This window comes from Petromyzon marinus, chromosome 54 (assembly GCF_048934315.1).
Source record: "Petromyzon marinus isolate PM22_M1 ecotype Great Lakes invasive population chromosome 54, UKy_Petmar_22M1.pri1.0, whole genome shotgun sequence".
NCBI classification, from domain to species: Eukaryota; Metazoa; Chordata; class Hyperoartia; order Petromyzontiformes; family Petromyzontidae; genus Petromyzon; species Petromyzon marinus.
This window is the reverse complement of record NC_133720.1, coordinates 6,479,310-6,551,398: the sequence shown is the minus strand read 5'-3', so window position 1 is coordinate 6,551,398 and position 72,089 is coordinate 6,479,310. Positions and strand designations below refer to the sequence as shown.

At 50.5% G+C, this 72,089-nt stretch overlaps 3 protein-coding genes across 3 annotated transcripts in view; 1 reads left to right on the top strand and 2 right to left on the bottom strand.

The window, feature by feature from the left end:
• LOC116954076 (interferon regulatory factor 8-like) overlaps positions 1-20,569 on the bottom strand; it is a 21,147-nt gene extending 578 nt beyond the window's left edge. The window contains exons 1-7 of the mRNA XM_076052137.1: positions 18,930-20,569; positions 13,700-13,889; positions 11,934-11,995; positions 6,873-6,939; positions 4,337-4,732; positions 2,928-3,040; positions 1-812 (exon numbers count right to left, since the gene is read on the bottom strand). The exon at positions 1-812 is cut by the window's left edge and continues 578 nt beyond it. Of these exons, the coding sequence (XP_075908252.1) occupies positions 660-812; positions 2,928-3,040; positions 4,337-4,732; positions 6,873-6,939; positions 11,934-11,995; positions 13,700-13,889; positions 18,930-19,220 (1,272 nt within the window). The 5' untranslated portion in view covers positions 19,221-20,569 and the 3' untranslated portion in view covers positions 1-659. The remainder of the gene's footprint in view (positions 813-2,927; positions 3,041-4,336; positions 4,733-6,872; positions 6,940-11,933; positions 11,996-13,699; positions 13,890-18,929) is intronic.
• Positions 20,570-37,285: 16,716 nt separating this feature from the next.
• On the bottom strand, positions 37,286-54,538 carry C54H18orf63 (chromosome 54 C18orf63 homolog). Its single transcript, XM_032974806.2, has 15 exons — positions 54,412-54,538; positions 52,627-52,804; positions 51,949-52,027; positions 51,328-51,384; positions 49,726-49,837; positions 48,470-48,511; positions 47,689-47,765; positions 46,083-46,192; positions 45,508-45,604; positions 44,876-44,961; positions 43,846-44,029; positions 42,524-43,246; positions 41,713-42,045; positions 39,742-39,831; positions 37,286-39,518 (listed from the first exon to the last, which is right to left on the bottom strand). Exons 2-15 carry the CDS (start codon positions 52,773-52,775, stop codon positions 39,333-39,335), a joined length of 2,325 nt encoding a protein of 774 aa, XP_032830697.2. The 5' UTR covers positions 52,776-52,804; positions 54,412-54,538; the 3' UTR covers positions 37,286-39,332.
• A 3,809-nt stretch (positions 54,539-58,347) lies between these two features.
• NAPG (NSF attachment protein gamma) lies at positions 58,348-71,697 on the top strand. The gene is given in 13 exon segments (XM_076052136.1): positions 58,348-58,537; positions 60,493-60,560; positions 61,810-61,894; positions 62,395-62,412; positions 64,181-64,211; positions 64,554-64,663; positions 64,957-65,023; positions 65,633-65,663; positions 65,666-65,702; positions 66,455-66,533; positions 66,857-66,936; positions 67,639-67,768; positions 68,469-71,697. Coding segments are annotated over 13 exon segments (957 nt in total). The 5' UTR covers positions 58,348-58,481; the 3' UTR covers positions 68,634-71,697.
• The last annotated feature ends 392 nt before the right edge of the window (positions 71,698-72,089 follow it).

Genomic DNA, 72,089 nt, shown 5'->3' with positions numbered 1-72,089 from the left:
GTTAAACCCGCCACCACCCGACACAGCTAACTAGTAAAGGCCGTCACGTAAACAGAACGTGACCAATTCGTCACTAGCACAGCACTAACCGGTCGTACTCAGATTGTAAATGTTGTGGCTTGGCTCTCCAACACAGCGGTTAGTGCTGTACTAGTATAATACACTATACACTAGTGCTGTACTAGTGACGAATTGGCCACGTTCTGTTGACGTGACAACCCTTACTAGTTGGCCGTGTCGGGTGGTGGCGCGTGGCTGGCGACAGCCCTGCGCGTCACTTCGCGGGCAACGTTTAACGATCCCCGCGACGTCCTTCGCAAGAGCTGGGCCGCCATCGCGCGTGTAGCCTTTAACAGACTGTTGGGGCAAGTGCTGTTAGCGGAATAGCACCGATGAGGCAGGCTGGCACGGCACCACGAGAGGGGTGGGTGGCCAGCACCACGCCGGGAGCCGCCTTTGTTACCCGAGTGGCGATGTTTACACATTGCACCAGGTACTCAATTGAGGCCGAGTCGACCTAGGGGAGGCCCAGGACCGGTTCAGGTGCTGGAGGATGATGGAGGGAGGAGGGGAGAAGGAAAGGAGGGGGGAGGGAGGATGATGGAAGGAAGGAGGAGGAGGGAGGGAGGAGCAGGAGGGCGAGAGAGGAGACTCCGGCGCTAGGAGGAGATGGCGATGCTGTCGCACAGACTCTTGATGATGTCCAGGATCTCGTCCTCCTTGTTGGGAGCGGAGATCTCGAACTCGCGCAAGGAGCAGGCGCCCTCTGCCTTCGCCTTCTCGTAGAGAAGCCTCGCGAAGCGCGCCTCCACCTGGGGCCCATGACGCATCACACTCGGTCACCGGTTCCGGCCGAACGTGGCGAAGCGGTAACCAGTTCAAGCGGAACGTGGCAAAGCGGTAACCAGTTCTAGTGGAACGTGGCAAAGCGGTAACCAGTTCTAGTGGAACGTGGCGAAGCGGTAACCAGTTCTAGTGGAACGTGGCAAAGCAGTAACCAGTTCTAGTGGAACGTGGCAAAGCGGTAACCAGTTCTAGTGGAACGTGGCAAAGTGGTAACCAGTTCTAGTGGAACGTGGCAAAGCGGTAACCAGTTCTAGTGGAACGTGGCAAAGCGGTAACCAGTTCTAGTGGAACGTGGCAAAGCGGTAACCAGTTCTAGTGGAACGTGGCAAAGTGGTAACCAGTTCTAGTGGAACGTGGCAAAGCGGTAACCAGTTCTAGTGGAACGTGGCAAAGCGGTAACCAGTTCTAGTGGAACGTGGCAAAGCGGTAACCAGTTCTAGTGGAACGTGGCAAAGCGGTAACCAGTTAAAGTGGAACGTGGCAAAGTGGTAACCAGTTCAAGTGGAACGTGGCAAAGCGGTAACCAGTTCTAGTGGAACGTGGCAAAGCGGTAACCAGTTCTAGTGGAACGTGGCAAAGCGGTAACCAGTTCAAGTGGAACGTGGCAAAGCGGTAACCAGTTCAAGTGGAACGTGGCAAAGCGGTAACCAGTTCAAGTGGAACGTGGCAAAGCGGTAACCAGTTCTAGTGGAACGTGGTAAAGCGGTAACCAGTTCTAGTGGAACGTGGCAAAGCGGTAACCAGTTCTAGTGGAACGTGGCAAAGCAGTAACCAGTTCAAGTGGAACGTGGCAAAGCGGTAACCAGTTCTAGTGGAACGTGGCAAAGCGGTAACCAGTTCTAGTGGAACGTGGCAAAGCGGTAACCAGTTCTAGTGGAACGTGGCAAAGCAGTAACCAGTTCAAGTGGAACGTGGCAAAGCGGTAACCAGTTCTAGTGGAACGTGGCAAAGCGGTAACCAGTTCTAGTGGAACGTGGCAAAGCGGTAACCAGTTCAAGTGGAACGTGGCAAAGCGGTAACCAGTTCTAGTGGAACGTGGCAAAGCGGTAACCAGTTCAAGTGGAACGTGGCAAAGCGGTAAGCAGTTCTAGTGGAACGTGGCAAAGCGCTAACCAGTTCAAGTGGAACGTGGCAAAGCGGTAACCAGTTCAAGTGGAACGTGGCAAAGCGCTAACCAGTTCAAGTGGAACGTGGCAAAGCGGTAACCAGTTCTAGTGGAACGTGGAGGGAGAGGCTGATGGGAGAGGTGGGGCTGAGGGGTGGGGCCGAGGGCATTGGTGTCAGTCGGGGTGATGACACGTGAACAGTACACGTGTTGTGTTTTGTTGTTGTTGTTTGATACCCGACCCAGCAGTGCCGGATTAAGCTAGTGCGGGGCCTGTAGCAAATGTTATAAAGGGGCCCTAAATTAAAAAAAACCTTAAATATTAAAACACATTTTTTACTTGCGTAGTAAAGTAATTTATTTTTTCATTTGCCATACAGCCAGATAATACGACAAATCGCTAATCTTAAGCACCCAGTCGTTCGTAAAAGTTGAAGGCAGTATAGTACTATAGTAATAGAGCAAGTGCAGAAGAATCATTGATACCGGAATTGATAGCTTGAAAGCGTTTAGCGCGGGGCCCTTGAAAGTGCGGGGCCCTTGGAAGTGCGGGGCCCGTAGCATGTGTAGCTACGGTTGCTACTGCGATAATCCGGCACTGTGACCCAGGTGTAACTCACGCAGGGCAATGATCGGCTCCCATCCACCGTGGGAGTTCAGAGTCGGGCAGGAGCCTCGCGAAGACGAGAGCGGGGATTCGACAAGGCTCCCCTGGGTAAACAATCCCAGCCTCACCACGCCTCACCGCGCCTCACCACGCCTCACCACGCCACACCACGCCTCACCACGCCACACCACGCCTCACCACGCCTCACCACGCCACACCACGCCTCACCACGCCACACCACGCCTCACCACGCCTCACCGCGCCTCACCACGCCTCACCACGCCTCACCACGCCTCACCACGCCACACCACGCCTCACCACGCCACACCACGCCACACCACGCCTCACCACGCCACACCACGCGCTCACCTGCACGGTGACGTATTTCTTAGCGCCGTCCATGTCGGGGAATTCCTCGCCGAAGCAGATAGTGGTGACGAACTGCGGTGACGGACCGTGCCAGGTCACGTACTGATTCATTTCTGGCAACAAGAGCAAACAACAACAACAACAACTCTCTCTCTCTCTCTGCTTCGTACGCCTGATGTGCGATACGCAGAGCAAACGGCAACAATTTCACATTCGGCAACAATTTCACATTCGGGTGGTCGAGCACAGACAACGGTGCCCCGGGAGCGAGCAGAGGTGTTGATGGCTGCGACGATGCCCCCAGCGACGATGCCCCCGGCGACGATGCCCCCAACGACGATGCCCCCAACAACGATGGCTCCTACTGCGTATTTTTGCGGATCGGGGGGTCATTGCGTGGCTACGCGTCGCACCGCCTGCTTCTGGGCGCGACGACTACTCCTGGAGAGTCTTTGATTTCCAGTCTTTGATTTCCATTTGTGCGTCAGGTGTCCTGCCATGGTTGTTGGTGCAGCGGAATTCTAAGCACGCCATGAGGGCGGCGGCCCTGATGGGCGATCTCGCGGTCTCCAGGGCAACAACACAAGCAGCAGCGGCAACAACAACGCAACACGGGGGAACACACAACCCGGCCACACGCCGTAACGGCCACGCACGCCAGCTCTGCCGTGATCCACCAACCGAGCCCCCCCCCGTTAGGCCGTTTCATCTGATGCACCTCCACACGTTCAGTTGCAAATTGACAACCTGCTGGCACGCACGCGTCACCCACCCGCTCCGCACACACCAGTGCCACCCATGCACATCACCCACTCACCCACCCACACATTGCCCCCACGCAGACACACACACCACCCACACACATCACCCACTCACCCACCCACCCACACATTGCCCCCACGCAGACACACACATCACCCACCCACACACATCGCCTATACACATCAGCCACCCACCCACACACACACATTACCCACGTCACTTACACATACACACAGCGCCCACGCACTAACACTCACACGCATCACCCACCCATCGCCTACATCGCCCACACAAACAGACATCACACCCAATGACAACCACCATTCGCCACTAAGTGACGGTGACGTGACCACGGCGCCTGTGCCAGGCCAGGTGCGCTTTCAGGCCACGTGAAGCGTCGCAGGCCTCGCCGACAGGAGGTCTGGGCACAGACCCAGCAGGCGCCACGGGTCGGCCGACAGAGATCACCGGCAGACGCACAGAGCTGCAGCCCCCCACTGTGCCAACTCGCCGCAATTGTATCCGCCCGGCGCTCCGCTCGCTGCCGTGAGCGTCGCTCCTCGGGGACCGTCGCAGGGAGGGCGACTGCTTCCAACTCCCCCCCGGTGGCGTCCGTCGCTCGCACGCGCACGCGCTCGCGCTCGCACCTTTCATGAACTGCCGCGTGTTGAACAGCTGCACGGGGGGGCCCCTCTCCATCTTGTTGGGGGCTCCGGGCGGCGTCTCGGCGCAGGGGCCCGACCAGAAGACGTGCGCCCGGCAGAGGCGCTGGGCGAAGAGCCCTTCGCTCGTCACGCTCAGCAGCACGCCGCGCTCCACGTTGGCGAGCAGAGTCTCCGTGTGGGCCCGCTGCCTGGCGTCGCCGGGAGCGGCGAGCGCGGACGCCGGCGGCGGGAAGAGGAGCTGCGTGGCCTCGCTGGGGCCGTACACGCTGGGGTCGTGCACCGTCGGGGCGCGGTGGCCCACGCGGCAAAGCCGCGACGCCCACTGCTCGCTCACCAGCGCGCCCTTGTAGAAGAACCGCACGTCGATGACGGAGTAGTCTGGTGGTGGTGGTGGTGGCGGCGGTGGTGGGGAAGAGGGAGGGCGGGGGGGAGTGGGCCAGAGTAGCAAGAAGGGTCGTTTGAACACGCGGTCAAGCTATCGCGACCAATATGAATGCGTGTCGTTAAACCCGCCACCACCCGACACAGCAAATTAGTAAGGTGTGTGACGTACACGAAATGTGGCAATAATCCGTGAGAGGTTTTATGGGCTGGTTCGCGTGGATATAAAGGTGTCGTTAAACCCGCAACCACCACAGCAAATTAGTAAGGTTTGTCACGTAAACAGAAAATGCCAATTATAAATGTTGTGGATTTGCTCTCCAACAGACCGGTGTGCTGTACTGGTAACGAATCGACGTGTTCTGTTTACGTGACAAACCTTACTAATTGGCTGTGTCGGGTGGTGGTGGGTTTAACGCCATTTATATCTACGCGATCTATCCCAAAAAATATATATTATGGATGACATTGGTCGCGAAAGGCTATGAGTTAATCTGACGTGCAAATTAGTTCCTCGTTCAGCACACCGGTTGTGTGTTGGAGAGTAAACTCACAATTGTGAACGTTGTTACAATTGTAGATGCCGTGGGTTTTACTCGCCAGCACACCGGAAACTAGCCGGGTGAACTGGCTGCACGGGATTTTCTGTGTACCGAAGAAGCGTCGAAGTTGAAATGGCAGAAGAAGACGTAAAATAAAAAATAAAAATAGCGACGCCGAAGAGGTAGGAGCAACCAACGCGAAGGACTGACCACGGTTCATTTAAAATTGCTCGAACTTTTACAACTGCTGCTCCTGTCAATGCAATTGTGTCACCGGAAATGTTCCTTAAACCTCAGAGAATGATTTTAAAAGAACGTCCCGCAATGCGTATTTCATTAAGTACCAAAAAAAAGCGTATTTCAGAGTAGGAGCCCTGTGAGAATGAAACTGAGAGGGGTCTTTGAATTTTTGTGTTGCCAATCCATGGGAAATTATCGCGAGAACAATATTACGGATCGTAATATTATTATTACGGATCCTAATATAATATTATAATAATGAATAAACGCCAAACTTTCTCTGTGATACGAATATGATGGACGCTCCGTCGTTTTCATGCAGGGGGCGCTGCAAGCCTACGCGCACCCTGCATGAACGATGGAGGCGCAGGGACAGACGCTCGATTACGTTGGCATCGATCTGCAGACGAAGGTCTTCTCGCACGGCCAGCAGCTCTCTACGTCGCCTTATCTCGATCCCGCAATCCCAAACAGGTGAAAGTCCGCATCGAACCGAACCCCCGGCAAGGCCATCATCTACTTAACGACGACAGAAAATTCACACGAAATGTCGTTTTCAATGAAGTCTTCCAGATGTAAAATGATATTTATATATAAACAACTTTCTCTATCTGTCTATGACGAATACGATGAACGCTTGAGAGAGAGAACGAGGCGATTGGGTGTTGATTCCCAGAATCCACTTGGCCCCCACCGACACGACTTTGCCATTTGTTTTGCGACGACGACAATTTCCCATTTCTCTCCGCGTACGCTTTCACAATCAACAAGTCGCAGGGACAGACGTTCCGTTACGTTGGTAAGTGCACAACTGTATCTTTCTTTCTGTGATGAATACCAGGTTGGTGGGGGGCGACGCAGGCGACCCCCAACAACCTAATAATAATATATTATTACAATAATAATATATTATTATAATAACATAAAATGCTATTTTATTATAATATATGTAGTATTATATGATATATCATATTATATTACGAATCGTAATATCATATTACGGATCGTGCCCTGTTGCAAAAAACGCAATGGCAGACAGCTACGCACGCAGGAACCCGGCGACCCACTCGCGGCCACCTACGATTAACACGGTTGGCTACGTACGGTGCAAAAGAAGTTCAACCTACATAGACACACAGAGTGGCGATTATCTGAACCGATCCTGGGCCTCGCCTGGGTCGACTTCAGCAATAAATTAGTACCTTGAGCGGTGCGTAAACATCGATGATACAAAGGCGGCCGGGCGTGGTGCTGGCCACCCACCCCTTTCGTGTGCCGTGCCGGGCCTTCATAGGTGCTCCTTCCTACAGGCTACACGGGGTGTGTGTGTGTGTGCGTGCGTGACTGATCATTACCTGGGTAGTCGAGCAGCATTTCAGGGCTGTAGCACCAGGGCGCCGGTTCCATCACTGCCATGGACACCTGTAAATCAGACGGGACGCGCACGTGTGACCCGCACGGCGGCGCCGCGTCGGTCGCCACGCGTCAAACAAGACGACGGCGTGGAGCGGTGCGACTGACGGAACGCGGGCGGTCAAGACGTCGATGTCTCACCGTCGTCCGCCAGATCCCGCGGCTGCTGCACGCAAGAAGCAGCGCAGTCGCCCGGAGTGTGGTCTTAGACTCGCTCAGAGAGCCACAGACTCACTCAGACTCACTCAGAGAGCCATAGACTCACTCAGAGAGCCACAGACTCGCTCAGAGAGACACAGACTCACTCAGAGTGCCATAGACTCGCTCAGAGAGCCACAGACTCACTCAGAGAGCCATAGACTCGCTTAGAGAGCCACAGACTCACTCAGACTCACTCAGAGAGCCATAGACTCACTCAGAGAGCCACAAACTCACTCAGAGAGCCACAGACTCACTCAGACTCACTCAGAGAGCCATAGACTCACTCAAAGAGCCACAGACTCGCTCAGACTCACTCAGTGAGCCATAGACTCACTCAGTGAGCCATAGACTCACTCAGAGAGCCACAGACTCACTCAGACTCACTCAGAGAGCCATAGACTCACTCAGAGAGCCACAGACTCACACAGAGAGCCATAGACTCACACAGAGCCACAGACTCACACAGAGAGCCACAGACTCACTCAGAGAGCCACAGACTCGCTCAGAGAGCCACAGACTCAGAGAGCCACAGACTCACTCAGAGAGCCACAGACTCGCTCAGAGAGCCACAGACTCTCTCAGAGACCCACAGTCTCACACATAGACCCACAGACTCTCACGCAGATACCCATAGACCTGCATAGAGACCCGTAGACTCACACAGAGGCCCACAGACTAACACACAGATCCATAGACTCACGCTGAGACCCACAGACTCGCGCAGAGACCCATTTTCTTGTCTAAACATCGCCACTTGGGAGTTAAAGGCGGTCGAGCGTGGGTGTTGGTCAGCCCACCCCACTTGCATTGTGCCGTGTTGGCCTTGATTCACGGGCGCTCATTAAAACCACTTGCCTGCACAGTTCGTTGGAGGCTATACGGGGGATCTCTATCTTTACGTGCGTGCATTGTGTCTGTGGGTGTGTCAGTGGTTCCGTACTGAAACCATCAATAAATCTCGGAAATGTCGTCCTGACACCCCCACCCACCCACCCCGTCCCCACGTGGTCTCAACGTCCACCTTTGTCTCCCCTCTTCCCACGTGACCCCTCCCCACAGTCACAGGATCGGCGACAGGGGGACACGCGCGCGGGGCCTGGCGATGTCGTCAAAGGGTGGTAAAGGGGCCGGACACAAAGCGTCGACAGTCGGGGTCAGGGCCCACGATGGCACGGGTTGGCTCGGCAGCCGGAAGGTTGCGAGTTCAAATCCTGGTTTGGGTGCTTGACTCATCATCATCGTCGTCGTCATCCATCCGGGGTCGATAAAATAGCTACCACTTTGCGGGGATGGCAACGGTGGTTGTTTGTGCCTTGGATAGACTCGCCCCCACCGTCCCACCTCGCCATAGGAATGTGGAATGTCCCAATCCTGCCTACTGTGTACTGGCCACAGGAGACCACGCGCCCGTCCGCGTCGCTCATCGTGGACGTTAAAGATCCCGTGACGTCAGTCGAGGAAGAGTAGGCCAATGTGTGCCCCGGCGCCCACGGTCAAAATTTTTGCCGAATTAGAAAACGGTGAGCCGGGCAACCACGCCCGGCCGCCTTTGTCTCCCCACAGTAGCGGCACACCGCACAGGAGGTACTTTTTTTTTCAAGGCTGAGTCGACCTAGGGAAGGCACAGCAGCGGTTCAGATATTCGCCGTCAGCGGTTGTCGATGGCAGTGAGCGGGAGCAGTGCCGGATGGAGCGAGTGTGGGGCCTGTAGCAAATGTTATAAAGGGGCCCAAATTTTTTTTTAAAACATGACGTAAATATTAAAACCTACATTTTTTTTTTACTTGCGCGGTAAAGTAATTGTAATTTTTGTTTTATTTGTTATACAGCCAGATAATACGACGAATCGCTAACCTTAAGCACCCAGTCGTTGGTAAAAGTTGAAGGCGGTATAGTACTATAGTAATAGAGCAAGTGCAGAAGAATCACCGAACCGGAATTGATAGCTTGAAAGCATTTAGCGAGGGGCCCTTGAAAGTGCGGGGCCCGTAGCTACTACATATGTAGTCGTAGCTACTAGTAGCTACTACTAGTAGCTACTACTACATATATGTGTACTACTACATATGTAGTAGTAGCTACTAGTAGCTACTACTACATATGTAGTCGTAGTAGCTACTAGTAGCTACTACTACTACTAGTAGCTACTACTACTACTAGTAGCTACTACTACATATGTAGTCGTAGCTACTAGTAGCTACTACTAGTAGCTACGACTACATATATGTGTACTACTACATATGTAGCAGTAGCTACTAGTAGCTACGACTACATATATGTGTACTACTACATATGTAGTAGTAGCTACTAGTAGCTACTACTACTACTACATATGTAGTAGTTACTAGTAGCTACTACTACATATGTAGTAGTACACATATATGTAGTCGTAGCTACTAGTAGCTACTGCTACATATGTAGTAGTAGCTACTAGTAGTAGCTCTACTACATATGTAGTAGTACTACTACGTATGTAGTAGTAGCTGCTACATATGTAGTAGTAACTACATATGTAGTAGCTACTACTACATATGTAGTAGCTGTAGCTACTATATATGTACATATGTAGTAGCTACTACTACATATGTACATATGTAGTAGTAGCTACTACTACTACACGTGTAGTAGTAGCAACTACTACATATGTAGTAGCTGTAGCTACTACTACACGTGTAGTAGTAGCTACTTGTGCTACTGGGATAATCCGGCACTGAGCGGGAATCGAACTCGGCCCGCCGGGGCTCTTGAGCGCAACGCTCCCGCTCCCCACACACACACAACAGACAAAAGATCCCCCATCCCCCCGTATAGCCAGCAACAGACGCTTGGGGCAAGTGCGCTGTTGGCGAGCAGCACCCGCTCGCCCGGCCGCCTCCACCAATGCCACCGCAACCAGGTACTCATTCAGGGCCGAGTGGACGACGCAGCGGAGGCGTCAGCAGCGGTTCAGACAATCGCCAGCGGTGTTTGGCCGCGAGTGGGAATCGTCACCTCCCCCCACCTTCCCCCGTACTGCAGATCACTTGGCAGGGAAGGAGCCTCCTGGAGAAGAGCCGAGGGAATCGGCAGAGCGACGCTCTCGGCCGTCTCGTCGTGCTTGTGAGTTGTTGTTTTTTTTTTAACGAGTTCCCCGAAAATTGTGACGACTCCTAGGCTCCCCCCACGCAAGCGAACTTTGGACCGGAGGGCGTTTCGCAAACTCACCCGGGACTCGGGCCTTTACAGCCCCGCGTCCCACTCACCCGCACGCTAGCCCACATGCTCACCAACTCACCCGCATGCTCACCAACTCACCCGCAGGCGACCCCACATACTCACCAACTCACCCGCATGCTCACCAACTCACCCGCACGCTAGCCTACATTCTCACCAACTCACCCGCACGCGACCCCACATACTCACCAACTCACCCACATGCTCACCAACTCACCCGCACGTGACCCCACATACTCACCAACTCACCCGCATGCTCACCAACTCACCCGCACGCGACCCCACATACTCACCAACTCACCCGCATGCTCACCAACTCACCCGCACGCTAGCCTACATACTCACCAACTCACCCGCATGCTCACCAACTCACCCGCACGTGACCCCACATACTCACCAACTCACCCGCATGCTCACCAACTCACCCGCACGCTAGCCTACATACTCACCAACTCACCCGCATGCTCACCAACTCACCCGCACGTGACCCCACATACTCACCAACTCACCCGCATGCTCACCAACTCACCCGGAAGCTAGCCCACATGCTCACCAACTCACCCACACGCGACCCTACATGCCCACCAACTCACCCACATGCTCACCAACTCACCCGCATGCTCACCAACTCACCCGCACGTGACCCCACATACTCACCAACTCACCCGCATGCTCACCAAGTCACCCGCACGCGACCCCACATGCTCACCAACTCACCCGCACGCGACCCCACATACTCACCAACTCACCCGCATGCTCACCAACTCACCCGCATGCTCACCAACTCACCCGCACGCGACCCCACATGCTCACCAACTCACCCGCACGCTCACCAACTCACCCGCATGCTCACCAACTCACCCGCACGCGACCCTACATGCTCACCAACTCACCCGCATGTTCACCAACTCACCCGCACGCTAGCCCGCATGCTCACCAACTCACCCGCATGCTCACCAACTCACCCGCACGTGACCCCACATACTCACCAACTCACCCGCATGCTCACCAACTCACCCGCACGCGACCCCACATACTCACCAACTCACCCGCATGCTCACCAACTCACCCGCATGCGACCCCACATACTCACCAACTCACCCGCATGCTCACCAACTCACCCGCACGTGACCCCACATACTCACCAACTCACCCGCATGCTCACCAACTCACCCGCACGCGACCCCACATACTCACCAACTCACCCGCATGCTCACCAACTCACCCGCATGCTCACCAACTCACCCGCACGTGACCCCACATACTCACCAACTCACCCGCATGCTCACCAACTCACCCGCACGCGACCCCACATGCTCACCAACTCACCCGCACGCTCACCAACTCACCCGCACGCTCACCCGCATGCCCCCATGTAGCAGGACCCTCATGATTGAGTCCTGTTGACCGCAATGATGATGATAACGATGATCATCTTGATGACGGTAACGATGCCGATGATGATGATGCTGATGACGAGAATGACGATAATGTTGACGATGACGATGTCAATGACGACGACGACGATGATGTCGATGTTGATGACGATGACGATGATGTTGACGACGATGTTGATGTTGCACCTGTACCTCCTGGATCTGTTCAGGTTCTTCCGGTGGCATGATCTCATCGCTGTTGCGGGCACAGTCACCTGTGAAGACAACGGACAATCGAGCGTTGATCAACTATTTCTATTTCGCCAGCTAAAGGCCCACTGAGCTGTATAAATATTAATCAGAAGCGACGTGGCCACAAATGACAGCTCAACAAAGCGGCTCATCACGCGGACATTTCGAGCAGAGGCCAAAGACTCTGAGCTCACGCCCATCCTAAATGTGGAGGTGGAAAACCCCGGAGACAAATCCACGCGACCACGGGGAGAGAGAGGAGACACGCACATTCCAATATACAGCAGCAGTCGTCAGGGTCGGGATCGAACCCACGACCTCCCGTGTACCAGGCGAGAGAGTTGACATCTCCTAGCCACCGCGGTGACCCCCAGTGTCCTTGGTATCGAAACACGAAACTGATACGCAATGTCTCCTCCTCCTCCTTCCCATATTTGTCTCTCAGCATGAAAACATTTAAAGTAAAGAGATACATATTTAAAAAAAAAACGCATCCCATCAGCACGGACACCTTTCTTTTGGGAGCGAATACATTCGACAGCGCTGTATGGCAACGCACCCCAGAGACACACAAAGACACACAACTGACAGTGAGACACACAGAGACACACAGAGACACACTACTGGTAGTGAGACACACAGAGACACTACTGACAGTGAAACACACAGAGACACACAGGGACACACTACTGGTAGTGAGACACACAGAGACACTACTGACAGTGAGACACACAGAGACACACTACTGGTAGTGAGACACACAGAGACACACTACTAGTAGTGAGACACACAGAGACACACAGAGACACACTACTGACAGTGAGACACACAGAGACACACAGAGAGACACTACTGGTAGTGAGAGACACACAGACACACTACTGACAGTGAGACACACGGAGACACACTACTGGTAGTGAGACACACAGAGACACACTACTGACAGTGAGACACACAGAGACACACTACTGACAGTGAGACACACAGAGACACACTACTGGTAGTGAGACACACAGAGACACACAGACACACTACTGACAGTGAGACACACGGAGACATACAGAGAGACACTACTGGTAGTGAGACACACACAGACACACTACTGACAGTGATACACACAGAGACACACTACTGGTCGTGAGACACACAGAGACACACAGAGACACACTACTGGTCGTGAGACACACAGAGACACACAGAGACACACTACTGGTCGTGAGACACACAGAGACACACAGAGACACACTACTGATAGTGAGACACACAGAGACACACACAGACACACTACTGACAGTGAGACACACAGAGACACACAGAGACACACTACTGGTCGTGAGACACACAGAGACACACAGAGACACACTACTGACAGTGAGACACACAGAGACACACTACTGGTAGTGAGACACACAGAGACACACTACTGGTCGTGAGACACACAGAGACACACACAGACACACTACTGACAGTGAGACACACAGAGACACACTACTGGTAGTGAGACACACAGAGACACACACAGACACACAGAGACACACAGAGACACACTACTGGTCGTGAGACACACAGAGACACACTACTGGTCGTGAGACACACAGAGACACACAGAGACACACAGAGACACACTACTGACAGTGAGACACACAGAGACACACTACTGGTCGTGAGACACACAGAGACACACAGAGACACACTACTGGTCGTGAGACACACAGAGACACACTCACATCGCGTGGTGCTCTCCTCTGGCAGAATGCGGTACACCTTGAAGGCCTCGCTGCTCGCCGTCTGGCTGCGGTCGCTCAGCTCCTCAAAGTCCGGACTCTTGTTGAGGGCGCAGCGGAGCCGCGTCTTCCACGTGCTCGCATCAGCACGGTCCTCGCCAGCCCGGTACTTGCCCTTGAAGATGGCCCACGCCTGTGGGGTGGCGGTGGTGGGCGGGATGAGAGGGGGATGAGTGGGGGATGAGTGGGGGATGAGAGGGGGATGAGAGGGGGATGAGAGGGGGATGAGAGGGGGATGAGTGGGGGATGAGAGGGGAGACACGTGGGGGATGAGAGAGGGATGAGTGGGGGATGAGAGGGGGATGAGAGGGGGATGAGTGGGGGATGAGAGGGGGATGAGAGGGGGATGAGTGGGGGATGAGTGGGGGATGAGAGGGGGATGAGAGGGGGATGAGAGGGGGATGAGTGCGGGATGAGAGGGGGATGAGAGGGGGATGAGAGGGGGATGAGTGGGGGATGAGTGGGGAATGAGAGGGGGATGAGAGGGGGATGAGTGGGGGATGAGTGGGGAATGAGAGGGGGATGAGTGCGGGATGAGTGGGGGATGAGAGGGGGATGAGAGGGGGATGAGAGAGGGATGAGTGGGGGATGAGTGGGGAATGAGAGGGGGATGAGAGGGGAGACACGAGGGGGATGAGTGGGGGATGAGAGGGGGATGAGAGGGGGATGAGTGGGGGATGAGTGGGGGATGAGAGGTGGATGAGAGGGGGATGAGTGGGGGATGAGTGGGGGATGAGAGGGGGATGAGAGGGGAGACACGTGGGGGATGAGAGGGGGATGAGTGGGGGATGAGAGGGGGATGAGAGAGGGATGAGTGGGGGATGAGTGGGGGATGAGAGGGGGATGAGAGGGGTATGAGAGGGGAGACACGTGGGGGATGAGAGGGGGATGAGTGGGGGATGAGAGGGGGATGAGAGAGGGATGAGTGGGGGATGAGTGGGGGATGAGAGGGGGATGAGAGGGGTATGAGAGGGGAGACACGTGGGGGATGAGAGGGGGATGAGTGGGGGATGAGAGGGGGATGAGAGGGGGATGAGTGGGGGATGAGTGGGGGATGAGTGGGAGATGAGAGGGGGATGAGAGGGGAGACACGTGAGGGATGAGAGGGGGATGAGTGGGGGATGAGAGGGGGATGAGAGGGGGATGAGAGGGGGATGAGAGGGGAGACACGTGGGGGATGAGAGGGGGATGAGTGGGGGATGAGAGGGGGATGAGAGGGGGATGAGTGGGGGATGAGAGGGGGATGAGTGGGGGATGAGAAGGGAGACACGTGGGGGATGAGAGAGGGATGAGTGGGGGATGAGTGGGGGATGAGTGGGGGATGAGAGGGGGATGAGAGGGGGATGAGAGGGGGATGAGAGGGGGATGAGTGGGGGATGAGTGGGGGATGAGAGGGGGATGAGAGGGGGATGAGAGGGGGATGAGAGGGGGATGAGTGGGGGATGAGTGGGGGATGAGAGGGGGATGAGAGGGGGATGAGAGGGGAGACACGTGCGGGATGAGTGGGGGATGAGAGGGGGATGAGAGAGGGATGAGTGGGGGATGAGTGGGGGATGAGAGAGGGATGAGTGGGGGATGAGTGGGGGATGAGAGGGGGATGAGAGGGGGATGAGAGGGGGATGAGTGGGGGATGAGTGGGGGATGAGAGGGGGATGAGAGGGGGATGAGAGGGGGATGAGAGGGGGATGAGAGGGGGATGAGAGGGGGATGAGAGGGGGATGAGAGGGGGATGAGTGGGGGATGAGAGGGGGATGAGAGGGGGATGAGAGGGGGATGAGTGCGGGATGAGAGGGGGATGAGAGGGGGATGAGAGGGGGATGAGTGGGGGATGAGTGGGGAATGAGAGGGGGATGAGAGGGGGATGAGTGGGGGATGAGTGGGGAATGAGAGGGGGATGAGTGCGGGATGAGTGGGGGATGAGAGGGGGATGAGAGGGGGATGAGAGGGGGATGAGAGAGGGATGAGTGGGGGATGAGTGGGGAATGAGAGGGGGATGAGAGGGGAGACACGAGGGGGATGAGTGGGGGATGAGAGGGGGATGAGAGGGGGATGAGTGGGGGATGAGTGGGGGATGAGAGGGGGATGAGTGGGGGATGAGTGGGGGATGAGAGGGGGATGAGAGGGGAGACACGTGGGGGATGAGAGGGGGATGAGTGGGGGATGAGAGGGGGATGAGAGAGGGATGAGTGGGGGATGAGAGGGGGATGAGAGGGGTATGAGAGGGGAGACACGTGGGGGATGAGAGGGGGATGAGTGGGGGATGAGAGGGGGATGAGAGGGGGATGAGTGGGGGATGAGTGGGGGATGAGTGGGAGATGAGAGGGGGATGAGAGGGGAGACACGTGAGGGATGAGAGGGGGATGAGTGGGGGATGAGAGGGGGATGAGAGGGGGATGAGAGGGGGATGAGAGGGGAGACACGTGGGGGATGAGAGGGGGATGAGTGGGGGATGAGAGGGGGATGAGAGAGGGATGAGTGGGGGATATGAGGGGGATGAGAGGGGAGACACGTGGGGGATGAGAGGGGGATGAGTGGGGGATGAGAGGGAGATGAGAGGGGGATGAGTGGGGGATGAGTGGGAGATGAGAGGGGGATGAGAGGGGAGACACGTGGGGGATGAGAGGGGGATGAGTGGGGGATGAGAGGGGGATGAGAGAGGGATGAGTGGGGGATGAGAGGGGGATGAGAGGGGGATGAGAGGGGGATGAGAGGGGGATGAGAGGGGGATGAGAGGGGGATGAGAGGGGGATGAGAGGGGGATGAGAGGGGGATGAGAGGGGAGACACGTGGGGGATGAGAGGGGGATGAGTGGGGGATGAGAGGGGGATGAGTGGGGGATGAGTGGGGGATGAGAGGAGGATGAGTGGGGGATGAGAGGGGGATGAGAGGGGAGACACGTGGGGGATGAGAGGGGGATGAGAGAGGGATGAGTTGGGGATGAGTGGGGGATGAGAGGGGGATGAGAGGGGGATGAGAGGGGAGACACGTGGGGGATGAGTGGGGGATGAGAGGGGGATGAGTGGGGGATGAGAGGGGGATCAGAGAGGGATGAGTGGGGGATATGAGGGGGATGAGAGGGGAGACACGTGGGGGATGAGAGGGGGATGAGTGGGGGATGAGAGGGGGATGAGTGGGGGATGAGTGGGAGATGAGAGGGGGATGAGAGGGGAGACACGTGGGGGATGAGAGGGGGATGAGTGGGGGATGAGAGGGGGATGAGAGAGGGATGAGTGGGGGATGAGAGGGGGATGAGAGGGGGATGAGAGGGGGATGAGAGGGGGATGAGAGGGGGATGAGAGGGGGATGAGAGGGGGATGAGAGGGGGATGAGAGGGGGATGAGAGGGGAGACACGTGGGGGATGAGAGGGGGATGAGTGGGGGATGAGAGGGGGATGAGTGGGGGATGAGAGGAGGATGAGTGGGGGATGAGAGGGGGATGAGAGGAGGATGAGTGGGGGATGAGTGGGGGATGAGAGGAGGATGAGTGGGGGATGAGAGGGGGATGAGAGGAGGATGAGTGGGGGATGAGTGGGGGATGAGAGGAGGATGAGTGGGGGATGAGTGGGGGATGAGTGGGGGATGAGAGGAGGATGAGTGGGGGATGAGACGGGAGACACGTGGGGGATGAGAGGGGGATGAGAGAGGGATGAGTTGGGGATGAGTGGGGGATGAGAGGGGGATGAGAGGGGGATGAGAGGGGAGACACGTGGGGGATGAGTGGGGGATGAGAGGGGGATGAGTGGGGGATGAGTGGGGGATGAGAGGGGGATGAGTGGGGGATGAGTGGGGGATGAGAGGTGGATGAGAGGTGGATGAGAGGGGGATGAGAGGGGGATGAGAGGGGGATGAGTGGGGGATAAGTGGGGGATGAGAGGGGGATGAGAGGGGGATGAGAGGGGAGACACGTGGGGGATGAGAGGGGGATGAGTGGGGGATGAGAGGGGGATGAGAGAGGGATGAGTGGGGGATGAGAGGGGGATGAGGGGGATGAGAGGGGGATGAGAGGGGAGACACGTGGGGGATGAGAGGGGGATGAGAGGGGGATGAGTGGGGGATGAGTGGGGGATGAGTGGGAGATGAGAGGGGGATGAGAGGGGAGACACGTGGGGGATGAGAGGGGGATGAGTGGGGGATGAGAGGGGGATGAGAGAGGGATGAGTGGGGGATGAGTGGGGGATGAGAGGGGGATGAGAGGGGGATTAGAGGGGGATGAGAGGGGGATGAGAGGGGAGACACGTGGGGGATGAGAGGGGGATGAGTGGGGGATGAGAGGGGGATGAGTGGGGGATGAGAGAGGGATGAGTGGGGGATGAGAGAGGGATGAGTGGGGGATGAGAGGGGGATGAGAGGGGGATGAGTGGGGGATGAGTGGGGGATGAGTGGGGGATGAGGGGGGATGAGGGGGGGATGAGTGGGGGATGAGGGGGGGATGAGGGGGGGATGGGTGGGGGATGAGAGGGGGATGAGTGGGGGATGAGAGGGGGATGAGTGGGGGATGAGAGGGGGATGAGTGGGGGATGAGTGGGGGATGTGAGGGGGATGTGAGGGGGATGAGTGGGGGATGAGTGGGGGATGAGAGGGGGATGAGTGGGGGATGAGTGGGGGATGTGAGGGGGATGAGTGGGGGATGAGTTGGGGATGAGTGGGGGATGAGAGGGGGATGAGAGGGGGATGAGTGGGGGATGAGTGGGGGATGTGAGGGGGATGAGTGGGGGATGAGTTGGGGATGAGAGTGGGATGAGTGGAGGATGAGAGGGGGATGAGTGGGGGATGAGAGGGGGATGAGAGGAGGATGAGAGGGGGATGAGAGGGGGATGAGTGGGGGATGAGAGGGGGATGAGTGGGGGATGAGAGGGGGATGAGAGGGGGATGAGTGGGGGATGAGAGGAGGATGAGAGGGGGATGAGAGGAGGATGAGAGGGGATGAGTGGGGGATGAGAGGGGGATGAGTGGGGGATGAGAGGGGGATGAGAGGGGGATGAGAGGGGGATGAGTGGGGGATGTGAGGGGGATGTGAGGGGGATGAGTGGGGGATGAGAGGGGGATGAGAGGAGGATGAGAGGGGGATGAGAGGGGGATGAGAGGAAGGAGACACCCACAACCTCCTTCATACCAGGCGAGCGAGTTAACATCGACACCCGTGGCAGCCTCCCCCCACCCCCCCCGCCCCCACCTTGAAGACGGCGGCGTCCTCCTCGTGTCTGTACTCCTTCTTGCTCGCGTGCTTCCACGGGATGCGGAACGTGCTCCTCGCCTCGTCCTCCCACGCGAGCCCCGGGTAATTGCCCCCGTCCACTTGGTCGGTGATCCAGTGGCGCAGGCGGTAGGCGGCACACCCCGCCGCGTGCGTCCTCTGCATGGCACCACCACCACCACCAACCCCACCACCACCACCAACCCCGACACCACCAACCCCACCAACACCACCAACCCCGACACCACCACCACCACTCTGCTGTCGCATGCGCTCAGACACCCCGAGCACAGGTTGAGCGTGCGACGCTGGCAAGTGGCCTGTGTGTGTGGGGGGTATGTGTGTGTGGTGTGTGTGTGGTGTATGTGTGTGTGTGGTGTATGTGTGTGTGTAGTGTGTGTGTGTAGTATGTGTGTGTGGTGTATGTGTGTGTGGTGTATGATGGTGTGTGTGGTGTATGTGTGTGTGTGGTGTATGTGTGTGTGTGGTTTATGTGTGTGTGTGGTGTATGATGGTGTGTGTGGTGTATGTGTGTGTGGAGTATGTGTGTGTGGTGTATGTGTGTGTGGTGTAGTATGTGTGGGGGGTATGGGTGCAGTGTGTGTAGTGTATGGTGTGTGTGGTGTATGTTGCAGTGTATGTGGTGGATATGTGGTGTGTGTGTGTGTGGTGTGTGTGGTCTGTGTGTTTCAGCCAGTTATCTCAGTCAGTCGACCCGTGGCACCTGGGTCTGCCCCGTGACCTCCTGTCAGCGGGCGTTCGACACTTCATGTGGCATCAAGGTGCACATAGCCTGGCACAAGCGTCGTGGTGACGTCACCGCCACTTAGTGGCGAATGACGGTTGTTGTTGTGTGGTGTATATGTTGTGTGTGTATGGTGTATATGTGGTGTGTGTGGTGTATATGTGGTGTGTGGTGTATATGTGGTGTGTATGTGTGGTGTGTGTGTGTATATATGTGTGGTGTGTGTGTGTGGTGTATGTGTAGTGTATGTGTGGTCTGTGTGTGGTGTGTGTGTGTGGTGTATATGTGGTGTGTGTATGTGTGGTGTGTGTGTGTATATATATGTGTGGTGTGTGTGGTGTATGTGTAGTGTATGTGTGGTCTGTGTGTGGTGTGTGTGTGTGGTGTATATGTAGTGTGTGTGTGTGGTGTATATGTGGTGTGTGTATGGTGTATATGTGTGGTTTGTGTGTGGTGTATGTGTGGTGTGTGTGTGGTGTATGTGTAGTGTATGTGTGGTCTGTGTGTGGTGTGGTGTATGTGTGGTGTGTGTGTGTGGTGTATATGTGGTGTGTGTGGGTAGTGTATGTGTGTGTGTATGGTGTATATGTGGTGTGTGGTGTACATGTGGTGTGTGTATGGTGTATATGTGTGGTGTGTGTAGTGTGTGTGGTCTGTGTGTGGTGTATGTGTAGTGTATGTGTGGTCTGTGTGTGGTGTGTGTATGGTGTATATGTAGTGTGTGTGTGTATGGTGTATATGTGGTGTGTGGTGTATATGTGGTGTGTGTATGGTGTATATGTGTGGTGTAGTGTGTGTGGTGTGTGTGTGCTCGTTAACGGCACTTGCCCCAGCAGTCGGTGAGAGGCTCTATCTGGCGCATCTTTGAAACTCACAACCGGTTTGGGGAACTCCACAACATGTGCGGGGGATTTTGTGTTGGGTTAAATCGCGTAAATCTATAAACGGGTGTCGGTATACCCGCCGCGACCCGACACGGCCAATTAGAAAGGTTTGTCGCGTAAAGAGAATGTGCTGATTCGTTACTGGTACAGCACACCGGTGTGTTGGAGAATAAATCCCACAACATTTACAAATTACTCGGAGTTTTTTGTTATTTTCTTTGAACCTATCTACGTGACTTTACCAAAAGACCCCCAAAAGAATATGCATTCCTGCGGTTACGGAAGCTTGAAGTCAAGATTCACAATCTGAGTAAAACGTTTCGCCAGTAATTACAACAAGCATCATCAGGTGGACAGCCAGCGATCTAAACCCAAAAAAACCCCTATATTATACGGATCATATTGGTCGCGAAAGCCTATGTGTTAAACTATTTTGAGAAACTGCGTTTTATTTTAGCCGGTGTGGCCCCCGCTGAGCGGCAAGTGTGGCTCTTGATCAGGAGCGACCTGGCCATCACAATTGAAGGCTCAACTAAGTGGGTGCTTATCATCACGATCGTCGTGTGGAAATGTACAGCAGCCAAAGATTTAAAACGCGTGACGTCCATTCTAAATGTGGAGGGAACAAAAGCCTGAGAACCCGGAGAAAATTCCACGCGACTGACGGGGAGAGAGCGAGAGAGAGACACCGCAAACTCCAAATATACAGCAGCGGGCATCGTCAGGGTCGGGATCAAAGCCACGACCTCCTGTATACCTAGCGAGGTAGTTAATATCTCATAGCCACCGTGATGATGAGAGAGACACCGCAAACTCCAAATATACAGCAGCAGGCATTGTCAGGGTCGGGATCAAAGCCACGACCTCCTGTATACCTAGCGAGGTAGTTAACATCTCCTAGCCACCGTGATGATGAGAGAGACACGCAAACTCCAAATATACAGCAGCAGTCATCGTCAGGGTCGGGATCAAAGCCACGACCTCCTCTATACCTAGCGAGGTAGTTAACATCTCCTAGCCACCGTGATGATGAGAGAGATACGCAAACTCCAAATATACAGCAGCAGGCATCGTCAGGGTCGGGATCAAAGCCACGACCTCCTGTATACCAGGCGAGGTAGTTAACATCTCCTAGCCACCGTGATGATGATGAGAGAGAGAGAGACACCGCAAACTCCAAATATACAGCAGCAGGCGTCAGGGTCGGGATCAAAGCCACGACCTCCTGTATACCAGGCGAGGTAATTAACATCTCCTAGCCACCGTGATGATGATGAGAGAGAGAGAGACACGCAAACTCCAAATATACAGCAGCAGGCATCGTCAGAGTCGGGATCAAAGCCACGACCTCCTGTATACCTGGCGAGGTAGTTAACATCTCGCTACCGATGGCCCAATGTTCACCACGGAAGTGGAAGCTGACATAACTCTACCATTTATGGATATTCTGCTCGGACGGGGTCGAAAGAAAACGCACACTGACGCCTATCTGAATGCTTAGTCACACCATCACTGTGCACAGAAATCTGCTCTTATCAAGACGCTCATTCATCGAGCTAAGAAAGTGTCAGATGGTGACAGTCTGAGAAGTTAAATTCAACACGTTAAAGAAGCGCTGCAAATGAACGGTTACAATGATCAACAGGGCATCGAATGGCAAAACCAAATCAACTAAGACGAGCATTGAAACTGCCCAAGTAATTAAAACGATAAAAACTACCGTACAGCAGGTGGAAGGCACATAGAGCATATATAAAATGGTTAGTAAAGCTTCATAACTCATTAAACCGTTTGTAACTTTGTGTGTAATTATAACATGTTGCCACCGTGAAATATACTGCTTTGAAATTGGGTCCATCGTATTTAAACACCCTGTGTATACTGTAGGGTGTTTAGGTATATAAAGAGTCAGTAGATACTACTATAGAGTAAAAAACTATACTGACACTGTAGCACAGGGTGTTTAGGTATATAAAGAGTCAGTAGATACCACTGTAGAGTAAAATTATACTGACACTATAGATCAGGGTGTTTAGGTATATAAAGAGTCAGTAGATACTACTATAGAGTAAAATTATACTGACACTATAGTACAGGGTGTTTAGGTATATAAAAAGTCAGTAGATACTACTGTAGAGTAAAAACTATACTGACACTGTAGCACAGGGTGTTTAGGTATATAAAGAGTCAGTAGAAACTACTATAGAGTAATAACTATACTGACACTATAGCACAGGGTGTTTAGGTATATAAAGAGTCAGTAGAAACTACTATAGAGTAAAAACTATACTGACACTATAGCACAGGGTGTTTAGGTATATAAAGAGTCAGTAGATACTACTATAGAATAAAAAACTATACTGACACTGTAGCACAGGGTGTTTAGGTATATAAAGAGTCAGTAGATACTACTGTAGAGTAAAAATTATACTGACACTGTAGTACAGGGTGTTTAGGTATATAAAGAGTCAGTAGATACTACTATAGAGTAAAAACTATACTGACACTATAGCACAGGATGTTTAGGTATATAAAGAGTCAGTAGATACTACTATAGAGTAAAAACTATACTGACACTATAGCACAGGGTGTTTAGGTATATAAAGAGTCAGTAGATACTACTATAGAGTAAAGCTATACTGACACTGTAGCACAGGGTGTTTAGGTATATAAAGAGTCAGTAGATACTACTGTAGAGTAAAAACTATACTGACACTATAGCACAGGGTGTTTAGGTATATAAAGAGTCAGTAGATACTACTATAGAGTAAAACTATACTGACACTATAGCACAGGGTGTTTAGGTATATAAAGAGTCAGTAGATACTACTGTAGAGTAAAAACTATACTGACACTATAACACAGGGTGTTTAGGTATATAAAGAGTCAGTAGATTCTACTGTAGAGTAATAACTATACTGACACTAGCACAGGGTGTTTAGGTATATAAAGAGTCAGTAGATACTACTATAGAGTAAAATTATACTGACACTATAGTACAGGGTGTTTAGGTATATAAGGAGTCAGTAGATACTACTATAGAGTAAAAACTATACTGACACTATAGCACAGGGTGTTTAGGTATATAAAGAGTCAGTAGATACTACTATAGAGTAAAAAACTATACTGACACTATAACACAGGGTGTTTAGGTATATAAAGAGTCAGTAGATACTACTATAGGAGTCAGTAGATACTACTATAGAGTAAAATTATACTGACACTATAGTACAGGGTGTTTAGGTATATAAAGAGTCAGTAGATACTACTATAGAGTAAAACTATACTGACACTATAACACAGGGTGTTTAGGTATATAAAGAGTCAGTAGATACTACTGTAGAGTAAAAACTATACTGACACTATAACACAGGGTGTTTAGGTATATAAAGAGTCAGTAGATTCTACTGTAGAGTAATAACTATACTGACACTGTAGCACAGGGTGTTTAGGTATATAAAGAGTCAGTAGATACTACTATAGAGTAAAATTATACTGACACTATAGTACAGGGTGTTTAGGTATATAAGGAGTCAGTAGATACTACTATAGAGTAAAAACTATACTGACACTATAGCACAGGGTGTTTAGGTATATAAAGAGTCAGTAGATACTACTATAGAGTAAAAAAACTATACTGACACTATAACACAGGGTGTTTAGGTATATAAAGAGTCAGTAGATACTACTATAGAGTAAAATTATACTGACACTATAGTACAGGGTGTTTAGGTATATAAAAAGTCAGTAGATACTACTGTAGAGTAAAAACTATACTGACACTGTAGTACAGGGTGTTTAGGTATATAAAGAGTCAGTAGATACTACTATAGAGTAAAATTATACTGACACTATAGTACAGGGTGTTTAGGTATATAAAGAGTCAGTAGATACTACTATAGAGTAAAAACTATACTGACACTGTAGCACAGGGTGTTTAGGTATATAAAGAGTCAGTAGATACTACTGTAGAGTAATAACTATACTGACACTGTAGCACAGGGTGTTTAGGTATACAAAGAGTCAGTAGATACTACTGTAGAGTAAAAACTATACTGACACTATAGCACAGGGTGTTTAGGTATATAAAGAGTCAGTAGATACTACTGTAAAGTAAAAACTATACTGACACTATAACACAGGGTGTTTAGGTATATAAAGAGTCAGTAGATACTACTATAGAGTAAAAACTATACTGACACTATAACACAGGGTGTTTAGGTATATAAAGAGTCAGTAGATACTACTATAGAGTAAAAACTATACTGACACTATAGCACAGGGTGTTTAGGTATATAAAGAGTCAGTAGATACTACTGTAAAGTAAAAACTATACTGACACTATAACACAGGGTGTTTAGGTATATAAAGAGTCAGTAGATACTACTATAGAGTAAAATTATACTGACACTATAGTACAGGGTGTTTAGGTATATAAAAAGTCAGTAGATACTACTGTAGAGTAAAAACTATACTGACACTGTAGCACAGGGTGTTTAGGTATATAAAGAGTCAGTAGATACTACTATAGAGTAAAATTATACTGACACTATAGTACAGGGTGTTTAGGTATATAAAGAGTCAGTAGATACTACTATAGAGTAAAAACTATACTGACACTGTAGCACAGGGTGTTTAGGTATATAAAGAGTCAGTAGATACTACTGTAGAGTAATAACTATACTGACACTGTAGCACAGGGTGTTTAGGTATATAAAGAGTCAGTAGATACTACTGTAGAGTAAAAACTATACTGACACTGTAGCACAGGGTGTTTAGGTATATAAAGAGTCAGTAGATACTACTATAGAGTAAAAACTATACTGACACTATAGCACAGGGTGTTTAGGTATATAAAGAGTCAGTAGATACTACTGTAAAGTAAAAACTATACTGACACTATAACACAGGGTGTTTAGGTATATAAAGAGTCAGTAGATACTACTATAGAGTAAAAACTATACTGACACTATAACACAGGGTGTTTAGGTATATAAAGAGTCAGTAGATACTACTATAGAGTAAAAACTATACTGACACTATAGCACAGGGTGTTTAGGTATATAAAGAGTCAGTAGATACTACTGTAAAGTAAAAACTATACTGACACTATAGCACAGGGTGTTTAGGTATATAAAGAGTCAGTAGATACTACTATAGAGTAAAATTATATTGACACTATAGTACAGGGTGTTTAGGTATATAAAGAGTCAGTAGATACTACTGTAAAGTAAAAACTATACTGACATTATAGTACAGGGTGTTTAGGTATATAAAGAGTCAGTAGATACTACTGTAAAGTAATAACTATACTGACACTATAGCACAGGGTGTTTAGGTATATAAAGAGTCAGTAGATACTACTGTAGAGTAAAAACTATACTGACACTATAGCACAGGGTGTTTAGGTATATAAAGAGTCAGTAGATACTACTGTAGAGTAATAACTATACTGACACTATAACACAGGGTGTTTAGGTATATAAAGAGTCAGTAGATACTACTATAGAGTAATAACTATACTGATACTATAGCACAGGGTGTTTAGGTATATAAAGAGTCAGTAGATACTACTGTAAAGTAAAATTATACTGACACTATAGTACAGGGTGTTTAGGTATATAAAGAGTCAGTAGATACTACTATAGAGTAAAAACTATACTGACACTGTAGCACAGGGTGTTTAGGTATATAAAGAGTCAGTAGATACTACTGTAGAGTAATAACTATACTGACACTGTAGCACAGGGTGTTTAGGTATATAAAGAGTCAGTAGATACTACTGTAGAGTAAAAACTATACTGACACTGTAGCACAGGGTGTTTAGGTATATAAAGAGTCAGTAGATACTACTATAGAGTAAAAACTATACTGACACTATAGCACAGGGTGTTTAGGTATATAAAGAGTCAGTAGATACTACTGTAAAGTAAAAACTATACTGACACTATAACACAGGGTGTTTAGGTATATAAAGAGTCAGTAGATACTACTATAGAGTAAAAACTATACTGACACTGTAGCACAGGGTGTTTAGGTATATAAAGAGTCAGTAGATACTACTGTAGAGTAATAACTATACTGACACTGTAGCACAGGGTGTTTAGGTATATAAAGAGTCAGTAGATACTACTGTAGAGTAAAAACTATACTGACACTGTAGCACAGGGTGTTTAGGTATATAAAGAGTCAGTAGATACTACTATAGAGTAAAAACTATACTGACACTATAGCACAGGGTGTTTAGGTATATAAAGAGTCAGTAGATACTACTGTAAAGTAAAAACTATACTGACACTATAACACAGGGTGTTTAGGTATATAAAGAGTCAGTAGATACTACTATAGAGTAAAAACTATACTGACACTATAACACAGGGTGTTTAGGTATATAAAGAGTCAGTAGATACTACTATAGAGTAAAAACTATACTGACACTATATCACAGGGTGTTTAGGTATATAAAGAGTCAGTAGATACTACTGTAAAGTAAAAACTATACTGACACTATAGCACAGGGTGTTTAGGTATATAAAGAGTCAGTAGATACTACTATAGAGTAAAATTATATTGACACTATAGTACAGGGTGTTTAGGTATATAAAGAGTCAGTAGATACTACTGTAAAGTAAAAACTATACTGACATTATAGTACAGGGTGTTTAGGTATATAAAGAGTCAGTAGATACTACTGTAAAGTAATAACTATACTGACACTATAGCACAGGGTGTTTAGGTATATAAAGAGTCAGTAGATACTACTGTAGAGTAAAAACTATACTGACACTATAGCACAGGGTGTTTAGGTATATAAAGAGTCAGTAGATACTACTGTAGAGTAATAACTATACTGACACTATAACACAGGGTGTTTAGGTATATAAAGAGTCAGTAGATACTACTATAGAGTAATAACTATACTGATACTATAGCACAGGGTGTTTAGGTATATAAAGAGTCAGTAGATACTACTGTAAAGTAATAACTATACTGACACTATAGCACAGGGTGTTTAGGTATATAAAGAGTCAGTAGATACTACTGTAGAGTAAAAACTATACTGACACTATAGCACAGGGTGTTTAGGTATATAAAGAGTCAGTAGATACTACTATAGAGTAATAACTATACTGACACTATAGTACAGGGTGTTTAGGTATATAAAGAGTCAGTAGATACTACTATAGAGTAAAAACTATACTGACACTATAGCACAGGGTGTTTAGGTATATAAAGAGTCAGTAGATACTACTATAGAGTAAAAACTATACTGACACTATAGTACAGGGTGTTTAGGTATATAAAGAGTCAGTAGATACTACTATAGAGTAATAACTATACTGACACTATAGTACAGGGTGTTTAGGTATATAAAGAGTCAGTATGGGAGCTGTGGCGCAGTGGTTAGCGCACTGCGCGACGAACCCAGCTACACCCCCCACCTTTGACCCCTACTCACGACCACCAATGGCAGTGCTGAGCTGGCCTTCTCGTGGGTTCAGTCGGCCTCAAATGAGCAGCACCCGGTACGTTGTGTCGATATCAGCACCGGGCAGACATATACACAGCACCGGGCAGACATATACACAGCACAGGGCAGACATATACACAGCACTGGGCAGACATATACACAACACTGGGCAGACATATACACAGCACCGGGCAGACATATACACAACACTGGGCAGACATATACACAACACTGGGCAGACATATACACAGCACTGGGCAGACATATACACAGCACCGGGCAGACATATACATAGCACTGGGCAGACATATACACAGCACCGGGCAGACATATACACAGCACCGGGCAGACATATACACAGCACAGGGCAGACATATACACAGCACTGGGCAGACATATACACAGCACTGGGCAGACATATACACAGCACTGGGCAGACATATACATAGCACTGGGCAGACATATACACAGCACCGGGCAGACATATACACAGCACAGGGCAGACATATACACAGCACAGGGCAGACATATACACAGCACCGGGCAGACATATACATAGCACTGGGCAGACATATACACAGCACTGGGTAGACATATACACAGCACTGGGCAGACATATACACAGCACTGGGCAGACATATACACAGCACCGGGCAGACATATACACAGCACCGGGCAGACATATACACAGCACCGGGCAGACATATACACAGCACAGGGCAGACATATACACAGCACTGGGTAGACATATACACAGCACAGGGCAGACATATACACAGCACTGGGCAGACATATACACAACACTGGGCAGACATATACACAGCACCGGGCAGACATATACACAGCACCGGGCAGACATATACACAGCACAGGGCAGACATATACACAGCACAGGGCAGACATATACACAGCACAGGGCAGACATATACACAGCACTGGGCAGACATATACACAGCACCGGGCAGACATATACACAGCACTGGGCAGACATATACACAGCACAGGGCAGACATATACACAGCACTGGGCAGACATATACACAGCACTGGGCAGACATATACACAGCACTGGGCAGACATATACACAGCACCGGGCAGACATATACACAGCACCGGGCAGACATATACACAGCACCGGGCAGACATATACACAGCACCGGGCAGACATATACACAGCACCGCGTGGGCAACGTGGACTTTGCCGAGGCCAAAGACGTCAAACGGCCCAGGACAAACGGCGCTGTCATCGAAGTCGTGAATAAATGAGAGTGTAGCACGTGTCAAAGGGTGATTATTCTAAGAGCTTAGGGGGAGAAGACACGAAGATGATTGATGGTGGTGTCGGGAGAAGGGGATTCCGGAGTGGAGAGGTTGCGAAGGAAGAAGCAGGGAGAGAGAGGCGTGGGGTGGACTGGCAGAGTGGTGAGAGGGTGGATGGGTGAGTGGGTAAGTGGTTATTGTGGCCTGCAGTGTGGTGAGTGGATGGGTGAGTGTGTAAGTGGTTATGTGACCTGCAGTGTGGTGAGTGGGTGCGTGTGTGTGTGGTTATTGTGACATTCAGTGTGGTGAGTGGATGGGTGAGTGTGTGTGTGGTTATTGTGACATTCAGTGTGGTGAGTGGATGGGTAAGTGTGTGTGTGGTTATTGTGGCCTGCAGTGTGGTGAGTGGATGGGTGAGTGGGTAAGTGGTTATGTGACCTGCAGTGTGGTGTGTGTGTGTGGTTATTGTGACCTGCAGTGTGGTGAGTGTGTGTGGTTATTGTGACCTGCAATGTGCTGAGTGGATGGGTGAGTGTGTGTGTGTGTGGTTATTGTGACTTGCAGTGTGGTGAGTGTGAGTGTGTGTGGTTATTGTGACATTCAGTGTGCTGAGTGGATGGGTGAGTGTGTGAGTGGTTATTGTGACATTCAGTGTGCTGAGTGGATGGGTGAGTGTGTGTGTGGTTATCGTGACCTGCAGTGCGGTTGAACACAGTGAGGTGGTGGTGGTGGTGGTTGAACACAGCGTGGTGGTGGTGGTTGTGGTAGTGGTGGTGGTTGAACACAGTGTGGTGGTGGTGGTTGTTGTGGTGGTGTTCGTGGTTGAACACAGGGTTGTGAGTCGCCGCTCGAACCCCGAGTGTTCCGACACAGGATGTGAGATGTGAGGATGTGAGATGTGAGAATGTGAGATGTGAGGATGTGAAGATGTGAGGATGTGAGATGTGAGGATGTGAGATGTGAGGATGTGAGATGTGAGATGTGAAGATGTGAACCCAGCGAGTGGAAGTTCACGCCAACAGTGAAACCTTCGTCTGGGAGTCGTAGCAGCAGCAGAGATAGAAGTGTGGTAAACACGTGTGTGAGTGTGGTAAACACACGTGTGTGAGTGTGGTAAACACACGTGAGTGAGTGTGTGTGTGGTAAATACACGTGAGTGTGTGTGGTAAACACAAGTGAGTGAGTGTGTGGTAAACACACGTGTGTGTGTGTGGTAAATACACGTGAGTGAGTGAGTGTGTGGTAAACACACGTGAGTGTGTGTGGTAAACACACGAGAGTGAGTGTGTGGTAAACACGTGAGTGAGCGAGTGTGGTAAACACGTGAGTGAGTGTGTGTGGTAAATACACGAGAGTGAGTGTGTGTGTGGTAAACACACGTGAGTGAGTGTGTGTGGTAAATACACGTGAGTGAGTGTGTGTGTGGTAAACACACGTGAGTGAGTGTGTGTGGTAAATACACGTGAGTGAGTGTGGTAAACACCTGAGTGAGTGTGTGTGGTAAACACACGTGAGTGAGTGAGTGTGTGGTAAATACACGTGAGTGAGTGTGGTAAATACACGTGAGTGAGTGTGTGTGTGGTAAACACACGTGAGTGAGTGTGGTAAACACGTGAGTGAGTGTGTGTGGTAAATACACGTGAGTGAGTGTGTGTGGTAAATACACGTGAGAGAGTGTGGTAAACACGTGTGTGAGTGTGTGTGGTAAATACACGTGAGTGAGTGTGTGTGTGGTAAACACACGTTGAGTGAGTGTGTGAGTGTGGTAAACACGTGAGTGTGTGAGTGAGTGTGGTAAACACACGTGAGTGATACTCTTTGGTTCTATTCGGTAAAGTCACGTAGGTAAAAAATAAAACAACAGAAATCACGACGTTTCGGCCACAACACAAGCGGCCTTCATCAGGTGAAGGGACCGTACTGTCCAGAGGACAGCGCTGGAGTGAAACACAGCCAAGCTCAGACCGCGACCTTTAAGCTGTGTGAGAGTAATTAAGGTGCCTTGACAAAGGAATTAGCATAACAAAATTTCCATTTAATAGGCGGACTTAGCATGATGAAAGGTGGGGAGGGGGTGAACATGTGCAGGCTGGCGAGGGGGCAAGGTAGAGTCCACATGCTGGTGGTGTGAAAAGGGAATTTTTAAGAGCTGCGAAAGTTTGGGGTACCACTACTTGAAAAAATATACTGTACCATTGAAAATTAGTTTAACGTTTGGTTCGATTTAGAACATCTTTCCAATGGTTGCTTAATTTGAAACCATCTTCTCGGTTGAAATTGTGTCTGTGTTTGTAGATCTGAATTGCCTCGTGAACAAATCTCTGATAAAAAAAACCCGTGGGTTTGCAAAGAACCTTGGTATCGGAGAAAATTATATCGTGATCACCCACAGTGTTGTAACAGTGATCAGCTACGGCAGAAGAATTCGTTCTGCCGTGTTTCAAATCTGATTTGTGCTCGCGAATTCGGTCAGAGACATGTCGCTTTGTCTCACCGATGTAGCAATCACCGCAGGTACAACTCAATTTGTAAACCCCGGGGTACTGTAAGTGAGTGAGTGTGGTAAACACACGTGAGTGTGTGTGTGGTAAACACACGTGTGTGAGTGTGTGTGGTAAACACACGTGTGTGAGTGTGTGTGGTAAACACACGTTGAGTGAGTGTGTGTGGTAAACACACGTTGTGTGAGTGTGTGTGGTAAACACACGTGTGTGAGTGAGTGTGGTAAACACACGTTGAGTGAGTGAGTGTGGTAAACACACGTGAGTGTGTGTGTGGTAAACACACGTGTGTGAGTGAGTGTGGTAAACACACGTGTGTGAGTGTGTGTGGTAAACACACGTTGAGTGAGTGTGTGTGGTAAACACACGTTGAGTGAGTGTGTGTGGTAAACACACGTGTGTGAGTGTGTGTGGTAAACACACGTGTGTGAGTGTGTGTGGTAAACACACGTTGAGTGAGTGTGTGTGGTAAACACACGTGAGTGAGTGTGTGTGGTAAACACGTGAGTGAGTGTGTGTGGTAAACACACGTGTGTGAGTGTGTGTGGTAAACACAGTGAGTGAGTGCGTGTGGTAAACACACGTGTGTGAGTGTGTGTGGTAAACACAGTGAGTGAGTGTGTGGTAAACACACGTGTGTGAGTGTGTGTGGTAAACACAGTGAGTGAGTGTGTGGTAAACACACGTGTGTGAGTGTGTGTGGTAAACACAGTGAGTGAGTGAGTGTGGTAAACACACGTGTGTGAGTGTGTGTGGTAAACACACGTGTGTGAGTGTGTGTGGTAAACACAGTGAGTGAGTGTGTGGTAAACACACGTGTGTGAGTGTGTGTGGTAAACACAGTGAGTGAGTGTGTGTGTGGTAAACACACGTGTGTGAGTGTGTGTGGTAAACACAGTGAGTGAGTGAGTGTGGTAAACACACGTTGAGTGAGTGAGTGTGGTAAACACACGTGTGTGTGAGTGTGGTAAACACACGTGAGTGAGTGTGTGTGGTAAACACACGTGTGTGTGTGTGGTAAACACACGTGTGTGAGTGTGTGTGGTAAACACACGTTGAGTGAGTGTGTGAGTGTGGTAAACACACGTTCAGTGAGTGTGTGTGGTAAACACGCGTGAGTGAGTGAGTGAGTGTGGTAAACACACGTGTGTGAGTGTGTGTGTGGTAATCACACGTGAGTGTGTGTGTGTGGTAAAACCTGCCTTGCACAGTAATGTAGCTTGTGCGGTCAAGGCGAAGACTCCTGGACCCCACTCCCGGCTGAGACGAAATACGACAAAACGCCGCTCGTGGTGATGTTGTGAACCCACGCACACCCAATACGGTGGTGTGTGTGTTTGTGGTAAACACACCAGAGTGAGTGTGTGTGTGGTAAACACACAAGAGTGAGTGTGTGTGTGGTAAACACACCAGAGTGAGTGTGTGTGTGGTAAACACACCAGAGTGAGTGTGTGTGTGGTAAACACACGAGAGTGAGTGTGTGTGGTAAACACAAGTGAGTGAGTGTGTTGGAGTGTGTGTGTGGTAAACACACAAGAGTGAGTGTGTGGGAGTGTGTGCGTGGTTAACACACCAGAGTGAGTGTGTGTGTGTGTGGTAATCACACCAGAGTGAGTGTGTGTGTGTGGTAAACACACGTGAGTGAGTGTGTGGGAGTGTGAGTGAGCGTGTGTGTGATAAAAACACACGTGAGTGAGTGTGTGTGGGAATGTGCGTGTGTGGTAAACACACCAGAGTGAGTTTGTGTGTGTGTGGTTAAACACACCAGAGTGTGTATGTATATCTGTCGATGTAAGCGTAGATCTGCGTTCGTGTGTCGAGTCACACACACACACACAGAAACACTGAGACAGGAGCTGCTGTAATAAAACACACACACCTAGCGCCTGTACAGGTGAAGGGGGTTGCTCCGAGTTGCCACGCCTGCACCTGTGGACGTAGTCGTAAGACTGCGAAGGTTCGTGGGGAGTGTTTGGGGGGAGAGGAGGAGGAGGAAGAAGAGGCTACAAAGGCAAAGGTTCCCCAGGTAGCCTGCGCAGGATGCTGGGGGCAAGTGGCACTTTTAAGCGAGCGCGCCGGTGAGTAAGAGGCCACCCATTGAGTTGTCACAACTTGAGCCCCCCCCCTTCTCCTGTAGGCACGCGAACTTTTTACACCCCCACCCCCCCCCCCCCCAAATCTTATAGAACGGCCGATATTGAATCCACGCATAAACGATCAAGGATTAATAACATTGACGCGACTTTAAAACTTTCGCGACTGCAGGAATTCATATTCGATGGTTATTTCGGTAAAGTCACGTAGATAGAAAAAACAAGAATAATAATAAAATAATAATAAATGTAATTAAAAATAATAATACAAATATCACGACGTTTCGATCGCAACGCAAGCGGTCGAAACGTCGTGATATTTTTAATTAATTATTCACTTTATTTTTCTTACTTTATTTTTTTTAATTTTTCTATCTACGTGACTTTACCGAAATAACCATATACGATAATATTAATGTGTTTAAGCAAACAGATAGTCCACACCACCGGACTATCTGACTCATTTGAAGGCCAATGTAGACAAATTATTATCGATGCTTTATCGCCCACCCCCCCCCCCCCCCCGTTTCCTATCCGTACATTGTCAGTAGACCCCCCCCCCATATGCACGCATTTGGGTTAACCCCCCTCCATGCGTGACGTCATTTATGGAGGGCCCCTTAGGGACCATCCATAAATGACGTCACGCATCTGGGGGGGGGGGGTCAGATTTTTGTGATTTTGTGTGACGAAGTGGGGGGGGGGGGGGGGTTTGAGAAATGTGACGTCACATCAAAATGCGCAACTTCAAATAAATATAGAATTGCTATAGCAACACTAATTGTGTTGTTATAACAACACTCCTACAACATCAGAGTGCAGCGTCACATTAAATACGCACTACAATGACAATAGTTTAAAGCGATTTTAAGCATGTTTTATTTTCAAAATGAAAATATGGTTGGCGGGGGGGGGGGCAGAGCTTTGTGACGTCATATTTGAGGGGGGGGTCTGACTTTTTTTGACGCCGTGTGACGAGGGGGGGGGGTCAAAAATCGTCCAAAATCACGTGACGTCATTTATGGACGCCCCCTAAAGGGAGGCACGAGGAGGATGATGATGGTGATGGGATTGTGTGGCCGGACACATCTACAAAGACAAAAGGTCCCCCGATTGGCGTAGCCTTGGCAAGGGCAAGTGCTCTGTTAGCGAGCGCCTATTAAGGGCCCGGGTACGGCGCAACGAGGGCGATAACACCACGCCCGGCCGCCTTTGTCTCCCCCAGGTACTCATTTGAGGCTGAGTCGATCTAGAGGCGCGTCCCAGAACCGGTTCAGAGATGATCGTCGCCGATTGCGTTGGCGGTCGCGTGCGGGAATCGAACTTGGGTCGCTGGGTTAGGAGTGCATTGCGCTAACCACTGCGCCACCGCTCTTCATTCATATAACAAAGACAAAGGTCCCCCGTATAGCCTTAACATACTGCTGGGGCAAGTGCTGTTAACGAGTAGCACCTATGAAGGCCGGCACGACACAACAGTGACGATTATCTGAACCTAGGTCAACTCGGCCTAAAATGAGTGCCTGGTGCCTTTGTCTCCACTGGGGGAGACAAAGGCGGCCGGGCGTGGTGCTGGCCACCCACCTCCTCGTGTACCGCATCGGCCTTCATAGGTGCTACTCACTAACAGCACTTGCCCCTACAGTCTAAGGCTACACGGGGGGTCTTTGTCACCTCTACACACACACTTCTACACACACACACATCTACATACGCACCTCTGCAAACACACGTACCTCTACACACACCCTACATACGTACAAATAGACGAAATAGAGGAAGTGAATGCAAATTTAGGGCGTAAGAGTGAAACTTTACAACAGGCGGAGTCAAATTTCCGCATGCTTTGTGACCGGTGTGTGTAAGTGTGTGTGTGTGTGCGTGCGTGTGTGTGTGCTAGGTTCTGGACCAACGCCAGTGACGATTATCTGCACCGGTCCTGGGCCTCCTCCCCCAGGCCGACTCAGCCTCAAATGAGTACCTGGTGCGGTGTGAACATCGCCACTGGGGAGATAAAGGCGGCCGGGCGTAGTGCTGGCCAAAATCTCTCTCACTCATTCACTCACCTACCATTTCACCTAACATCTAACTCATTCACTCACTCACTCACCATCTCACCCAAAATCTAACTCACTAATTCACTCACCATCTCACCCAACATCTCACTCATTCACTCACTCACCATCTCACCCAACATCTAATTCACTCGCCCAACATCTAACTCACTCATTCACTCACTCACCATCTCACCCAAAATCTAACTCACTCATTCACTCACTCAACATCTAATTCACTCACCATCTCACCCAACATCTCACTCACTCATGCACTCACCCACACTCTCACTCAACATCTAACTCACTCATTCACTCACCATCTCACCCAACATCTAACTCACTCATTCACTCACTCACCATCTAACTCACTCATTCACTCACCCACACTCACCCCGAGGGCAGGGCCGTACCCCTGGCAAGGGTCGGCTCCAGCTTGTATACCGGTGAAGATTCAAGCTTCACTCACGGAGGACTTGTAGATTAGCCAGTGAGAGGCGTATTAGTCTGGAGAGTAACCGCCTTGGTCTCCCCAGTGGCGATGTTTACACACCGCGCCATGTACTCATTTGAGGCTTACCTGGTATATTTTTTTAAGTTAAGTTTAATAACTAGCGACAAACACAACGGACCCGTTGTGAGACCCTCTTTTGTGCGGGGAGCCCCGAAGGAAAATTGCCACCTTACCCCCACCCCCTATCCACTGTTGGTGACCCTGGTGTCCACGTGGGTGTTTTTGCACAACACTTGACCACCTTGTTCAGTGGTGCGGCTTCGGTGAAGTTGGCGGGAAAGGCACAGGATATCACTCGCCCTCCCACGTCAAGGCGTGGCAGGGAATCGAACTTCAGTCCAAGGGTGCAGTGCGCTAACCAACCCCAGTGAACGGCTTTCCAAATGTTCTGCACCGTGCTCGTTTCTCTTTCAGTTTTGATCCCGATCAGCCTTCAATACTTTGTGAAGTTTTTCACAGACCTGCTGTTTTATTTTTATCCATTCGCCGTTTCATTCGGCCGAGTCCACACCTGAGAGACCAGTTGCGCAACTCGGTTGCACGCGTCCGAAACGCTTCCACGTGGGCGTCTCTGCAACCAGTTGCACAACCTGTCACTAAAAGGAAATGACAGATTGGAGATTGAAGCGATTTTTTTTGGTCACGTATTTGATTCATCACGCTACCGGTCGCTACAATCCTGAATGCGGCTGTTGAATATCCTGCAGTTGTCAAAGAGGCAGTTACATTTCTAAGACATGTGATTTGCAAAAACAGAACTGGGGAGAGGAGGCCATCAGGCGATTGGCAGAGTTATTGCAAGAGGAAGACGAGATTATCTGGGAAATTTATTGACGAATCACACCGTAGCAAAACAATTACAGGTGAGACAACTCTAACGTGGGATGCGTGTGCAGGATTGGGGGGGCTGAGAGCCGATAGCCAAGACCGGCATTGGGAGCGGTCACTACGAGTCTGGTGCCCACGGGGAAGAGGAAACCTCAGAGTGGACACTGGGAGACTGTCAGGGCAGATCTATGGGTCTCTGTGTGACTCTATGGGTCTCTGTGTGAGTCTGTGGGTCTCTGTGTGAGTCTGTGGGTCTCTGTGTGTCTGTGGGTCTCTGTGTGAGTCTATGGGTCTCTGTGTGTGTCTGTGGGTCTCTGTGCGAGTCTGTGGGTTTCTGTGCGAGTCTGTGGGTTTCTGTGCGGGTCTGTGGGTCTCTGTGCGAGTCTGTGGGTTTCTGTGCGAGTCTGTGGGTCTATGTGTGAGTCTGTGGGTTTCTGTGCGAGTCTGTGGGTCTATATGTGAGTCTGTGGGTTTTTGTGCGAGTCTGTGGGTCTATATGTAAGTCTGTGGGTTTTTGTGCGAGTCTGTGGGTCTCTGTGTGAGTCTGTGGGTTTCTGTGCGAGTCTGTGGGTCTCTGTATGAGTCTGTGGATTTTTGTGCGAGTCTGTGGGTCTCTGTGTGAGTCTGTGGGTTTCTGTGCGAGTCCGTGGGTCTGTGTGAGTCTGTGGGTTTTTGTGTGAGTCTGTGGATCTCTGAGTCTGTGGGTCCGTGTGAGTCTGTGGGTTTCTGTGCGAGTCTGTGGGTCTCTGTGTGAGTCTGTGGGTTTCTGTGCGAGTCCGTGGGTCTATGTGTGAGTCTGTGGGTTTCTGTGCGAGTCTGTGGGTCTATATGTGAGTCTGTGGGTTTTTGTGCGAGTCTGTGTGTCTATGTGTGAGTCTGTAGGTTTTTGTGCGAGTCTGTGGGTCTATGTCTGAGTCTGTGGGTCTCTGTGAGAGTCTGTGGATCTCTGTGCGAGTCTGTGGGTCTCTGTGTGAGTCTGTGGATCTCTGTATGATTCTGTGGGTCTGTGTGAGTCTGTGGGTTTCTGTGCGAGTCTGTGGGTCTCTGTGTGAGTCTGTGGGTTTCTGTGCGAGTCTGTGGGTCTCTGTGTGAGTCTGTGGATTTCTGTATGAGTGTATATAACAGATGTTGGGAGACTATTATGTCAGAGCTATGGGTCTCTGTGTGAGTCTGTGGGTCTTTGTGAGTGTACTTAAGAGCAGATGGTGGAAGCGTGTCAGGGCTGATCTTGGAGGTCGCTGCGCATCCCTACTGCGCAGCAGCTGCAGCATCGAGCGGACGGTAGATAACATTGTAACGCAATGCGATGAGGTGCGGTGGTGGATTCAGCAGTTTTGGCCATGATGACATCTTGATAATGATTAACAGTATCGTGGCCAAGTGGTTATTCACGTTGAAAAGAAGTGACATCACCACAAGAGTCGGTCACTTGCACACACTTCTAACCGCAAAAAAACCTGCTGTAATCACGGGTGGGAGGTTAAAACCCAAATTTGAGCTCGAGATCTCTCAGCTGTGCCGGCTAAGCGTCTCTGACCCCTGAGTCTCCGCGCCACCACCCAACCACCTCAGGTCTCAAGCAACAAACTTTCGTAACGCAATGCTCCACAGCAATTAACACCCGAGCAGAACTTTGGTGTATTGAAACGTCAACCCGAAAGCACCTTGCTAGGCAGAGTCAACTATTTCAAATGTAACTGAACAGCCATTGAACTCCATGGGTGGTACACACGTGTACAAACAAGGAGGAGGGCAAGGTGAGCAACTCCTGAGGTTGGGAACATAACGTGGCAAGAGAAGGGCCGGTTCAGACATCGCTCACGGCTGATGTTAGCCGCGGGAGAAATTCAAACCCAGGTTGCGTACGAGCCTCGACGCCGCCACACGTCGTGCATATGAATCGTAGCCCATCCGTCCTTACGCTCGCAAGTCACCGCAACGTATATCCACAGCGTAAAGATGAGTTTTGCTCAACTGACGAACATTGACACACTGGTCGCTCCCTCAAGCTAGACCTAAGCGCGGCAGGTTGTTCACAACTCGGGAAAGAACTTGCTGATGCTGTTGCTATCATTGCTACCCTTGTTGCTCTTGCTCTTGCCGCTGTTGATGGATGCAACCACCTTCCTGATGAGCTCCTCCTTCCTGTCGGCCGAGCGAGCGGCAATCCCACGGCCCTTGAGCCATGAGAGCAGCGTCACGGCGTTCACCTTGCTCAGCTACGGGCGGGTGGGGGGAGACAGACGGGTGATGGTGTTGACGGTGGTGATGGCGGCGGCGGCGGTGGTGGTCACAGCATTGTTGGCAGTGGTGACGGCGGTAGCGGTGTTGACGATGACCGTGGTGATAGTGGTAAGGATGATGACCGGGGGAGTGTGCGAGCGAGTGACCTAGTGAGTGTCTGAGTGAGTGACCGAGTGCATGAGTGAGTGATCACCATACCTGGTCACTACTTGCCATCTCCTCCACGTTGACTTGTTGCACAGTCGGCTTGGGGCGAGATTTCTTAGGCTTGGTTTCCGTATCTTGCACCTGGCTCGCAGACACGCAGACCCCGAGAGTGAACTCCGCCAAGCGCAAAAATAATTGCGCTCGGTCACTCGGTGTGGTTTCAAGTTTCATTTATTAGGTATAGCCCTGTGAGCCATGCGGCTCTTGAGTTGGGTGCAACCACAACAAACTAAATATGAACAGAGAACATCTTAAAGCGACGACGCGCAACAGAAACATCCTGGATAAACCAGTGTATTGCCACATCAACGTTAGCCTCCTTGGAGGCCCACACTTCAGCTAAGTGGAAACTAGAACATCCAAAACGGTTCTTTTGGACCTTTTTTTTGCCAGTATCTACATTATGGTAGAAAAAATAACAGGCAAGTGTAGGTGTCTATTTGGTGTTTGTATGTATGTTGGACTTCTTCAGCAATGTACGTAGCCAACCGTGCTAATGGGAGGTGCAGGAGAAGGACAACAAACTGAACACTAAAATACATTCTCTAGAAATGAGTTTGAACATCTGCCGAAAAGGGTAAAGTCTATTTTTATTTTTTTGTAAGCTACCATTCCTGGATGTTTTGTTTGAGAAGAGACCTGATGGCTCGTTAGGACACTCTGTCTACAGGAAAGCCACCCACACAGATTCCTATCTGAAACCTGATTCCCACCACCATCCGGCACAGAAGAATTCCCTAATCAAAACACTACACCATAGGGCCCACTGCATTTCTGACCAACACCACCTAGCCAGTGAACTGGAACACGTACACCAGGCCCTCAAGATGAATGGGTACTCGGACCGTATTATTCGCAAAGCTGTTTCTCCAGACCATGGAGAAACAACTCCCTGAGACTCCGATCAAAGCCATCACGTTACCATACATAGCAGGCGTTACCAAAAAGATTTCCAAAATCTTAAAACACAAGATCCCGGTCCGATTCAGTACAGTACACAAAATCCGTGATCTAATCCCATCTTGAAGGATGTCATTCCTGACATGCAATATATCCTGGAGTCTACAAACTAAGTTGCACCTGTGGTGGGTGTTACATTGGGGAAACGAAACGACATATCTCGGACCGTGTTCGCGAGCACAAGTCAGATCTGAAACACGGCAGGACTAATACCTCCGCCGTGGCTGACCATTGCTATAACGCTGTGGGCTCTCATGATATTGTTTTTTTTCCGAGACCAAGGTACTCTGCAAACCTTCGAGCTACTATCAAAGGTTTGTTCATGAAGCCATCCAGATATATAAACATAACTTCAACCGAGAAGATGGATACAAATTGAGCAATCATTGGAAGGATGTTATTAACCAGGTAAACCTTAACTGCTTCATGGTGTTGCCTTCATTTCCGCATCTCCTGTTGCTTCAGCTGCCCACTCCCAGCTCCGCCCATTTCCCTCCCCCCCCCGGCATTTTGTCTCCTCATCCTCTAAACGTTTTCTCAGCACCCCCCTACCCCCCACCTCTCTATCTCTCCCCCCCTTGCTCTTCCCCCCTCTCTTACCTATATAGCCTCTTGTTACAGAAACCCTTTTGCCCACTTCAGCAATTTTTTCTTGCTGTGGTTGTCCCACCTGATGACGGACGCTTGTGTTGCGCCCAAAACGTCGTGATTTCATTTATTTAATTTTATACCAACGTGACTTTACCGAAAGAACCAAAGAGTAAGGATCCCTGCAGTCACGAAAACTTCAAATCTAGATTTTTTTTGCTCCTTTGGGAATTGTCGAGAAATTGGTTCAAACGCTTTTGGTGAAAATATAGCGTGAATGCTGTATGTGGCGGCACACAACCTGCGATCCGCAGCTTTTTCAGGCTGGGGTTGGTGGATCACATAGTGTTAGCCGACAACTAAAACCGGTGGAACACAGCGGTCGGCAACACATGCGACTAACACCCCGCTCACTTGCGCCTGCGCTTTCCTCTTCACCGCGGCGGTCGAGCAGTCGGCCGGTGCAACTTTGGGCTTTGTAAGTGTTGAGAGTTTGGGGGGGGGGGCACGACCAGAGGCCCCTCCGACAGGGAGCAACCCCAGCATCTGCCAGGCGGCGGGGCCGACTGCGTCGCGAGTTGGGACGGTCTCGTCGGGAGGGGCGGTCGTGGTGGCGGTGAAGGAGAGCGGCAGAGGGCGTCTCGCGGAGATTGGTTTCGTCGTCACCACAGCGTTGGCTGGGGAAGTCACCCCCCCCTGTTGCCTCGTTGGTTTGTCTGGCATGGTCGAGATGGTACTGCTCACGGGCTGTACCAACACAAGAGTGGGGGCGGGGTGGGGCATGTGACAGCGTTTGTTAGCGTATGGGCGGGTGTCATATATAACAGGGCTTAGCTCCTGCCTCAAACATTTATATTAAAATAATTGTAATTACAGTCCCTTTATATCAATCCACTTCTGTGTGAGGGTCTCTATCATACCGTGTCGGGCATAGGGGTTGTTAGGCCGTACTTCACCATACGGGTTAGTGCAGGTCGGTAAAGTGGGGAAGAACCAAACCTTTGTGGATACGTTACTCGCCACTGATTTTATCTGCGGCCCGGAATCAAACTCGGGAAAAACCAGATTGATAGCGCAACACATCAACCAACTACTCCACTACCAATCCCAGAGTCCGCCGTAGACTACCGCAATTGGTGAACCCGCTCCCTTGCGTGCTGCGCCAGTCTGCCACGAACTTCTGACAGTGCTAACCGTGCGCTCCCTCCTTCACCAGTTTCCTCACCTGCTTTTTGACTTTCGAGAACGTGGGGACAAACAATTTTGTTTTTTCCACTCGTCCGCCATTTTCTCCACCCTCACCGCCTCCATCACCACCGCCACAACCGGCACCGCCGCCACCACTTCCACCGTCCTTCCCAGACAACAGGTGCTGCATGAAGTTCATCCTCTTTGGTGGCTCTGACCTGCCCGCAGGACGTTGGCTCGTCTTGAAGCGTCCTTTGAAGATCGGTAGGAACGCGTCGCCCGCATTCGCGCCGAACACTGGCAGTCCCAGCAACGTGCGCGGTTTGTCCAACAGACTTGGCGGCTGCGTGGCGTTCATAATGGCCGACCCTGAGCCCGGCTGCCACGTCCTCGGCTTGCCTAACTGCCCCTGAGAAGATGATGCCACCCACCCATTTTGTGGCTTGGGCCTCTGCTGCAATGGTGATGACGACGATGATGTTGATGATGATGTTAAAGATGATGATGTTGTTGTAAGCTTAGCAGCAACATCATTGGATTGCGGCTTTTGCTGTGCTGCGGTTATGCTACGGTTCTGGTGCGAGTTAGGGGATGTGGAAACTGGAGAGCTGATATTTTCAAACATTTTGGCAAAGTCGCTAAGATTCAGGTTTAACGAGATGGACGACTGCTGCACTTGGGAAGAGAAGAAGTGGGGAGTACTGTTGTAGGAAGGAGGAGGTTTACTTGACAGATTCACCGGCTGGGAGCTGTGAGCCTCCTGTAAAGAATAAACAAAAACAACCTCACGCAGAACGGGTCAAGACGTGAGTAGATGACACGGTGACGTCCAAGTCATCGCAGGATGCCCACAAAAGGAATGCATCATAAACCCAAACCTCCTGGCACTGCATAGGCCTGAACCACATTTAGATGCCTCGTGAGGCCAGCGTATCACGGTTGGGTTTGTGGCATGACTCGACAAATAGCCAGTGCCAAATTGTCCCAGGAGCAAAAGTAGCACATGCTACGAGCCCCGCACTTTCAAGGGCCCCACGCTAAATGCTTTCAAGCTATCAATTCCGGTTCAGTGATTCTGCACTTACTATAATACTATACTGCCTTCAACTTTTATGAACGACTGGCTGTTTAAGGTTAGCGATTTGTCGTATTATCTGGCTGTATATAAAATGAAAAAATACACCCGAGTGTTTTTTTTTATTTAGGGTCCCTTTATAACATATGCTACAGGCCCCGCACTAGCTTAATCCGGCACTGCTAATAGCCAGGGGTAATTTGCCGGTACCTCGAGGGGCGTTCCCTGAGATGGCTCGGTTAGGACGTGCCAGCGGAAGGAAGCTAAGGGAGTCTGTCTCTCACCCGCAGCCGCACGGAGGAGAGCTCGGGCGTGCAGTAAAGGGGCGAGGAGGTCAGGCGCATGGGGAAGCCGCACAGCGCCGGCAGGCGGCTGTGCAGGTCGCCCAGGAAGGTGTGCAGCACGCCACCGTGATCGCCACGGCCCACAAACTGCACCGGATCACTGCGCAGGGACCACAGCGGGTAGCTGTGCGGGAGAGAGGAGGGAAGCGGAGCACGGCACCTGGGTCTGTTCCGTGATCACCTGCCAGCAGGCCCTAACGACACTTCACGCGGCGTCAGAAAGTGCCGCGGTGACGTCGCTGCCTTAGTGGTGAACGGCGGTTGTTGTTTTTGGTGATCACGGCATGGCCCAGCGGTAGCGCGTTCGCCCCTCGTTGAGGAGATTCGTGGTTCAAATAGGGAAGATCGCCCTGGTAAATACTGCGGGTGTATTTATGATAACTTCTGCACGCCATCTGCTTCACTGTGGACGTTAAAGATCATGTGGTCTCATTCGAAATGAGTAGGCCATCGGGTGATAGCGTCACGGTCCAAATTTGTCGATTTTAAAAAGTGATCTACAAATTATTCAATTGGGATTACACAGAGCAATCACCGCTGCCCCCCACCCCACCCCTACTGGCAGACATTATGTCGCACAGGGACAGCTGCCACTGGGGGTGTTCTTGGAATATTTGAGGTAAGATATTATGTCAGGAGCTTTGAGTTGCAGTGCTATTTACGCGCCATAAAAATGCAAAGCTTACAATCATTATTATTATCTTCATAAATTTCGTCGTCACCATCTAATCTCGCATCATTGCATTTCATTATTCTCAAACCACTCATATCCACCGATATTAGCCATGGCCGGGAATCCATCTCACATCGCTGGGTTCACAGTGCAGCACTTGAACCACTGCATGCCAGCTCCTCCACCTTATTCAAACAACCATAACAGCCCTGCGATTGCTTGCTCACGCCGCTGCTACCATACGAGCCTCCGTGGGAGGAAGCTCAAAAAGTTTTGGAATCTTATTTTTCGTTTCACCTGAAGAGCCGTTCTCCAAGGAGTTTGAAGTTGATGTGGCAATAAATGGTCCGGTCCTGCTCTTCTTGCGGCAGGCGGTAGCCGTGCTATTCCAGTAAAACACAGGTGTGACACACAAACGCACACACCAGGTGAGACACACAAAGACAAAGAACCCCCGTATAGTCTGAACAGACTGTTAGGGCAAGTGCTGTTAGCGAGTGGCACCTATGAAGGCCAACACGGCGCATGAGGGAATGAGTGGCCAGCACCACGCTTAGCCATCTTTGTCTCCTCAGTGGCGATATTTACACACCGCACCGGGTACTCATTTAAAGTAGATCGACCTAGGGGAGGCCCAGGACCAATTCACATAATCGTCACTGATGGTGGCTGTGAGCGGGAATCGAACTCGGGTTGCCGGGTTTGTATCGCAGCGCGCTAGCCATTGCACGACTGCTCCCCTTAGGCGAGACACAGAGACTCATCTCCCAACTCACCAACAACTAGCACCCAAAATACTTTCAAAGAGGTGTTATTGATAATTGTTTCTTTCATGTGACAACGGAGTGGCAGGCAAAGGAGGGAAACACGGATGAGAGGGCGGCCACCACATCACTAATTTCGTTGAGAAAACACTGCCAAAGAAGTACCATATTTTTCCAGTGCTTGCGCAGGTCATTGTAGGATTGTAGAGAACTCTTGGGCAGGAGTGCGTGAGTGACTGACACAATCTCTCCTTTCTTCATGCTGAGAGAGGCACAAACACAAAAGTAGTTTTTTTTTTAAATCACCCCAAAACGTATTTCAATCATGCCATCGGCATCATGTCACAAGACGAAAAATCCATTCGTAAAATATCAGTCACCATTGATGCGGGCCATGGCTGGGAATCAAACTCAGGTTGCTAGGTTCTAGGTTGCTAGTGCAATGTGTTAACCACAGCTCCACCCACATTTTATGAACACACTTTAATTAACCAGGCATCTTTTTTTCATATGGCGTGTGGCAGAGATAAGCAAGTGATTTTTTATATGGTTACAAATGTTACAAACTTTCTGTCTAGCTGCTTTAGTCATTCAACAGTGTTGGTTATCAGTTGATGAATTGCTTTGGTGCCACCGTTCAATAGCCAGAGACTTATAAGTTCCTATTCATCCAGCCATACCCAAGAGGACATCAAATGACGATGATAATGGTGATGACTGGATGCCCAACGCATACACACCTTGGTAGAACATAGCACCAGCGGCTGGAGATAGAGGCAGGAGATATGGTTGCAAAGTCTGATGCCAGGAACCTCTGAATGACCGCAGTGGAGATGTTAAAATCCTCCAGCTTGCAGAGGTGAGAAAGCAAGAAATGTACCATCATCTTCAGCTTCATCATCAAAGTAAAACCTAGGTTTCCGTTGCCAAAATAATGATGTATATTGTTTTTGGGTTTGGTCACGTGGTAATTTCATGCCAAAATCCTAGTCATTAACCCTCCACCACCACACACGCTTGTCATATTCACAGACTTTTTTTTATATGTGCCAATCGTTATTGATAAAATTCTGATCAATATAGTTGCTCACCGGTGGCGTAGTACTTTTCGTGACTGATTTAAACATCAACATACGATGACGTTTCGCTCAAAGCACTTTCAGCTTCTTCAGGTAGTGAGCTTGGAAATCTAGTGGAAGGCGTACTGTGTGTTCACCAATCATCAAGTTCATGAAGCATGTATCTTCTAAACCTTTATTTGAATGGTGTCAACACCAATAAAAAGTGGTACACTATATGTTTGATTTTCTCAGTCAAATTGGATAGCAATGTCAAAAGAGACTGAATAAAACTTGCTTTCAAATTGCCTCCTGTAAATTCCTCTATCCTGCATGCAATTTTCAGGAACTTTAAACATTTAAAAGTCCCTATGATCAGAACATTTCTCCAGAGACTCTGAAATGTTATTGAAATAATAATTGGGCCCAGAAATGCATTATTAAGTGGATTATTTAAGAAATAATCTGGTGACTCTGTTTTGGCGCAATTAGCTCAACGTATTCATCAATAACAATGCCTTACAAAGCAAAATAAGATATATATAATATGCAACATTTTGGGCAACGACCCTTTTTCACAGCACATAGGGAGGTCAGAGGGGTAGAGTGTATTATGGTTTTATTGAGCTCAATTCAACATAGTTACCCATAATAAAATGTGGCAGCAACATTTTGAAATGTAACTTTTAATAGATGTTAGTTTATTTCGCAATATATTTTTGACTGCTGAAGGGTTTGTCTGTTACTTCAGAGCTACTGCTCGTGTTACTGTTCATACGCCAACTTTAAAACTGTTCATCGGGAAACATTTTTAACATTTATTTATCATGCAGTCTCCAACTCTTATATTCACTCTGTTTCTATGGGCCCTCTGCGTCCTATGAAGAAGAGCCATTTCCCAATACTACACCTATTATATATTTTTTACTATTTTTATTTTAGCAGGTAATGCCCACTGAGCTATGTATCTCTTTTTCAGAAGCAACCTGGCCACAAATGATAGCCTAATGAAGTGGCTTATCATGTGGAAATGAATAGCAGCCACATACTCTCAAAGCATGTTTCTAAATGTGTGAGGCAAAAACCGGAGGACACGGAAAAAATGCACACGACCACAGGAAGAACATGCAAACTCCTAATTAACAGGCATCAGGGTTGGGATTGAACCCACGACCTCCTGTATACAAGGCAAGGTAGTAGATGAATGTGTTTTTTTTGTTTTGGGTGGGGGGAATATTGGTAAACATAGAAAAGTGGACCGTGGTGGGTTGTTTCAAGGACTGGTTACCGCGGGAGGAGGAAGCCGGACTGTGAATACGTCAACGGCGATGCACACCTGTTTGTCAGTCACATTCACCTGCAGACCTGGCCAAGACAATCGGATATTACCAGGACAACAATGCTGTGCGATTGTGTTGTGTGTGTTTTTATACGGTTTTGCGTAAAACTAGGAACCCATTCCTTACTATAACAGTCCTTGCCTGGCTCTGCTGATTCAACAATGAATGTCAAAACTCGTCTGCAGAGTTTGCTTGTGATGAAACAATTCTGCTGATGCGCATAAAATTTCCTGCGGCTCCATGGGTTGTTTAAAAAACACTTTTGGTATGTGAAGAGACAAATATGGGGAGAATGCATTTTTTTATAGATATACCGTACCATGTATTGGGTTTCGAGTTAGGGCTTCATTTTTCCCAGAGTGTTTTCTGGGTCGCTGATAGACTCGAGTGGATGGCACGAGGCGAGTAGCCACAGCCATAACAAGAGGTGTACTAGATGTGGTGTGTCCAGATTAAATTAATTATTGGATTGATAAGTGAATTCAAAATTCAAAGTGGTTTCCCACTTAGAGGTGGCTGAATGGCTCAGACACTAAGCTGGCAAACACTGAGATCCTGGGTCTAAATCTGGATTTCAGCCACCTATGATTAAACTGGGTTCTCAAGTGTAGCTAGTTGATTGTGTCAGCTTCGACATGAATGACTGCACACAAAATAAACCCCTATCAAATAAAGTGTACTTCATCAATCGCTCATATTTTTGAACCCTCAGTTTCCTCTCCGACTTACCCACAGCGTTTTGTTTGCACGTCTTCATCATGAATTCCCTCCCTGTTGTGACACAATTACCGACATGTTGTGAATAATACTCTTGACAAAACTACGTGAAGACAATGTTATCGGTTTGACACGCAGGCTCAAAAGTTTGTAAATGCTGAGGTACGAGTCCTAGCCTGGGACCCGTAACTCAGCCCCCCACCCATTGTACTTTTATAATCGCCATCACCACCACCACCATCATTCATTCACCGCAATCAGCACCATCCCCATCCAGTCATTATATTAATCATTATCATTCAGTCACCGTAATCAGTATCACTACTGCTACGATCACCACCATCATTATCATCAATTCTCGATATCACCTTTGACTTTATATTTTCACTCGACAACCGAATCCTCAACGCATTGAAGATATGCAACCACCATATCAGGGCCTCATGGCACATCCATTCAATGTTGACCACGGACACATCAAACACTCTGGCTTGTAGCATTGTCAGCATTCGCCTGGATTATTTCATCACCATTCTTACCTCAACGTCAATGCCACCCTTACCTCAACTTCTTCAGCGGCTTCAAAATGTCTTCAGGCGTTGTCCTGGGCATTAGGCGCGGCCATATGGATTTTCTAAAAATGTTGCACCAACTCCAACCTTTCTCAATCCACTGGCCACAAAAAACCCCTTCGTGCTACGGAGCACGTCCAACTATCTCATCATCATACCCAGAACCAAGAGAGTATAGGTATCCCTCGATTTACGAACGTTCGGTTTACGAAATTTCCGTGTAAACAAAATTTAACACGGCACCTGACGTGAGGTCAAACAAGAAGCACCCGGGAGGCTGCGTCATCCATCCACGACAGCGTCACAGTATCCCTGCAGTGCAACAGTAACGCCTCCACATCACCTTACCAGTCATTCCTACGTGTAAATCTTTTGGTGAGTTCCCTGAAAAGATTAATTATTTATCTTTTCCATTAATTATTATTCAATCGTTTTCATACTTATGTTATTTATTATTTTTCAATTGTGCAACGTGATATAGGTGTAGATTCTTAGGTTATGGAATGACTGTCCGAAACACATCCCTAATTGTCTGCGTTACATTAATGATAAAAACCATTTGGTTTTTACGACATTTCGTTTTACGCGTTTTTTTTTTGTTAAGACCGCATCCCTTTCGTAAATCGAGGGACACCCGTACTGGCTGAGCGACGTTTGACCATCTTCATCACTACCACCACCGTCGTCGCGTCTGACCTTGTACAAGGAGGTCTCCGACTTTGTTCCACCCTGGCGCTAGTCTAGCGATGAGCGTGTAGGTGAGACACATCTGCACCTCGGCCGGCATAGCTCTTTGAACATCCTGTACCTGCATCACACAATATATACATATGTAGTGACATCGCAGGATGTCACTCTACAGTGCCGGCCCTAGAGAGGCACGGCGTGCGATGTAACGACATCGCGGATACCACTATGGTGTGGGTGTAGTACCGGCCCTAGAGGGGCTCGGTCAGCGCTCATTGATAGCGCTGGATGACATCACGCTTGGCGTGCAGTGACAGCTCTACAGGATAGGGTGTGGGAGTGCCGGCCGTAGGGGTTACTAAAGGCTCTGGTTGACCCGAGAGGACACGTGACCGGTTAAGCTTACAAACGGGCTCCAAGTGGGGGCTCGGGGTGGTCACGTGGTCCGGGTCCAGATCCGTCTTAAGGGATTCTGGAAAGTGGTCGTGGCCAAGGGCAGAGCCAGCCACGCCGCAGAGAATATAAACCGTGTCCCCAGAGGGACCGGGGTTGTTGTCGTTCATCCTGAAGCCTTTGTCTATGTCTACGTTCTACCGAGTCTACTACACGTGGACCTGGACCCGAGCTGTGGTCCGGTCCGTAGTCACAAGCTACGTTGTAATTGGTGTAGTTAGCCTGGTTGTCACCACGATACATTGTTATTCTGTTAAGAGGCAGTTACCCCGTGTGTTGGTGTTAAATAAATGTGTTGCCAAGAGTACGTCTGCGGCTCATTTGAACCTACTCGACATATATTTGTTAGGGATCGGTTTCAGACATAAAATGTATAATTTTCAGATGTTTAAGGACAATTTCGGATGTTGTTTGCCATTTGTGGATCAGTAAAATGTAAACATTTAGCCCGGTCTTCGTGCTAACAATAGTGATGTCACCCGATCTTACGTGACACCACTTCTGGCGGGAAACATGTGGAAGTGACAGGTGATGTCATTTCCTGTGACATACTTCGGATTAATCCAAAACAAAACTTTTGTTGAATTATACTCAAGTTTGTAACCTAGGCCCGATTTGTGGGATTTTTTTTCTCTCGGAATATTATAATCTTAAAATGAATGTCACATTCCTTATACTCACACACAGAAAAAAAAAAACATGAAAATATCCCCAAAAGCCTAAAGCAAACTGTTGGCGCAAGTGCGATGAGTGAGCACATATGAAGGCCGGAAGAGCACACAAGGAGTTGGTGTGGCCAGCACCATGCCGAATCACACTGCACCAGGTACTCATCTAAGCCCGAGTCGACGTAAGCAATGATTTTAGCCATGGCCAGGAATTGAATTCAGCTCCCCGGGTTCATAGTGCAGTGCGCTAACAGCTACACCAACAACAACCGCCATTCGCCACTAAGTGCTGGTGACGTCACCACGACGCTTGTGCCGGGCTATGTGCACCTGGAGGCCACGTGAAGTGTCGAACGCCCGCTGACAGGTCACGGGGCAGACCCAGGTGCCACGGGTCGACTGCGACGACTGGCTGATGCACCACCTGTGCCCCCTACTGTGCCAACTGCTACACCACCACTACCCACACATACACCAGAATATATCTCACCTTCGCCCTGACGCGTTGCACGAATCCCTGGATTTTTCCAGACTTGAGGAAACTTATCTGACGGAAAAAACAATCAATATTTTTAAAAAATCAAACACCCAATGCTGTTCTGCACTGCCCTCTGCTGCTCACAATGCATTCCCCATATTAAAATTCTATATAAAACTAAACTATTTTTATTTTACCAGGTAAGGCCCACTGAGCTTTTTAGCTCTTTTTCATAAGCGACATGACCACAAATGATAGCCTAATTAAGTGGGTTATCACGTGGAAATGTATGTCGGACAAATACTCTAAAATGCACGTTGATTCTAAATGTGGAGGGAAACAGCAGAGGAGCCAGAGAAAAATTCACGCGACCACATGCAAACTCCATATGTACAGGCATCAGGGTCGGGATTGAACTCCACGACTTCCGGTATACCGGGCGAAGTAGTTAACATCTCGCCACCGCGGCGCCCTAAAATATGGTTGTAAAGTTTTTAGAATTACTGGGTCCGAAAGTCATGAACCGGTAATCACTTAGTGTGGAAACAACAGCCCGAATATGAAATCAGACTGTACGGTTGTATGTTGCTGACTGTGCGCAATGCGTGTGCTGTGAGGATGTTGTCCACTTACGGATGTAACGATGATGATATTGTTTGTTGTGTTAAGCAGCGGGGCTGTAAGTACCTCTGGGTTGAGAAACAGCAGCTCCCTAAGGAACACAAGACAAACCGGGTCTCGCTTGCAAGAATAGACATCGGTTTCCAATGAGTTCTCAGTAAGTTCTGATATGTGAATGATTAATTGATTAATCAGTACATTTGGTATATGCGCCATTCTTATAGCACAAATGCTATCATGAAGGCGCTATGGTTGTGCTTTGTTGGCTTTACATTTTCGCCTTGAGAAGGCTACAGAGCTGGTTGACAGTTAACAACAAATCATGCATGATCACCAACAATGAGATGAGTTAGATGGAGATTGGAACTCCAGACACCGTTTGTAAAAGGTAATTATCGAACGCCCTAAGTGATTTTCTGCTCAAACAAACATTGAGGTGGCAGTCATATCCTGTTTACAATCCTGAGCCGGTGAAGGAAATTCCACATTCATGAGGCAGATACATTCATAGGACCACTTCTTTTCACTTCCCCACAACCCATTACTAATTTTATCTACCCCGGGAGGGATGATGGGCTATCAAGTTATTCAACTCGCAACCATCCAATTGCGAGCCGCTTGCTCTACTGCTGAGCCATCGGGCCAGATAAGTGTAAATTCTTGTCCTCTGTGGAGTCCGAGGTCACGGACCGGCATCGGAGGATCTGCTGCGCCCGATTGTCGTCGTGAGGACCCGGGTGACACGGCAGGTTCAGCGTCAGTATGGTCCTGACCAAGCGGTCAAACTCGGGGAGGCTCAGGAAGAAGAGCGCCGACCCCGACGCCCTGGTGCCCTGCATGACCTCCTGCTGACACGCGGCTGGCTCGTCTGCAATATATAAAAACATAAAATAACTCACGAGAGTAATTATTTCAGGTTACGTAATTTTCTTATCGCCTCCCAATACGTTTGATGGAAATGGCCAAAGATCCTGATGACAGGACCCATTCCATAATGTTTGCACAAATCCCTAATCCAGCATTGTGGAGGAGTGGAGTGGGTTGGTGGTTATCATACATTTGTGAAGCTCTCTCGCTACTAATCGGTGTCAACGTCGCCATCACCTTGCTTGCCAGTCTGATAGCGGTACAGAAAGTGGATTTATCAGGGCATTTGTGTTGGTGCTGTTCGCCTATTGGCGTTCTCTGGTATAACACTGTTTGAGACTGGGCTCTAAAGAAAGCTGTCTCTGGTGCAGACCAATCAGTTTCAAAGACAATGCATCATATACTACCAGAGCATGATTGTGTTTGCATGTTCACCACAAGTATGAGTGGTTAATGCTGACACGATTCCTTGCAAGAGGTTTATGTTTGGTGAATTAACATCTTAAACACAAACCGTTTTATTGCCAGAAAGGGTAAAACAAAACAATTATCATAAATCATTGATGGAAATGGACATCTGTGAAAAAGAGCTTCATAGCTCATCGGATTCCTCCAGTCGCAATAAAGATTTTGATTCTGAATTGGCCAAACATCCGAAAAAAAGGACCTCGAGGTTGGGAAATTGTTGGCGGTGGTTTTGCCTGCCTTACTACCACCTCAATCTTAATTTGAAGCTGTCGTGAAAGCGAAGGGAAACAGTGCGCAGCTACAAATTCTGCATTATTTGGTTATAACAATCAGCCTTAATTTAGCACATGGATGGGAACACAAATCAGAGACATCATAGTGTGCAAATAATTATGGAGGGGATGCACGGTTTGTCATAACTCAACTCAAGGATGTATATTTCTATGGAAGGAGGATATGTGGTGGTTATCTTAGGGCAGTACAATAAAATCCAGTTGTGCTTTACAAGGTGGCCCAGATGTCATGCGACTCCCAATTAGTTAACCCGAAACATATTTTTGTTTGTATCCTTTGCATATTTATTTGTTTTAAAGAAACCTCACTTTTAAAAAAAATATATTAACGTTTAGAAAAATGAAATAGGGGGGTCACAAGACATCTGGACCACCCATGTAATTACCTGCCCTCAACAAACCCACACTGACCAACGTGGTGAAGTATGGTCAGGCCCTCATACAGCAGTGGATTTGTAAAATTAGCAGTGCTGGATACGCACATACGCATAAGGGAATAAAAATATCAAGCCGGTGGTGGAAATTCCACATGCCTATGACATTATTCACAGTGCACAGTCGTACTAATTGTATATACCCATGATGGATAATGGGCTGAATCGCTTTGTAACACTGTTATTATTTGTACAGGTACTATTGTATGATGTTCATATTAAATAAATGATCACACACTTCACACGTTAAAGTTGTACAAAAGTTAAGTTTAGCGTTAATTAAAATAAAGTTAATTCAATTAAAAAAACATTGAAAAGATGTTATTCGTAATATTGCTTATATTTTGCAAACTGAAAAATGAATCAAGCGAGTTACGTTGTAATTCTCGGTTTAAGTTTTAATCACAGTTTACCTCAGGATTATAAACGGTAACCCGCAATGGCACCATCCGCATCGATTAAACGATTCCAGTGTCGAACAATGTGTCGATTTTTCTCGCGGCTTATAATGCATTAATCGAAAACGGCGTTGAGTTACTTGCCGATTAAGATGAATCGATTCCATAGGAAATGCGCGGGATCTCCCCCCCCCCCCACGGGGGCTGAGGAGCGGTGGCGCAGTGATTAGCGCACCGCGCTCTCACCAACACGGTCACCCAAATAAGATTCCCTCTCATGACCAAGGGGCCGTCCATAAATGACGTCACGCGAATTTGGACGATTTTTGACCCCCTCCCCCTTCGTCACACGGCGTCACAAAAAGTCAAGCCCCCCCTCAAATATGACGTCACAAATCTCTGCCCCCCCCACCAAAAAAACAATATAAAACATGCTTCAAATCGCTTTAAACTATTGTCATTGTAGTGCGTATTTAATGTGGTGCTGCACTCTGACGTTGTAGGGGAAAACATTTATTAAAAAGTATATTTAATTAACTAGAACGTAAATTTTGATTTAAAGCTTTCGTGACTGCAGGGATTCATATTCTTGGTTCTTTCGGTAAAGTCACGTGACTTTACGAAAGAACCAAGAATATAACTAGAACGTGTTGTCTATATTTATTTAAAGTTGCGCATTTTGATGTGACGTCACATTTCTCAACCTCCCCCCCCGTCCCCTCGTCACACATCGTCACAAATGTCTGACCCCCCCCCCTAAGTGCGTGACGTAATTTATGGGCGGCCCCAAACAACAGTGGCGACGAATATCTGAACTGGTCCTGGGACCCTCCACCCCACCCCGTGGTGGAGTCGGCCTTAAATGAGTAACCCGGTAAACATGCCAACGTTGAGCATCAGAATATTGTATTGACACTGGAGGAATCCGATGAGCTCTAAAGCTCTTTTTTTCACAGATGTCCAGTAGGTAGGGGAACGGTGTAAGAACGTTACAACAAACAGGACAAAAACGTGATCGTGCAAAAATACAAGTAAGCTTAACAAATCACCCAAACACGTACAAATACACCATCCCCATCCTAACCAGGCAAAGCCCCACCCAGGTATTAACTTATACTGGTAGGAACCTCCTGGTTACACCACCAGCCCACAGGGGATCATTGTGTCCGTCCGTCCGTCGTGCATCCAAAAATGGGAGGGGAGGGGCTGGGTGGGGAGGGAGGGGAGGGTGGGGAGGGGCTGGGTGGGGAGGGTGGGGAAGGGTTGGGTGGGGAGGGTGGGGAGGGGCTGAGTGGGGAGGGTGGGGAAGGGTTGGGTGGGGAGGGTGGGGAGGGGCTGGGTGGGGAGGGTGGGGTTGGGTGGGGGGTGGGAGGGGTGGGGCTGGGTGGAGAGGGGCTGGTCACCCCGTGGTGCCCTTATAAAACTCAACGTTTAACCTACTCACGCCGGCTTGTGACCGCCCTCACAGTCGGGCATATTTGCGGAATACACCACGTGGTGCCGCCGTTGACCCTGGCCACTGACCGAGCAACCCAACGTTCCTACCAGCTCCCTCCGCAGGACCCGGCCACCACAAAATGATAAGCAGCTCAACAAAGTAGCCCATCGTTTGGACATTCATAGCAGCAACAGAATCTAAATAATCTCAATGCAACGTTCGTAAATGTCCACGCGACCACGGGAAGACACGCAAACTCTAAAAATACAGCAGGCGATTAAGGGGCCGTCCATAAATGACGTCACGCACCTGGGGGGGGGGGCGTCAGACATTTGTGACGATGTGTGACGATGGGGGGGGGGGTTGGGAAATGTGACGTCACATCAAAATGCGTAACTTTAAATAAATATAAACACGTTCTACTTAATTAAATAGACTTTTTTAATAAATGTTTTCTCCTACAACATCAGAGTGCAGCGGCACATTAAATACGCACTACAATGACAATAGTTTAACGCGAATTGACGCATGTTTTATTATTGGGGGGGGGGGGCAGAGCTTTGTGACGTCATATTTGAGGGAGGGTCTGACTTTTCGTGATGCCGTATGACGATGTGGGACGGGGGGGGGGGTGTGAGAAATGTGACGTCACACCAAAATGCGAAACTTTAAATAAATATAGACAACACGTTCTAGTTATATTTTTGGTTCTTTCGGTAAAGTCACGTGACTTTACCGAAAGAACCAAGAATATGAATCCCTGCAGTCACGAAAGCTTTAAATCAAAATTTACGTTCTAGTTAATTAAATAGACTTTTTAATAAATGTTTTCTCCTACAACATCAGAGTGCAGCGGCACATTAAATACGCACTACAATGACAATAGTTTAACGCGATTTGAAGCATGTTTTATTATGGGGGGGGGGGGGGGCAGAGCTTTGTGACATCATATTTGAGGGAGGGTCTGACTTTTCGTGACGCCGTATGACGATTGGGGGGTGTGGGTCAAAAATCGTCCAAAACCGCGTGACGTCATTTATGGACGGGCCCTAAGGTAACGTCTCGCCAACGTTGGCGCCTGTCATACCGGATGGACCAACTTATCCATTGGATTGCGCTAACTCATAGTATGACCACGCAACGCAGCGAAACCAATCCGATTGTCACATTTAATGAACGGACCGCCGCAGGAGCAGTCGATTATTATATTATTATTATTATTGTCGATTTAGGTTTTAAGTCGATTTATTTGCCACAGCTCGATTACACGTGGCCGCGTTGCTGGGTAGTAAGTGTTATTTTCTAATTTGCTTAGGCCTAAAAAGTGCACAAATTGGCTATTATTCCCCACAAACTTTGCTTTTGTGACCAAGACAGTATCTAGTTTCAATGAGAAAACGTGGTGTGCATTTGTGTCATTCCATCACGTAAAATACTGATTACAAAAGCGAAGTTTGTGGGGAATAATAGCAATTTCCTATACTTTTGAGGCATAAGCAATTAGAAAATAACAATTATTACCCAGGAACAAAAATTGTGTTACATAGTGAATTATCCCACCCCTCCACGTGCGTTTAACATTAAACTCAACGCGCTCATCAGTAACACTCCGTGTGTGGTTTTAAAAGGAGAAAAAATATATATGTAGAATAGGCAACGTTTCGGGAAATGGCCCTTCATCGCAGATAAATAGGTCAGATAGAGTGGATGATGGTAAGCGTCGGAGGCTGCACTTTGTTTACGTCACGGGGTCCTGATGAGAATTATTTTGTCAAACTGTTTCCTGAAAAACAGTTTGTTAAATATCCACATATACATTATTAGTAGCTACTGAGTAAGGCAAACGTGTTACTAAGTTAACACATTTTTTATTGGTAAATTACTCCACCACGAGAGAAACTCACTAAAACTCGGCATATGTCTCATCATATATGTGCTACGAGGAAGGGCCCTTGTCCGAAACGTCGCCTGTTGAGTGTTTTCCTTTAAATGCCGATGTTATCGACACATTATTGGTTCAGTATAATCACGTGACATAGAGTCACGAGGAGGGTGGTGGGTGGTGGGGGCTAATGAAGCCATCTTACCACGGGACCGCGGCAACGTCACAGCAATCTGCATCCGCCATCTTACCACGGGGGACCGCGGCAACATTACAACGATCCGCTTCCGCCATCTTACCACGGGGGGGGGGACCGCGGCAACGCTAAGCAATCCGCTTCCGCCATCTTACTACGGGGGACGCAGCAACGTGGCAGCCTTACAGCGATACGCTTCCGCCATCTTACTACGGGGAACGCCCTGACGTCTTCGGGAGATTTCCCCCCCTCCACCGCCTTGAACGGCGTGCGGCCATATTGGGTGAGGTGGTGGGGGGGGGGAACCCGGCGGACCAATCCCGCGCGCTCTCGTCCGACGTCAACAGCCCTGGATCGAAGGCCACGTGACGTGAGGTGAGTGTGGGTGGGGTTTGTGTCTCGGCCAATCGCGTGCCGCCGCAGTGTGGAAGGGGATTGAGGAGTCGCCCCCCCCGCCCCATCACGGAGTCGACCGCCGCCCCCCGCAAACCGCCCGGGTCCTGCCGGGGGTCTCCCCTCGTCCACCCCCTCGTCCACCCCCTCACCACCGCCGCTTCTGTCTCTAGGCCATGGCGGACCGCAAGATCAACGAGGCGCTGGAGCATCTGGCGAGCGCAGAGAAGTGGTGCGGGAGGAAGATGCCCGAGCGACCCGCGCGTGACTGACAGTGACTGATCCTGTGGAAGCGATAGTGACTGATCCTGACTGACTGTCAGTGACTGATCCTGGGTGACCGTCAGTGACTGTCCGTGTGTGACTGTCAGTGACACTGCCCGTGTGACTGACACTGACTGATCCTGTGGAGCCGATGGTGACTGATCCTGACTGTCAGTGACGCTGCCCGTGTGACTGACACTGACTGATCCTGTGGAAACGATAGTGACTGATCCTGTGGAGCCGAAGTGACTGTCCCAGGGTTACTGTCAGTGACGCTCCCTGTGTGACGGACCCTGACTGATTCTGTGGAACCGATAGTGACTGATCCTGACTGACTGTCAGTGACTGATCCTAGGTGACCGACAGTGACGCTGCCTGTGTGACTGACAGTGACTGATCCTGTGGAGCCGAAGTGACTGCCCCAGGGTGACTGTCAGTGACGCTCCCTGTGTGACGGACCCTGACTGATTCTGTGGAACCGATAGTGACTGATCCTGTCTGACTGTCAGTGACTGTCCGTGTGTGACTGGCAGTGACTGATCCTGTGTAACCGATAGTGACTGTCCCTGTCTTAGTGACTGTTCGTGTGTGACTGACAGTGACGCTCTCTGTGTGACTGACAGTGACGCTCCCTGTGTGACTGACAGTGACTGTTCCTGTATAACCGTTAATGACTGTCGCTGTGTGACTTACAGTGACTGTCGCTGTGTGACTGCTCTTTGTAACTGACAGTGACTGTCGCTGTCAGACTGAAAGTGACTGATCTCTGTGAATGTGACTGATAGTGACTGATCCTGTCTGACTGTCAGTGACTCAGTGACGCTCCCTGTGTGACTGACGGTGACTGATCCTGTGTAGCCGTTAATGACTGAGCCTGTCTTAGTGACTGTTGCTGTGTGACCGACAGTGACGCTCTCTGTGTGACTGACAGTGACTGAGCCTGTCTTAGTGACTGTTGCTGTGTGACTGACAGTGACGCTCCCTGTGTTACTGACAGTGGCTGATCTTGTGTGACTGGCAGTGACTGTCCCTGTCAGACTGAAAGTGACTGATCTCTGTGAATGTGACTGATGGTGACTGTCGCTGTGTGACTGACAGTGACGCTCTTTGTGTGACTGATAGTGGCTAATCCTGTGTAACCAATAGTGACTGCCCTTGTCTGACGGATAGACTGTCGCTGTGTGACTGACAGTGACGCGCTCTGTGTGACTGACTGTGACTGTCGCTGTGTGACCGCGATTGTGACTGATAGTGACTGTCGCTGTGTGACTGACAGTGACGCGCTCTGTGTGACTGACAGTGACTGATCTTGTGTAACCAATAGTGACTGTCCCTGTCTGATGGATAGTGACTGTCGCTGTGTGACTGACAGTGACGTGCTCTGTGTGACTGACAGTGACTGTCCCTGTCAAACTGACAGTGACTGTTCCTGTGTGACTGTGGTTGTGACTGATAGTGCCTGTTGCTGTGTGACTGACAATCCCTGTGTGACTCAATGACTGTGTGACTGACAGTGACTGATCTTGTGTAACAGTGACTGTCCCTATGTGACTGACCCTGTGTGACTCTCCCTGTGTGACTGCCTGTAACTGTCCCTGTGTGAGTAACAGTGGCTGCTAGTGACTTCCCCTGAGTGACTGATAGTGTCTGTTCCTGTGACTTGACGGTGACTGTACCTGTGTGGGAGAGTATTTCCATACCTGGCACACCACATCCAATATGACATTTCGCTATGGCTGTGGCAACCCGTCACTTTCCACCTACACGAATATGTTCAGTGAGATATTGCTCCCTTCTGGCTTGCCCTACGTGATTGCCCTTTGCCGGCCATGACATGATGTCCATAGTTTGACCTGTGACCCCCTGTGACCCCCTGTGACCCCATGACCCCCCCCCGCCCTTCCCCTCCCCCTTGTTCCTCAGTCTCAAAACTGGGTTCCTCAAGTGGAAGCCGGACTATGACGGAGCCGCTTCAGAGTTCAGCAAAGCAGGTGGTAACCTGACCCCTATATGTGACCTCAACTCGTGACCCACGGTGGCGAGATGCTAGCTACCTCACCTGGTAATACAGAGGGGTCGTGGTTCGAGCCTGACCCCAACGCCTACTGTATGTTTACAATTTGCATGTCTATCTCCCCATGGTCGCGTGGATTCTTCTCCGGGTCCCTCCAGTTTTTTCCCCTCCACATTTAGAATCAACGTTGCATTTAGAGTATTTGGCTGCTATAAATTTCCACGTGATAAGCCACTTCGTTGAGCGATCATTTGTGGCTAGGTCACTGCTGAAAAAGAGCTGTATAGCTCAGTGGGGCCTTACCTGGCAAAATAAAAATATAGTTTTTTTCCCATATCTCTGACCTCCACCCCTGCCTGACACAAACCTCTGACCGACACAAACCTCTGACCCAAACCCTTGACGCAGACACCTACATTGACCGCTGACATCAACCACTGCCAAGGGTTGTTAAATGATAATCTGCATAGCGGTAATCGATGATCTTCACAATCAATTGGCGATTCCGAAAGTCAGATTTCCATAATTTGAGGATGATTTTTAGGAGGAAGAGGCGCACGCAACATGCCCGCCCATTAACTTAACTGTTGTGTACCCATTCATACCACTGGGTGGACAAGCGGTGGGATGGGTGGATTTAAGAAACTTGCACCATTGTTTCTACTGGACGTGTGTGAAAACAACTACTAGACAAAAAAGAGCATCATAGCTCATTTAATTTCTCCAGTATAAATATTAAGCTTTTCTGATTCTGCTTCCACTGCCACCTTGTGTGCCGTACATGGCCTTCATAGGTGCTCGCCAACAGCAGTCCCCCCCCCCCCCACAGCCTCTATAGACTACATGGGGATCTGTGTGTGTACTCGTGTGTTCTATTACTCGTGGGGAGCGGTAGTGTAGCGGTTAGCGCACTGCGCTACGAACCCGGCAACCCGGGTTCAATTCCCGCTCTCGGGCAATACCAGTGACAATTATCCTCCCCTAGGTCTACTCAGCGTCAAATGAGTACCTGGTGCAGTGTGTGAACATCGCCACTGGGGAGACGAAGGCGGTCGGGCGTGGTGCTGGCCACCCACCCCCTCGTGTACCGTTCCATCCTTCATAGGTGCTCGCTAACAGCACTTGCCCCAACAGTCTGTTAAAGGGTATACGGGGGATCTTCGTCTTTGTCCTGCGAGTGTGTAATTGTGTTCTTGTGTGTGTGTGTGTGCGTGTGTGTGTCTCAGCGGTGGCGTTTAAGAACGCCAAGCAGTACGATCAGGCCAAGGAGGCCTACCTCAAGGAGGCGCAGTCGCACAAATTCAACCAGGCGTATCCTGCTTGGCCCGGTGGCCACAACCCACGCTCGCGCTGATGGGAGTGGTAACCCACCCCTCCACCCCCCTGCCCCCGCGCTCAACAATAACCCTTCTCTACTGGTACATCCGAGCCATGTCAGCACGCAGTCAGCACGCAGTCAGCACGGCATGGGTGACTTTCCACCGCTGGCTGTTTGCAGAGCCGAGCCGGAACCGGGCCGTGCTACAGTGGCCTCGCAAGGCATTTGAATCGGGTTCGGGGGGCCCGAGAAGCGCCAGGGACGTGGCTAACGATGCGCGCAACGCTTGTAACGTACAATGTAAACAGAGCGTCGACGCGTCAACTGCACGTGTCTTCCAGTCACGTGTGACGATGGTGGCACAGCTAGGCTTTGTGCAGTGGAAAAAGCCACCCGTCCCTCCTGACCCGTGCCAGCTTAATAAATGTATAACAAATAATATTGTTAAGTGTATTCCTATACGTGAACCTTCATCCTTAACCTCCGCTCTCAGGCTCTTCCACTCTGCAAAGTAAGTATTCACTGCGGGACGCTCAACATTCTGGCTGCTACTCATGCTGCGGTCAAACCTCTCCTGACCTGATATGTAGCAGAACCCGAGTTCAAGTACGGGTCGCAGGTGGACTCGGCCAATCACGTGCAGCCCCCGCAGCCATATAAAACCTCAACCTTTCGACTAATGCACCTACAAGACATTAACATGCCAATTTGTAACATTGCCTAAAACTTACTGGAATGATACGGTCAGAGTTTAAACCACTGGTCCAGAGTTTGCTCGTCTTGAAACAATGCACCTAAAACTATGCTGTGCCAAAAAGGCCGTCGTGTAAAATGGGGTCGTGTAAGAAATACATTTTTTTATGCGGACAGACGGATATGTGAAGGATGCATTGTTGTTATATTCCCCACAACGACAGGAACGATGATTTGTATAACAATCCGTCCGGGTGGCCCAGTGGTGGAGCGAGTAGCTCGCAGTCGGAAGGTCGCGAGTTTAAACCCTGTTTGGGCGTGGGATTAGCTCAACCCATCATAGAAAGTGGGGTGTGTGCCGGGGGATGGGGTCAGAAAAAACGTGGAATAGAGGAGAGAGAGCAACGCTGTGGCATAGCCCTGAGCCAGCACCAACGACAAGACCCAGGGGCAGCCAGCGCAGCACCCAACCCAGCGGCAGCTGGGGCAGCGGTAAACACCAACAACAAGACCTAGGGGCAGCCAGGGCAGCAAAAAAACACAACATCAACGAGATGTAGGGGCAAGCCTGGGCAGCACCAACACAGGGGCAGCTGGAACAGCAGCAACAACAACAACAAGACCTCGGGTAGCCAGGGCAGCACCAACAATATCAACGAAGACATTAGGGCAGACAGGGCAGCAACAACCCAGCACCAACAACAGCAGGCCCCAGGGGCAGCCAGGGTTAGCACCAGGGCATGTTTGGGAGGCCGATGGATAAACGAGTTACCAGGGCTCGTGATGCACGCGCGGAGTCGATGTTTACGTCGATGGAAATTAAAGTTCACATCAAACTCCGATTGTAAGCCCCTCGCACATGTGGGTATGGAGCATCTGAGCCATAAGCTCAAGGGCAAAGAGGAGGAATATGAGGCCAGATTGCCCTCCCCCCCCCTCCATACCACACCTGAAATTAGCTAGCTGGATGGAGGACCGGGAGACGGGGACCAACGACAAGGCATATAGCCCCTTGCGACCAGACGGGAGACGGGCTCGGAGGGGTGGAGGGCAAGTACGAACGCTCATTAGCCGCCTTTTATGTTTATTTTATTTGAGGGTGATTTGGTTACACCCCCCCTTCCTTTCCTTGTCACCCCCCCCCCCCCCCCTTAAATACCTACCTCACCCCCACCGTGGTGCCCCTGCTGTTCGGGGCAGCGGCTCCGCTCCCCCTCCTTCCTACCCCCCCCCCTTCCCGCCACTCTCTTTAACTGGGTTAACTCGCGCCATCGTGATCAAGCGTACGACGCGACGCGCTGCAACGGGTAGCGCGTCACTGCCCCAAAAGGGAACGCTTTTGTTGTTGGAAATCGCACCGAGAAAAACGGCAGCGTCGCATTCTAGGCTCTCGCGGCGGCCCCGCCACGGCCACACCAAACGAGACGGGAAGTAATCGCACGGCGAACGGCACGAGGCGGGGAAATGGCTCTTCACGCGGGATCGCGGCGCTCAATCGCGAATGTTTATCTGGGCGGCGGGTATTTGCCAATGGCTGCGGTGAACACCGGCGCCTGTTGATTGTGTGCTTGTGCGTCTCGTCGCAGGGCGTACGAACAGGCGGGGATGATGCTGAAGGTAACGGCGCCCGTGTGTGTGTGCGCGCGTGCGTGCGTGCGCGTGGGAGAGCGGTGGCGCAGCGGTTGGCGCAGCGCGCTACGAACCCGCTGAGTCGAGATTGCCGCTCGCGGCCGACATCGGTGGTGAACACCCGAACCGGTGCTGGGCCTCCCTTAGATCGACTCGGCCTTAAATGAGGAGCTGGCGCAACGTGTACAACATCAGCACTGGGGAGACAAAGGCGGTCGGGGGTGTCGTGCTGGCCACCCACCCCCTTCGTGCGCCGCGTTTGTGCCGTCCGTCATAGCTGCCACTCGCTTTAGTATTGCGCGTGTGCACCTGCGCGTGCGCGCGTGGCAGGAGATGCAGCGTCTGCCCGAGGCCGTGGACCTGATTGAGCGCGCGAGCACCATGTACCTGGAGAACGGCACTCCGGACACTGCCGCCATCGCGCTGGAGCGCGCCGGCAAGTACGGCTTCCAGGCTGCAAGCACGCAGCAGAAACACGTTCACACACACACACACGTGCAAACATAGCCAGGATACACACACGCAGCCGGCATACAGCCAAGGTATACTCAAACAGTCACACGCAGCCGTGATACAGCCGGGATACACACACACAGCTGAGTCACACACAGCCGGGAAACAGCTGGAGTACGCCACACATATCTGGGGTGGTTACTCATAGCACACAGCTGGGCTCCACACACACACACACTGGACAGCCGGGATACACTACACGTGACTTCTTGACCCCCAGGCTGGTGGAGACGGTGAATCTGGACAAGGCCATCGAGCTGTTCCGGGCTGCAGGGGCTGTGTACGAGGTGAGGGGGAGGGGTGAGGGGTCAAGAGATGGGGTGAGGAGAGGAATGAAGGGTGAGCCGACAGGGTGAGGAGTGTCGAGGGGGGGGGATGTGTGGGGTGCGGTAGAGTGCGTGAAGTGTGTGTGTTAGACCGGGGATGTGCTAGTTTGAGGTCATGACCCTGCGTGCACCCCCCCCCGCGCGTGACCCCCCCCCCCCGCGCGTGACCCCCCCCCCGCGCGTGACCCCCCCCCCGCGCGTGACCCCCCCCCGCGCGTGACCCCCCCCCGCGCGTGACCCCCCCCCCGTGCGTGACCCCCCCCCCCCCCGCGCGTGACCCCCCCCGCGCGTGACCCCCCCCCCCCGCGCGTGACCCCCCCCCCCCGCGCGTGACCCCCCCCCCCGCGCGTGACCCCCCCCCCCCGCGCGTGACCCCCCCCCCCCGCGCGTGACCCCCCCCCCCGCGCGTGACCCCCCCCCCCGCGCGTGACCCCCCCCCCCGCGCGTGACCCCCCCCCCCCCCCCGCGCGTGACCCCCCCCACCTGCGACCCCCCCCACCTGCGACCTCCCCCCACCTGCGACCCCCCCCACATGCGACCCCCCCCACCTGCGTGTCCATCTCTTGTCAGAATGAGGAGAGGATGCGCCAAGCCGCAGAAATGTTGGACGGATCTCGCGGCTCCTGGTGCGAGGAGAGAGGTACACGTGAACACAAAGACCCCCCCACATAGCCTTTAGCAGACTGTTGGGGCAAGTGCTATGTGCGAGCGCCGATTAACGCCTGCACGACACATGGAGGGGTGGGTAGCCAGCACCCCATCCGCACCAGGTATTCATTTTAGGCCGAGTCGACCTAGGAGAGGCCCAGGACAAGGTTCAGATATTCGTCACCGATGTTGGCCGGGAAGCAGGAATCGAACTCGGTTTGCTGCACACACACACACACGTACACACAATAACAACAACAGCCGCCATTCGTCACTAATTTCCGGTGTTGTCACCACGGCGCCTGTGCCAGGCTAGGTGTACTTTAAGGCTATCACCCGAAGTTTACAAGGTTCGCCGGTGGCAGGAGGTCTTGGGGACAGACCACCTGTGCCCCCTACGCGTACAACCACCCCTGCAAACCCGCATATACACGTGTACACACGTCCACACATACGTTCAAACATGTACACAGACATGCGCACGTACGCACATGTACAAATGTGCACACACATGTCCACTAACGTGCAATGTTCCACATCCGTTGCATATGTCTGAACCTGTGCAACGCTATGCCTCTGTGTCTCTGTGCCCCCATGTCTTTATTTTCCTATGGCCCTGTTTTCCCCGTACAACCGTTGTCCTATAACTCTGTGTTCCCATGTCCCCCTGTGTCCCCCATGTCCCTGTGTCCGCTGTATCCCCATGTCCCCTTCTGTTCGCGCTCCCGGTGTCTCCTTGTCCAGGCTGGACGAGGCGGTTGTGTCTCTGCAAAAGGAGAAGCTCATGTGTCGTGACCTTGAGAATTACGCCACCTGCAACAAGGTGGGTGTCCCTCCCTCCATTCCACCCCCACTCCTTTCACTTCTTTTCCCCCCACCCTCCCTCCCTCCCTCGAGTCTCAAGACTGCATTGGGATGTTTGGCCGTGTATTGAAATCTATTCGTGAGAGTTTGGCTTTGTGTGGGAGGAAACCGGAGAACCGGGAGAAAGCCCACCATACCTTGTGGTGATGTTGTGACGATGCTGCGGCGATGGTCATGTTGTGATGATGCTACGGAGATGCTGCCGGTGGTGTTGCGACGGCGCTTTGGCGATGCTGCAGCAACGTTGCGGTGATGTTGCGATGCGTGGCTGTGCCGTCACAGAAAACCATCTCCCAGGTGCTGGTTCACCTGCACCGCAATGACTACGTCGCGGCGGAGAAGTGCGTGCGGGAGAGCTACAGGTGAACAGATTAAATACAGACGGCACCATACAAACGGAACACGGTACAGACGGAACACCGTACAGACGGAACACCGTACAGACGGAACACCGTACAGACGGAACACCATACAGACGGAACACCGTACTGACGGAACACCGTACAGACGGAACACCGTACTGACGGAACACCGTACTGACGGAACACCGTACTGACGGAACACCGTACAGACGGAACACCGTACTGATGGATAACCGTACAAGCCGCACCATACAGACCGCGCCCTACAGACGGCACCATACAGACCGCGCCCTACAGACGGCACCATACAGACCGCACCCTACAGACGGCACCATACAGACCGCGCCCTACAGACGGCACCATACAGACCGCGCCCTACAGACGGCACCATACAGACCGCGCCCTACAGACGGCACCATACAGACCGCACCCTACAGACGGCACCATACAGACGGCAGTATCAGACCGCACCCTACAGACGGCACCATACAGACCGCACCCTACAGACGGCACCATACAGACCGCACCCTACAGACCGCGCTCCACAAAGGGCACCCTACAGAGGGTCGGGCGTGGTGCTGGCCACCCACCCCTTCATGTGCCGCGTCGGCCTTCGTAGGTGCTGCTCGCGAACAGCACTTGTCCCGAAAGTCTGTTAAGGCCACACGGAGGGGGTGGGGGACCTTTGTCTCTGTGGCGCAGCATCCCGGGCTTCACGGCGAGCGAGGACTGTGCGGCCCTGGAGCAGCTGCTGGAGGCGTTCGACCAGCAGGACCCCGACGCCGTCTCCGCCGTGTGTAGCTCCCCGCTCTTCAAGTACATGGACAATGACGTGCGTCACGCACACGCAGCGCACACACGCAGCGCACACACGCAGCGCACGCACGCAGCGCACACACGCAGCGCACACACGCAGCGCACACACGCAGCGCACACACACAGCGCACACACGCAGCGCACACACGCAGCGCACGCACGCAGCGCACACACGCAGCGCACGCACGCAGCGCACACGCAGCGCACACGCGCATAGTAGCACACGTGCAGCACCTTCGCAGTACACGCGTAGTAGACGCACGCACGGCAGTGCATGCGCAGCACATTCACAGTACGCACGTACTAGATGCACGGCACGTGGGGTGCATGCGCAGCACATTCACTCACAGTACACTCGCAAGCACACACACGGACACGTAGTACATACGCACGGCACGCGGGGCACACGCACGCACAGGATTCACACGCGCAGCACTTGCACGCCGGTGGTGGTGCAAGTAATGATGATGGTGCTAATGCTGGCTGTTGTGATGGTGTGGTTGATGGGGGGGGGGGTGGTGATGGTAGTGGTGGTGGCAGGAGTGTTGATGGTGGTGGGTGGTAGTAATGATGATGGTGCTTTTAGTTGTTGTAAGTCCGGTGATGGTGATGGCGGTGGTGATGGTGACGGGCGTGGCGATGACAACGATGCTGATGGTAGCGATGACGGTGGTCGTGGCGATGGGTGTTTGACGTTCGGTGACGTGTGCACACAGTACACCAAGCTGGCGCGGAGTCTGCAAGTGGTGGGGGTGCCGTCCAAGAGGAAAGTGGAGTCTCCACTGGCCGGGTCCGGGGGGGGCGATGGGCCCCAAGCGGGGGCCACCTCCCCCGGCGGGGGGGGCGAGGAGGACGATGAGTACGCGGGGGGGCTCTGCTAAACGTACACGCATGAACACGCATGAACACGTACGCACGCACAAACAGACGGACGTATACGCGCGCACACACACGCGCGCGCACGCTTACATCCGTACACACGTGCAAGATCATCCCCCTGTGTAGCGTTTCACAGATTGTTGGTGCTGTTACAGTGCACAGTGGGGTGGTGTGGCTAAGATCAACGCCCGGCCACCTTTGTCTCCCCCCAGTGCTGATGTTTGACACACCGCACCAGGTACTCTGGCAAGGCCGAGTCGACGTATGGGAGTCCCAGGACCGGTTCAGATATTCGCTGTCAGTGTTAATGGCCGTGAGCGGGAACAGAACTCGGGTCGCCGGGTTCGCAGCCCAGTGTGCTAACCGCTGCGCCACCGCTCCCATCGTCACTAATTGCACGTACATACACACATGCACACAGGAAGACAAAATGCTGTTCGCGAGCATCGATGAAGGTCCTATACAGCGCTATAGGCACACACACATTTACGCACATCCATACGTATGTATATAAAGTACATATGAACACAAAAACAAAGAAAAAGATCCCCCGTGTAGCCGTTAACCGACTGTTGGGGCAAGTGCTGTTAGCGAGTAGCACCTATGAAGGCTGACACGGCACACGAGACACATAGACAAATATACAAACACACAGACTACATTTCAACACTCATTCGCTGCTCGTTTTAATTTTATTTTGGGGGGTGGGGGCAGGGTGGGGAGGAAATGTGGAGTCACGTGCTATTGCACCCACCATATCACACCTGGCCCACGTGGGTTCCTCTCTATAACTGTGTTGCGATTAACTAAAATAAGAATATTTATCATCTTTATCGCTGGTATAGAAACCCAAACCCCCCCCCCCCACTCCCGTGTCGTGGTGACCGTGTCAAGTATTTTTTGTTCCGTTCCGTGGACCCTCTGACGGCAAGGCCGAACCTTCGCCTGCCAGCCTGCTTAGCGGTGACGTCACAAGGGGGGGGCGGGGGACCCCTAATGTCCGGGCCATGCAGCGGCGGCGTCGTCGTCGTCGACGATTCACAGATCGGGGCACACGGCGCTTACCGTGAGAACGCCGCTGGTGCGTCGAGTGGGGGGTCGCGGGTTTTTTTGGGGGGGGGACGGGGGGGGACCCCCGCGATGTTTCTCCTACGATACGATTCCGCGCCGATCCCATCGTCCCCTTGGCCGCATTGTCGTCGTGTCGTTGTGATTCTTCTCTCGTTTCCTTTCGTAAATGTTTCACTTGCTGATGAAAACAAAAAAAAGAACGATCGAAATCGCAAACGCAAAAAATCGCCCGTTATTTTTTTTTGGGATCCGTTTTATTTGTTTATTTTCAGGCGGGAAGCCACGCAGCGACCGGTCCATATGTGCGTCTCGTTAACGTGTGTTTGCTACGGTATGTTGAACTTCCTCCGCGCCGTACGTAGCCAACCGTGTAAATCGGAGGTGCGGGGAAGGGCGACAAGTTAAACGCACACACACAAAAAAAACGTCACAACGTTTCGTCGTTACGACGTTTCGGCGGTGTCTGCACCGCGTGGGTGATCATGGTGGTGCGACGCGCAACACCAAGGGCAACACCAATCCAGGAGAGCCACGCGGCAGGGGTGTAAGGAACCTTAAATGTAAAACCAACGGCTTCCTTACGTCAATGGGAAAACCCACCGCCAGTGTCGCCCATTTAATGTGTGCACACGCAGACACGGATTCCCATTTAACAGCCTTCAACAGACTGTTGGGGCAAGTGCTGTTACTGAACACCTACGAAGGCCGACACGGCGCACGAGGGGGTGGGTGGCCAGCACCACACCCGGCCGCCTTTGCCTCCCCCCAACTACTGATGATTTACACACAGCGCCAGGTACTAATTTGAAGCCTAGTCGACTGAGGGGAGGCCCAGGAGGAGTTTAAATATTCGCCACCGTTATTTCTCGTGAGCGGGTATTGAACTCGGTTCCGCTGGGTTCATAGCGCAGCGTTCTAACTGCTGCACCACCCCTTTATTCCGAGCCCTATTCCCCAATTATCATGGTTTCAGCTCACCGTGTAAGTGGGACAACGATTCTCTCGCAGTAAAATATTTCGAACGTTCGACGCTCGTACGCGTGACAATTTAATTTGACAATATAATCTGTGTCGGGTGGTGGAGGATCTTGCGACACAAATTTGAGCAGGTCGTTACGTAACCCCGAAAATAAATTACGAATTGTGATGTTGGCTACGAAATCGTACGTTGTGAACGATGATTGAAGGTCCAAATAAACAGCTATTATTTAAATTCAAGTCAAAAGTCATTTCCCGGCAAAAATGCGCAAGCATTGATGTGTCGCTTAAATTCTGTTTACCGCCCTGAGCCAGTGATGGAAATTCCACGACCTCATGGTGGGAGGCGAATCTGTCCATAGGACAACTTCATTTTATCAACCCCAGACAGCTGATGATTCAGCTGTGTCGGGTGGAGGAGGGGTCTACGACACAACATTGGCATTGTACTCGCGCGGCAATCTGACCCACACAGAGGGATCGCAATACGATGCAATGATTTTACATTTAAGCTTCCTCTTCTCCTATAATGCGGCGGTTACGTTCCTGAATAACACCGCGCTATGGAAAAAAGCGTTATAAATAATATATTATGTCGGGTAAAGCACAGACGTGAGATGCATATGCAGGCTGAACAGAGACAGGCCCGTGGGTAGCATGGAGAAGCATCCAGCAGCATCCCGCCTTGTGTGATGCTACGCTGAAGGCAGCCGTACAACCGCTTACACTCGCGTGACGTAAATCTGTTCACTCAATCGCGTTATGAAAAGATGTGTTCCCCGATACATTTGTCACGTTATTAAAACACGCATTATAGGAGAACAGACTACCGCAATGGGAGACTGCTGCTATCGTCATCATCGTGGGAATCAATATCGTATTGTCGTATCGTGAAGAATCCTTATCGCGGCAACCCCAGTTGTAAGTGAACTAGACATTTGTTGTAAATGTGATTTCCCCCCCCCCCCCCGAATGTGTTCACGCGTTCTACCCTGACGGAATAAACATCGACCCGCTGCTTGTGTCATCATCAATCGTCAGCCATGGTCAGTCCACTGCTGGACAAAGGCCTCCCCAAGTCCGCCTCTCACGATTCTGCAGTGTAGCAATCCACCCAGGACCTTTCCTGCACCTACGAGCCGATTTTAATCATCGCTCCATCTCCCCGGTGGACGGCCCTTTCTCCGAGAAGCGTTCCATTGCTTGTCTGCCGCTCAGTTTGTTGCCCTTGCCCAGCACCTCTGATCAGCACGGTTGGCTACGTACGGTGCGAAAGAAGTTCAAGATACAGGGACTCCTCTACTTTTATACTGACCGAGGCCACGCCCCCCTTCTCGATCATTCTCACTGACTATGGATGCTCGCTCCACCGACAAACTCCACCGTCCTCTTCCGTCACCTGACCACGC

What these genes read in the sequence shown, in the direction of transcription:
- C54H18orf63 (XM_032974806.2), bottom strand. Translation starts at nt 52,775, where the DNA reads ATGCAGGGCACCAGGGCGTCGGGGTCGGCGCTCTTCTTCCTGAGCCTC. An exon ending in CAGCAGATCCTCCGATGCCG is followed by an intron (nt 52,028 to 52,626) that starts GTCCGTGACCTC and finishes TGTGTTCCTTAG; the next exon opens with GGAGCTGCTGTTTCTCAACC. An exon ending in TGCAACGCGTCAGGGCGAAG is followed by an intron (nt 49,838 to 51,327) that starts GTGAGATATATT and finishes TGTGTGATGCAG; the next exon opens with GTACAGGATGTTCAAAGAGC.